Source organism: Rosa chinensis, chromosome 4 (assembly GCF_002994745.2).
Source record: "Rosa chinensis cultivar Old Blush chromosome 4, RchiOBHm-V2, whole genome shotgun sequence".
NCBI classification, from domain to species: Eukaryota; Viridiplantae; Streptophyta; class Magnoliopsida; order Rosales; family Rosaceae; genus Rosa; species Rosa chinensis.
Genome location: NC_037091.1, coordinates 56,422,965 through 56,483,912, shown reverse-complemented (window position 1 = coordinate 56,483,912; position 60,948 = coordinate 56,422,965). Strand labels below are relative to the sequence as shown.

Genomic DNA, 60,948 nt, shown 5'->3' with positions numbered 1-60,948 from the left:
AAGAAGAGGAATTTACTTGAATATATCTGCTAATTCCCAGAGATTACTGCATCCTTCTTTGGCTTCCACTTCCACGTACTGACCCATTACATATAATTTACATATACAAATTCTTAAACAGACGATACATTGGTATGGCTACATATCCAAGTACAAGAACTTTCAAAAACTAACAAATGAAGACTGCCCTATATACAATAGTGAGGGGAACAAGCACCTTACAAGAACAGCCCACCCCTTCTAACTGATAAACTTTCCTTAATGATTAACAGAGTTACTTCAACCTACCTTTGCATTACCTGCAATCATTAACTACCATGTAGTTCCACAAAAACTAAATGATTCAGTTCATGTCAGAACACTACAATACTTAAATAAGAAACACACACCTTTCACTCTAATCATGTATTGATTCTTCAATTATAGCATGCAAATTTTAATTTGAAATAACTTTTAGTATGTCCTGATCAGCACCTTCAAAATGTGGGCATGGAATTTCATCCAATAATAGAATGGCTTAAATAGTTAATGAACTTTTTTATTTTTTATTTTTCGAAAGGAACCTTTTCTTTTTCTTACAGGGAATATGATTGAAGGACCTATGTGTATAGTTAATTAGATTCCTAAGTTCTTCACCGTCGCATAGAATACTTCTCGACTTCTTTGACTCATTCTCCACTAAACTCTGTCTCGATTTTTTATTTTTTATTTTACCAAAAACAATTTGACGGTACTTGGTGGTAAACAGAGAATCCCCAGCATGACGTTTAATACAATTCTTTCACGTTTGGATCATTTCAGTAGAACCTCATTCTATAAAAGCACGAATTTAGAGTAGTTAGAATCGAATCTAAGGCAACTATTTCCCTCTCTCTGTGTCCAAAGAAGGCAACTATTGATACATAGCTGATTTGTTCCACCACCAATCTCCAAACTTGAGTTTTAGAATAGAACAACAGCCTAACAAATTTTTGAAAGGAAAAACATTACCAACTTTCAAGAACCAAAAACGAGAAAACACAAATTTGGCAATCGGTCAATGGCCGGTTATACCAACATAAAACTGATTTCATAGTTTCAGCACATTTCTAGAACTAAAAACAAGAATTCCAATAACCACGCTGTTTGTGATAGGCACATAAAAGAACCCCACACAATATAAAATTTGTGACATTGCAAGAAGAAGAAAAGCAGTAATCAATCAATTTATTGAGTATTGACATAGACATGGGTCGTCGTCTAATTGCCGCAACTATCCTCACCTTCACCTTGTTCACCATCGTCATCCTTCCCTCCGCGGCCAAGGGAGAAGGCAAAGGTAACAGCTTACATGTCGGGTTTTACGCTTCGAGTTGCCCCAAGGTTGAGGACATTGTTGCTGAGGTTGTGGCCCGTGTTCATGAGCAAGATCCCAAGCTCCCTCCTGCCCTCCTCCGCCTTTTTTTCCATGATTGCTTTGTCAAGGTAAGAATTTCCTTAAAAAGTTTACTTTATGTGCTGGTTATATATAACATTTCTCGTATAACATGTCAAGAGAAATTATATTAATGATGGTGGATTATATAAAACTCTTTGACTATTTAAACCCGCACTCATTTATGATCTTAACACTCGATCCTATAGTAGAATTCTGGCTTTGTCATTGTGTGCGTATATATAAATATTACTCTAAAGAATGTTTAACAATTCGATCATGTGTGCAACAGGGTTGTGATGCCTCGATCTTGTTGGACGCGACACCATCTGGTGAGCCTATAGAGAAAACATCACCAGCCAATGGTGAAACACTCAGAGGTCTTGAGGTTGTTGATGAGATCAAAGCCTAGGTAGAGCAGGAGTGCCCCCAAACTGTATCCTGCGCTGACATATTAGCATTTGCTGCTCGGGAAGCCGTTTAACTAGCCGGCCTACCCCGTCACAATGTCCCAGCCGATCGCCGTGATAGTAGGACTTCACGTGCTTCTGATGTCAATGTCAACCTCCCTACAACTGTAACGCCTCTGGGAGACATTATAGACATGTTCGCCAAAAGAGGCTTGACAACAGAAGATATGGTTGTCTTGTCCGGTGTACACTCCATTGGCGAAACACAATGCACCCAAATTGAAGACAGATTATACAAATATAGCAAAGCTCAGCCCCGAGACCCTTCCCTGGACCCAACCTATGCTGATGAGCTAGCCGGAAAGTGCCTAGCACCAGACACATTACCTGCGGAGCAAGCATTATTTACAATGGTGGACTTTGATCCAACAACACCACTTGACCTCAACAATCAGTACTATGTGAACCTGATGAGAGGGAGAGGCTTGCTTCAATCGGATCAAGTACTGATTACTGATCCCCAAACCGGAGCAATTGTGTACAGAATGGCCGCTAGCTCTGAAACTTGGAGTAAAAATTTTTTCAAGGCATGATCAAGATGGGGAGAATAAATGTTCTCACCAAAGATGAAGGAGAGATAAGGACAAACTGCCGGGCGTATCTGTAAAGAATGTCAGTTATATGTTTATGAATAAAGCTTATATATGTTCCCTGAACTTAACTACTCAAGTATAACAGTTGAATTAAGAGAGAGATGGGAAAGTTCAGGATGAACATGTTGTGGGATGTAGGAGCCAAAGACTAGATCATGGCTGGGAAGTTGGAACGAGTGGACCGCCATAGATCGATGATACAGTTACATGGAAACTACAACTTCAAATCAGCCCCCACTACTAGAAATCTGTTCATAGACATCGCATGTTTTAAATCAGTCAGACTTGCACACGATGTAAAAAAGTAATCTAACATCGTTTTACAAAAATACCGATTTAAATGTATATAATTAACATCGGGTCTTAAAATGATCGGTGTTAAAAGTTTTGTTTGAAAATTTGCGGGAACCTACTTTTGCAAAACGCGCTAAGTCTTTTAAGTGAAATGAAGAAGCGGTACTAAAACTCAAAACTTTCACACTTAGAAAAAAAATTTGCGCCCGACCCCAAAACTGAAACAGATCGAAACCCTTGAGCTCAGTCTCGAGCTCCTCCCAAACTTGAGCTCCTCCTCCTCCTCACCATCACAATCCTTCCTCCTCCATTTTTGGCAGAATCTAAACAGCTAAGAGACTCGAAGAAACCTAGATCCCAACAATGTCGAAGAAACCCGAGCTCCTTCTCGACCTTTCTTCGCCTCCGACTGAGATCAATTAGCTTAATTCTCATTTCATCTCAACTTCTCTCTCCATATCAGTGTATGAATTTCTAAACCCAGCCCCCTTTTTGTTTTTCGCTCTTCGATGTTTTCTGCTAGTTGCTTTTATTCTATGGATTTGTGCGCTAGAACCCGGCCTCACATATAAGGAGAATGAGTTATGGGTGAGTCTCAATTTCCTGCTCTTCTTCCACCATGACCGATAAAGTTGAATTGTCCGACCCGTAATCCCTCAGATCCAATTCCTCTTCTTTTCGATTTTGACCTAACTTTTTTGGTTTTCTGCAATCTTTAGGGGCGACACAATCGTCATCAAGGTGTGATTTTGATGTGGGTTTTGTTGGTTTATTCAGAATATTGTTGAAGAAAATTGATGGAATTTTGCTTAATTAGGTTTTGGGTAGTGAGTGAAGGATGGATTTGTAGTTGGGTCGATGGGTTTTGTGTGTTTTGTTTGAGATCTGGTGACTGGGTGTGTTTTGGTGTCCGAAAGTTGAGGTTTTGATGTAAAGTTTTATGCTTTTCTGCTCTCTCTGAACCCTTATACTCTTTTTTAGTTGTCTTAATCACCTTGTTTAAGTTGCACTCGTGTGGTTCCTAATTCTGACATTACAATGTTGTTTTGAATTGGTTCGACCCCGAAACCGATTGTGGTTTCTCCAACAACCGAGCTTCTTCGAGGACGACCGAACTCAGAATCGAGGATGGGGCACAACTGAAGCGCTATTTGATCCCCAAATCTAGAGTGAAATCTGAGAGAAGCAAAATGAAAAGCGAAATCAAAACCAGAGCAAGGTAAAGGTCTGATGCAATTTGATTTGATTATTATGGTGTTGATTATAGGTGAATTCAGTATAATGTGCGTACATAATGTGCTAGTTGCAATTTGAAGTATTATTGGAAAGCTTGACGTAGTACTATGGGATTGTTGTGGTTTTGTTTTTGGGTTGAGCTAAATGGGAAAGAAGAAAGGATGTTGCTTTTAATTTTCTTGTGTCAATTTCAAAACAGGTGATTCAAAACAGAGTTTTTACTTTGGTCCTTTTGAAGACGTAACTCAAAATAAGTTGAATCAATGGCCTCCAGAAGGTCTAGAACAACTTTTTCAAATGTTAATTACGATACAAGGAAGACATGATATATTTCTGATACAGAGTGGCATTGTGTCACCTTGATGACGATTTACTTCCTAGCTTTCTATACATAGGTGGTAAAAATTGTTGTTCACCATTGATAATTTATAGTTGTTTACAGTTCCGCCAGGAAAAGATTAGTATCTCTGATTGCCCTGGCTTTGAACCTGGATGAGATTTTTTTTTAGAAAGTTGGGGATCTGAATGGCCACTTTTGCAATTCTTCACCTTTTGCACCATCCAGCTGAACTAGATAGTTCAGCTTCATAGCTGCCTTTTTTATGTTTTAATTACTAGTCTTGTTTATTATTAGTTTTTCCTTGCAGTCACTACTACAAAAACTGGATATAAGGACACCTAATAAGGACACATCTGTATTAAGGTGTCCTAAATAATTTTCAGTCCATTTCATTTCCTTATCAGTTGATTCAATTTTGATTCATTCAATTTTTTTATGAACAAAAATCTGAGTTCAGAACTGGATTTTATAGGAGGTTAGGGGTTGAGTGCTCAACTTTGTCTACCTTCATAAGGCAATTTTAGTTATTTCGTACATATGGGTTCAATATCTGAGTAAGTAGTGGTTGTTGTTGTTGGATATATAGAACAAATACATTATCTGCACTAACATGCTTACTTTCCTACTTGTTGTAAAGATAAAAGATAAAAAAAATAGGTAGCTATGCAGCTATGTTATTAACAAAGAGGACATACCAATGATGCAGAATTGGTGAATTCCGGTGCTGGATAGTTGGGGATTTAATGAGCATTTCTATTGGTGATGCGGAATTGATGGCAAGCCCAGTCATGTTCTATGCAGGTTAGAGTTGTTTCATCATGTTTTGTTCAAATTATTTTATAGCAAGTGATTTATTTCTCATTCGTCACTTTTCCTGTGTGTTTGTGGACGATAAACTTGAAAATGGAATCTCTAAACAGCAGCATGACACTGCCTTCATTTATCTGTATTATTTATTGTAGAGCTTTTTTCTCTACATTGGAAGTTTGCGTGTAAAATAGTTTTGTTGATTATTTTTCTTTTTTACTTTGTCTCATTTGTACTTGATAATTATCCCTACTTAATCATACACCTTAAAAGGATTCATGAGCGTAAGTGCTTAATGGAATTCCCTTATTTTTCACTCTTTTTACACTACTAGAATTCCCTTATTGTTGATATTTAAAGTTGAATGGGAAGTGGGGCTGGAAGTGAAATTGTTGACTTAAATATCTTGTTTGGTTTGCATGTAGTCCTCCATCTAAATAGCTCTTTGTAATGTGTGATTGCATATTTTCCAGAAAGCAATATCAACTTCAAATGCTTACAATGATCAATTCAGGTATTCCTCTGAGTACTTAGATATTCTGTTTCAGGTTGATACAATGGTTGTTCAGGCCATTGTGAAGTGTGTTACTTGTTTTCTTGCTAGATTCTCGCTGCAAATCTTCATCTTCTTCCTCTAGCTTCCTCTAGTCCTTGAAGAATTAAGCTGTACACTTGAGGAGTAGAGATACTTGCTCTCTTTTTAACTAATGTTGTTGTGGGTTGATTGCATGTGTGTAGATTTAGTTATATTTTACTTGCGATTTTAGAAAATCAAATAGTTAATAGTTCATTTAGAGAAGATATGAGTAACATGTGCTCTTAATCTGTCGCCATTTCTAGGACCATAAGCCACAAGCACTTCATGACTTATTGTTTTATTGAATTAAAATTGTCTGTTAGTGGGTAGGTTTCATTAGTTTTACTGATATAGATTTACATTTCATTAGTTTACTCTTGGTGGTGACAATAATTAGTTTGATGATCGGGGATATGGGTTTGTTCCCTGTGTGGTCTCTCTCTCCCTCTCCCTCTCTCTCTCTCTCTCTCTCTCTCACACACACACACATAATTACCACTGGTTCTCAAGAAAAGGTGACAAAGGTATGTTTTGAGGAATTTAATAGTTGCATGGAAGTATGGATGGATGTTGTTACTTTTGACTTTATGTTTGAACTTCATTTTGCTTAAGTGTGGTGGCTTCATTGCATTAGAATCTTTGTTGTTTGTGATTTGGTTGTTGCTTTGAGCATTTCAACTTTACTCTTTTTACCATTAATTAATGTGGACCTGAAGAAAATTTGATTCAATTCCCCATGTCTTTGTTTACTGACACAGGTTGTTGAAATTGACGGTGGGAGTGGATCTGCTGCTTCTTTGACAGGTAAGCATATGATACCTGTCTACTTTTAATCTTAGGCATATATATATATATATATATATATATGAAGTTCATTTATTACTATTAGTTTGGCATATGTCACCATATGTTTTAATCTCAAATTATTGATACTGGTTTTATTATCAACCACTGTGAAGGAGTTACCTTAGAGAAAATTTTACACATGGCATAGTTTATATATATTTGGCAAATATGTAGCTAACCAAAAGTTTTACACATCTGTTGAACTTGGAAATTTATTTGGCAGTTTATTTGGATTTAGAAATTTGTTTTTATTGAGAAGTAATCAGCTTAAATATGTAGCTAACCGAAAGGATCTAGGTACCAAACTTCTGTGGTTGGATGTATTTAAGTCTTATATTATACTTGCTGTATCAGTTCAAGTTGCAAGACATGAGCATTATTAATTTTTTTTTTTTGCGCAGATCTGTTGAAACATGACAAGGTTCTGAGCAAGAAGCCCCCTGCTCCTCACCGAGTTGTGCCTGATTATCTGTTGAATGCAACAACTAAAGAAGCCAGCAAGAGAGTTAAGCTTGCCAACCTTGGTCGCCGTGGATTCAAGAAAAAATTCAAGGAAGACAATTAAGGACCCCCTTAAGTCTTTCAGTGCTCAGGTTTACTTTAGCTTCCTTTTTGCACTTATTTCTTCATGATTATACTTCATTCAGTAGGCAGAGACCAGAAGTTGCGAATTGATTATACTTTACCTACTCTTCTGATATGTTGCAGCTTATTTCCTGGAGGCCTACACCCTAGTGAGGAAGGGTGATCTCTTGATTGTGAGAGGAGGAATGAGGAGTGTCGAGTTCAAGGTTATTGAGACTGATCCTTCTTGAGTATTGTGTTGTTGCTCCAAACACTGAAATATTTCCAATAGGGTTTACTAAAGTGCTACAGATAAGAATTCTAAAGCTGGATCAAATGTCTAGGCTAGCCTTTGTAGGTTTTGAGGTTTTATTTTGTGAATTATGTTGAATCATGAATTTGAAAAGAAATTAATGGAAGCCTCAATTTTTGGATGATGGGAATGCATTTCTTTTCCCAACAGCAGCTAGATGCAAACTTTGCACATTATGCTTGTCAAAATGAAGTGAAGTATATAAAAGCATAACAAAACAGTAATGCTAAGGAAAACGAAGTCACTTGAGAGATTAGAAATCAGTATCAAAATGAAAATTGATGTCTTATGATTATTAATGTATCGAGTTGTGTCCGCAGAACCGATGTACTCAAAACCAGTGCATATCGATTTTACAAAACAAAAGCGATGTCTACAATGAAACAAGACATCGGTTCTAGAAAAAGCAAGCAATGTACATAAAACCATTGAACATCGTTTTGCTTAAATGAAAACGATGTGCTGTGTTAAATGAAACATCAGTCCTTAAAAAAAAAACCGATGACGCCTAAAGATACATATATCGTTCCTAAGAAAATAATGTGCCAAGCTACATGTAAAAATGCCCACGAACAAACAATACTCATGGCAACTGATGTCTACAAGTGTACTGGACATCGCTTCTGGAATAGAAATCGATGCAAATGTTCACGTAGGTATTGTTCGACATATACTTTATTAAGCATAAAATGTGAAAATATGAAGAATTAGACATACCTAACATACAAAAATATGATGATTATAACGATTATACATCGATTTGTTTTTAAGAATCGATGTTGGTTGTTGTCTAGGACATCGGTTGAAAACGCACTTATACTGATGTCTATACTTTTCTCTACACCCACTAAGACATCGGTCGAAAATTAGTTTAACATCGGTCCAGAACCGATGTCTATGAACAAAATTCTAGTAGTGCCCCATGCCATTTCGCCAATAACTATCTCTCGACTTGGCTCAATATATCTGGAGGAAGAAAGAAATAATTAAGTAGAAACTAATTAGCATTTTAAGTAATGTACGTATAGTGGAAATTGAACAACTTTTACCAACAATATTAGCAGCTTATGAACCCGGTGTTCTTCAAATTGTTAGTGTGAAGTGTGAACATAATTAAACGCTATGTACACACACTTGAGATGCATCAACCTTAAGTTAGAATCAAAACTCAGGAACAATTAAGCTCGAACATGCAAGCTTTGTTAGTGCAAACATAAATTGTTAGTGTAAAGTCTGAACATAATTAAACGCTATGTTAATATGAGTTACCACATTTATACTCAAGCAAGCAAGCAAACAAACTTTTACATTTGAATGAAAAAAGAAAGTAATGGAATCTACAACTCAATCAATTTATCAAGGGTGTTTCTAAATGTACCCAGCAAATATTTATGTAAACCCAGCAAATCAATTTTGCATGAAAAGACAATTGTATCCTCATAAGAAATGACATTAAAAGTCATGATAAATTTTAGATAATAACAAAATAAACCATAAAGTTTGAAACCCTTTTTCTTATTTGTATCCTGCAGTTCATTGTGTTCACCTTGTTACGTTATTTTTTTTCCAGCAAAAGCTTGAACCCAAATATCACTTTTCATTATAGTTGCTTCATCTTAGATTTAATATACATGATATTGACAAAGTTGTCCCTCAACATGTAATTCCCGCTTCGCTTGCAGATGATATTGTAGAGTGGTTCGGGCATCACAGCAATGGTCCCTTGGTAAAACTCCCGTTACCACCACATCTATACAGGAAGAGTACTAATTGGATAGGATTGGCTAAATGTGCATTCTTTTCCGTGCTCCACCATTCAACTACCAACCTTGATAATTTCAATCCTGACATTCCTCTGCACCTTACATGTTATTTGGAAACTAATAAAGGCAATCTGGGCCTTTTCCATTCCTACACCCATGATTTCCAACTAATTATAAACTATTTAATTATTTGTTGGTGAATGTATGAATGATTTAGACTCTTTTAGTCCTATCTATGATAATTTGCATTCATAATTCATATAGGTACCAAAAGTAACCAGATATATTTTCTTTCCAAGCCTATAAATTAATGACCACCGACGAAGAATTCAAATGGCTACATGTTTCCTACATACCACGAAGGTCGTTGATTTTGGATCATCGAATGAGTGCATCGACCTACAAGCTTCGATTGGAAGTTACCGCCCAGGCTTAAGGGTGCTCAAGTGTGGGCTTCCTCTTCTATATGAACATGATGAGCAATAATTTGAGAAGACCATTATGCATTGCAGGACCTCGTTGTCTGATCATCTAAGAAATTTACAAAGTTTGGTGTTCTTCATCTCAGAACTAAGAAGTCTTTGGGTGTTTGGTATTCTTCTTCAATGTGAATGAATTTTGCTGGGTGTATGAGTTTTTTGCTGGGTATATGTGCTTTGCTGGGTATAATTAAAGAAAATGGTATTATAGAAAAACATGTTGGGTGTAGTTAGAGATTTTATAAATTACTCGGATGTAAAAAGTTTGCTGGGTGTACTTAGATATTTGCTGGGTACATTTAGAAACACCCGTTTTAAATGGAAAGAGCCTTGGCTCCCTATAATACACTACTAGAAGTATCGCTCTAATAAAAAAATCAAATATGATACTCTAAACTTCCAAAATGATCGTACAATCATTTCTTATACCTTGCTTTTAGGCTCTGTTTGGTTTGTGGAAAGGAAAGGAATCATTTTCCTTTCCATTGGGAAAATGGATCCTGGGTCGGTTGGGGGGAATCATTTTCCACCTCTTTTTCCTTTCCACTGGGAAGCATTTTCCCTTCCATTGGCACTCCCAAACACAGAAAAGGAATGACATTCCTTTCCCAATGCCCAAAATCTGTGAAACAAACACAGCCTTATTTTGTTGTTGTTTTATAACATTTTGAGATTTCAACCAAGGTTTTAAATTTCTCCGAAACTGCAGAAATTTCCGTAATTTTGAAGTTCCGAAACGAAATTCATATGCTATATCATTTCCGTCAGAAGTTTCCCGAAATTTTCCGTACTTTTCCACGAAATTCTTAATTTCCGAAATATCACACACAATATATATTTAAAAATTCACATTGAAATTTTGTCCGAAATTTCTCTAAAATTTCTGTTAAATTTTTATGTCACCTACAATGAATTTTTACTTCATATTTTTATAGAGAAAATATGAAGTTTTGATTTTTTTTTTTTTGCAATCAAATTGAATACAACAAAAAACCTTGGGTTATTATCACAAATGGTACCTAAACTTATCCTCTATTTTATCGATGGTACCTGAACTTCAATTTTGATCACAACCAGTACCCGAACTTTTCGATTTCATTTTAAATGGTACCTAAGGCCACCTTCGGTCACTATTCCGACCAAAAAAGCTAAATCTAAAAGAAAAAAAAAAGTTCAAAGCAAGTGTATTACCAATAAATCATTACTATATATGATCGCAACCATTGAAATCATCAAAAATCATCACTATGACTGCCTCACATGCCGTTTTTAGTCAGAATAGTGACCGGAGGTGGCTCTAGATACTATTTAAAATGAAATCGAAAAATTCGAGTACTGGTTATGATCAAAATTGAAGTTCAGGTACCATCGATAAGATTGAGGTATAGTTCAGGTACCATTTGTGATAATAACCCAAAAACCTTTTTGTTTTTATCTGCTACAAAGTTGAATGCTCCAACCATAACATGATTTCATTTTTGCTTCATCTCAAATATTGTATGCTTCATACACTGTAACATCATATTAGGTAATTCCACAATATCCGATATATGGATTGCATGTGGAAAGGGAACAACACGTACACATACAATAACCATGTGATGAAGTGCGAAAATCATTTCCAAAATTCATGTACTTGGGAGCAGTATTGTATGATACTAAATGAAAGCAGTTCAACCAGCTAGATCGAACCACATCATAGTAGCTTTTATATTCCTTTTGTTGTACTTGTTCATTTTCATTCACGGGATTTTGGTTTTACATGTCCCGCCCCACCCCATTGTAATTTTCTAATTATTAAAAAAAGTAAATCATATTTACATTATCAATACACATGGATAAAAACACTAGTTTAGCAACCTACTACAGTACTAGTTAATTACTCGTCCATATAAAATATCATAATTCTATTATAAATATATAATTTTAGAGATGTTACATTGTAAATATGTTTATTATAGGTTAGTTTAGTCTATGTAAAAGTTTCATTCAAAAATATCATTTTATAAATGCAATTAATTTGATTTCTTTATTTTTAACCTAAATTTCCACCGAAATCGAAACTTTCTCCTAAATTTCCTTAAATTTAAAGTACCGAAATCGAAACCGAAACCGAAATTTGAAACCTTGATTTCAACAGAACTTTTCCATTATAATATGAGGAAAAAAAAAAAAAAATTGTATTACATAACCAATACTGTACGTCGTAACCGACTTTGAAATTGGGCTCAACAGGCTGAAATGATGTACAAAGCCCCAACCGAAACAAAGAAGCCCATTAACAAACACCTCATATAGAATAGTCAGAGACTCTAGAACCCAAACCCTAGTTTAAACTGAGAGAGAAGAAGATCCTAGACCTAAAGCAAGAAGCAGTTTCAGTGAAGAGTGAGACGAGCAGAGCAGAGCAGCGCATCAATGGCGCTGGCTTTCGATGAGTTCGGCCGGCCATTCATAATCCTGAGGGAGCAGGAGCAGAAGTCCCGATTGAGAGGCCTCGATGCTCAGAAGGCCAACATTGCCGCCGGCAAGGCCGTCGCCAAAATCCTCCGCACCTCGCTCGGACCCAAAGGCATGGACAAGATGCTCCAGAGCCCCGACGGCGAGGTCACCGTCAGTAAGTTTCTCAAGCTTTTGCTTCGTCATTTCTCGTGGTTGTTTTGAGATTTAGGGTTTAGGGTATTGGGATCTGTGAGTTTAGCTCTTCATTTTCAGATTAAAACTACGTAAGCAAGAATAAATTGTAGAGGTTCGTTTGTGGTTATTTCACTGTGTGATTGTTTGTTTTGAAATTCTATATGCTTTTCTGAACTATTATGAACCTGATTGCTTGATTTGATTTGGAAGATTTTTTTTGTCAATTTCTGCTATTCAGTTTCGATTGGTTTTGGTTATGTTATAGAGTTATAGGGTTTGAGATGTTCTTACCTTTGGTATTCTCTTTTCAGCAAATGATGGCGCCACGATCTTGGAGCAGATGGATGTTGACAATCAAATTGCAAAGCTGATGGTTGAACTGTCGCAGAGTCAGGACTATGAAATTGGTGATGGGACAACTGGAGTTGTTGTGTTGGCTGGTTCACTTCTAGAGCAGGCTGAGCGGCTCTTGGAGCGCGGTATTCATCCCATTAGGGTTGCAGAGGGATATGAGATGGCATCCAGGATCGCTGTTGATCATTTGCAGCATATATCAAAGAAATTTGAATTTGGACTGGAAAATATTGAGCCTTTGGTTCAGACTTGCATGACTACTTTGTCATCAAAGATGTAAGTAGACTTTTTTGGAAATTTCTTTCTACTTGTATGCCATTTTGTGATTTAGCCATAGTTATGATCTGTGCTTAACCACCGTCCTGTATGATGCTTTCTGTCATGATAATAGCACGGACAATGTTATCTCGAGTAATAAACCATGCTTTCCTGTTGAAAATTTGGCTTATTTAGATGTGGTGCTCTGCTTTATTTTTTTTCCCTTCTATTGCCGATTATTAGTGGCTTGTTGTCTTACTATATATCATTGGTATAATTGAGTTGAATGTAATATTTTCCTCTTAATTATGTAGTGTCAATCGGTGCAAGCGTCCCCTTGCTGAGATTGCTGTCAGAGCAGTTCTTGCTGTTGCTGATTTAGAGAGGAAGGATGTGAACCTAGATTTGATTAAAGTAGAGGGAAAAGTAGGGGGCAAATTAGAGGATACTGAGCTGGTTTATGGTATTCTTATTGACAAGGATATGAGCCATCCACAAATGCCCAAGCGAATTGAAGATGCAAAAATTGCTATCTTGACTTGTCCCTTTGAGCCCCCGAAGCCAAAGACAAAGCATAAGGTCGATATTGATACAGTGGAAAAGTTTCAGACTCTGCGTGTGCAAGAACAGGAATACTTCGATCAGATGGTTCAAAAATGCAAGGTAAGATTGCCTCCTATCCTAGTTTATATCTACCACAAACCAATTTCTGATTTTCATGACTGCCACTTTTTTGACTATTAAGAATCTTCTCTGTTTTCTGTGGTGGACTCTCTTGGGGAAGGGGGTTTAACTCCTTGTTCACTGTTTTTATCATTCCATTTGGATTTACTTATGGATACATTGAATTGCAGGATGCCGGTGCTACCTTGGTCATCTGCCAATGGGGGTTTGATGATGAAGCCAATCACCTATTGATGCACAGGAACTTGCCTGCTGTCAGATGGGTTGGTGGTGTTGAGTTGGAACTAATTGCAATAGCTACAGGTATTTGGATTTTTAGCACTTTTCAGCACTTGGATACTTTTCCTTTGTTGTTTCGATAGACAATATGAGCATTTTCTGTCTTATAATGTTGTCATCCTTCTTACCAACAAATTGCTGACATGTATGTATTTTTAGGGGGAAGAATTGTGCCTAGGTTCCAAGAGTTGACACCAGATAAGTTGGGGAAGGTATAACTCTTCAGGAATATTGTCCATGTTTTGTTCTTGAAGCAATCTCACATATTAAGTATTCATTGTTTCTTGCGTATGTTTTATATTCTTTTTTGGTATATTCAAACCTAATAAAGAAGTTTTTTGCTTCTCAAAAGGCTGGCTTGGTTCGTGAAAAATCATTTGGTACTACAAAAGATCGAATGCTGTACATTGAACACTGTGCAAATTCAAGGGCTGTAACCATATTTATCCGCGGAGGTATGGTTCTATTTTACTTTTTGTGTTCCTTTTACCTCCAACTTGAATCAGCATGTCAATTGAGTGGAATGGTGTGAATAAGATAAACCCTTTTTGGTAGCATTCAATGTATGAATTTGTGGAGGGTTGGCAGATTTCATATCAACCAGATTTTTTAATGTACTTTTTGCCTGACAAGGGATCATCTTTAAGGCTTATAAAGTTCTTATGAGAGATTTTGGTGTTTTGATTCATTAGGTAACAAAATGATGATAGAGGAGACCAAGCGCAGTATCCACGATGCTCTGTGTGTTGCTAGGAATCTTATTCGGAACAATTCTATTGTCTACGGTGGTGGCTCGGCAGAGATATCTTGCTCAGTTGCTGTAGAGGCAGCTGCAGATAAACACCCAGGAGTTGAGCAAGTATGAAGATAATTCGTCACTCTTTCCCTTGCATTTTCTCTGTATTATTAGTTTACTGTCGTGACAATGAATCTTCCTTGTGTCCACAGTATGCTATCAGAGCATTTGCAGATGCTTTGGATGCTGTTCCTATGGCACTTGCAGAGAATAGTGGCCTTCAACCTATTGAAACACTAAATGCAGTGAAATCTCAGCAGATCAAGGTAAATAGAGCTTGTGATTCGAATTTATTCTGAATTTTGCAGTCTCTCTCTCTCTCTGGTAAACTTTTAACTTCAGCCATTCATTGTAGCATTCAATTTTTATCATTTTTTATATTTTTGGTATGCAGGAGAAAAATCCCCACTGTGGAATAGACTGCAATGATGTTGGCACTAATGATATGTGTGAGCAGAATGTCTTCGAGACTTTAATTGGAAAGCAGCAGCAAATCTTACTCGCCACACAAGTTGTCAAGATGATACTTAAAATAGATGATGTTATCTCCCCCTCCGAGTACTGATAGTTTGGCTTGATACATTGATGCTTGCTTCATCTGACGAAGGAATTTCTGTAATGTTTCTTGCTTTTTGGTTCAGAATTAATTGAGTGACTTGAACCATATTGCTTCACTTGAGGAAAACTGGTTGCCTGTAGATTTGGAGTGGCGTTCACTGATATTGTAGCATCGTCACTCCCCTATCTTAATGGATTGCTTTTTGTTGTACCTCTTGAGAGTTTATCGCTGACTGGTGTCTATCACTACATGCTCCGTTTCCTATTTTCTATGCTAGTAGTAGACAATGTGTTGCATCTCATGATAATGTAATCGGAGAAAATGTGAAAGTCTGCTTTAAGCTCTTTTGCCCTGCACTGACACAAAAGTGTGGGTGGATTTACTTCTGGTATTTGCTTTTGGTTTCGTAGGTCTTGGCTGAATTGCTTCTGGTGTCATAGGTCTTGGAATAAGTATCCTAAATCTTCCTGTTTTGAGATATAAGATGCCACATCCCCTCAACACGCAAATTATCTATTGCCTCTTTGTCTTCAGCTCTTCATGGAATAGAGACTAGATAAGTTTCCAGTGCTTGTGAGTTCCGATGGTGTAGGTCCTTTGGCAGGCTCTCAATCATTTTCATGTCATCTAATATTCATGTTTGCATTGTTATGTAGGGTAATTCAAGAACCTCGATCCTGAGATTCATGAGACCGTAAAAAGCTAAAAACAATCACTATTTTCATTGATTTGTAGATCTACTGCAAATGTTGGTCGTCAGAGATGAACCCATCCTGCTAATAATTAATGTCAGTTCTTCAAATTGCATGGTGCTCCGAATATCTGATCAAATTGGGCATATGTGAAAACTTGAAACGTGATATGTTATCTTCATAGGAACTCGATGAAGCCTCTGCTAAACCAGAGATCCAATCTTCCCTTTGTTTGGTTGCTAATATTTATTTCAGCTACCAGTATCACCTTCAGAATTAAATTGTGTTACGGGTTGTTGGAATTAGAATGACGAAGTGCCATTCCTTTTTTCAAGTAATCTACTGTTGCTACTTTGTGGATGGCATGGTGCTAGCTTTAGTCCTCATGAGTGTTGGTGATAACATTTATGGCAATCTGGCGTTGTCTAAATCAGAAAATTAATTGCATGCACTTGGGTTGTTTGTGACGGTTGAATCGTTAAAATTATCCGGTCAATCGGATGATCCATGCCAATTATGTATCACTTTATTAAATGTCATATAATTTTAAAAATTAAACAAGTGAAGAGAACTCAAAATTTACGATTTCAATTCAATGTTAGGCCTATTTTTCTTTGATATTAGACATCTGGGCATCTCAATGGTTTATCAGATATATGAAAACCTACGCAAAGCTATAAGGTATATTTTTCAAGTCATAGTAACCACGGTTCCATATGTGATCACAATAATACATTATCTTAACAATATATCGGGTACATTAAATAATTTTTCGTTCGAATTAAATGGAGACAAGGAGATATGCTTTGATGTCCTTACAAGTTTGTCAAGTCTACATTTCCTGTTGAAAAATGTTCTTATTTAGGTCTGCAAAAGATGGACCTCCATAAATTAGAGCCAGCAAGCATTTATTTGCGCCCAACTTCATTCATTCATTCAAATCCCCAAGTCCCCTAACCAGTGCACCACCCCATGTGCTGGGAAAACTGAGACGGACAATTCAGACAGAGATAGTCATAGTTATATAACTTGTACTTTCACTTCATGTTTAATCATCAACACTTTGGTCTTGCTTCACAAAAATTACATACTTGGTTCAATGGTGAAACAAGCCAAGGTTGAGAACACCAAATTTAAAAAGTGAAAAAACTGATATACAACAACGCAATGGAAAATCCTATTAGCTACTAGTTGTAAATACAGCCCATTTTTGTAATCAGCAACGCGAGCCCTTCTTACATTTGAGTGAACCAGCACCAGCTGTGATTGAGCTCACTAGGGAAGATGGCCTTGCACCCAAACTCGAAGCCTTGGCGTAACTCGAAGAAGCTCCGGCACCAGACGCTGTGAAAAATGCACCATTCAGCAGTAAATCCCCTGAAGACCTCCAGTTCCATTTGCTCCACTCATTCTGTGGTGCTTCCTCATGTTTAGTCACCTGTAACAAAGAAAGTAACATACTACATCAGAACAAGTAAACAAGAAATCAAATTTACCGCTGTTGAGTTTCGAATTCTCACCTCTTTGTTAAATCTATCATTAGGTGCAAGAAACCTATTCCCTTGGCTGTTGATAGTTGGAGAAGCACTACCCCCAATTGCATACATTTCCCAATGCGTATAGTCATTGTTCACCACATGAAAATTTCCATGCCTGCACCTGCAATTTACCACTGAATTAGTACTCTAACCGGTCGAAAATTCACCTCAGTAAAACCCCAATTTTGACTGATTTTGACTACCTTGGCATCCTTTGAACAAGGCCTTCTCCAAAGTGATTGAACGCAATAGTGACCTGCATGTTCTTGTCCTGCGTGTAGGTGTCACTGTGACCCAACAACATGACCTTGTTATGGTGCGTCATGTAATTGTTGGAAATCGTAATAGCCGTAGAGCCATGAATCGCATCAATGAGACCATCACGGCAGTTCGAGAGAGAGCAATGATCCACCCAAACATGGCTTCCCCCGAAAATCGAAACCCCGTCTCCGTCAGACAAAGTCCTCCACCCATAATGGCTAGGAGAGTCTCTAACATAAGCATTCCCGCCTTGCTTGCAGTCGTGGATGTTCAAGCCGTGGATTATGATATTGGTGACGTATTGAATAGTAATGCAAGGCCCGCCGGCGATGTGTACATTGGCTCCTCGGCCGTCGATGGTCTTGAACGAGTTCATCATCAGCTCCTCTTTCAGCGTGATGGTCATGTCACCTTTGAAGATGATCCATAACGGCTCGTCTTGGATGACGGCGTAGCGGAGAGTCCCGGGTTTTGGGTTGACAGGGTGGTCACCGGCGTCGGTGACGACGTAGATTTTGCCGTCTCTGCCTCCAATGGCGTGCTTTCCGAACCCAATTGCGCAGTCGGCGAGTCTCTGCCGGTTCTGCTCCCATTTGGGGTCACACCTCCAGCAATCGTCGATGGGGTTTCCGCTTCCGCATGAAAGAAAACCCAAACTCCTTCGAGACGCATTAATGCTCCTGCAAATAACAAAGAATTATACATGATTGTTATTAGAAACTTGAGAATATATATTACAGAGTTTCGAGTAGTGAATCGTAGTGAGGCTAATAATGGTGCGATACCTGTGTACTTCTTGGATTACGGAATCGGGGTTTGGGACCGGGGAGGAGGAAATGAGAGATGGGATAAGGAGGAGAGAGAGGAGTGAGAGAAGAGAGAGTGGCATTGCCATGGTTCTTGTCTCTGCTGGTTGGAAAAGGCAGAGAGGGAACAGAGGAGTGTGGGTTTGTGAGGAAGTTGAGGGGAGGTGAAGTTGTATATATAGGGGAACAATGGGGGTTTAAGTGCTTCAATAATAAACAATATTAATGGTGATGGTCCAACAGGACTATGATTTCTCTGATACAAAAGAAAATGGGGGTTCATGATTTCTGAGTTGAGGGGTCCCAAGACAGTAGTTTGGCCGTTAAGTAATCTCTCTCTTCCCGGAGGAGATTTTGCAAGCCAATCTGTTGATCGGCTTTAAACTCATCCGAATGTTATTATTATTATTTTTTCCCTTATCAATCGACGTTAAAAGAGAAGGATTCAAACTCAGGACTTCGAACATGAGTACGAGGAGATTTAGTTGTTCGATGATTATATCATTCAGCATCATATATAAGATATGAAGATAAAATGTTCGAAAAATTGTCAACAAACATCACACAAATTAAGAGTAAAGTAGTGTATGAGATTCAAAATCTCATTCGGCGCACACAAAATTTATCACTCCGTCACTAAATGCTTATCGCCTCAGTCGTTAATCGTTAGAAAACATTGAACCCTCAACGTCTTAACACTGTTGCAACATCACTATATGATATATTTATGTTGCAAATTGCCAAGGAAACGAAACTAACAAAATGCATTATGAAAATCACTAATGTACACCGACACTTTCTCAATGAAAAAATTCTGTCGGTGAGTTTAGCTTAATGCACAGGGCAGAACATTTCCTTCTCTATCAGTCACATTCACACACAGGGTCAGGGAGGTCTCCTTTTGCATCTTCTTATGGAGGGTCTATTATCGTACACCTAAAATAGATGTGTTTGTGCCCTTTGTAGTTTGTAGCTAAAAACACCTCAATCACTCTGAAGTTTCTTGCTTGGTTTCTTCTGAGTTGCAACCTCCTAAGTTTTAACCTATTCGATGACATGATTTATTTACCTCATTGTGTTAGTTAATTCTCCGGTTTTTAACCCTTTGTGGCTTCGGATTGAATAGCTATTCTACTTGAAACTATTCCGATCCTTCCTTATGAATTTGATGTCCTCTGAACAAAGGAAAAAGAAAGAAAGAACCAACAAAAAATACCCTTTTCTTAGAACATAGAACAAAATTGCACAGAAAGAAGCACATGTGTGAGATCAATGACATGGAGCATGGTGTGTAAATGGTTTACCCAGTGTGGAAGGTCTTAGATAAACAATCATAAAGACTTATAGACTTTTGTGTGCCTTTGTTGCATGTGGCATACCTCACCCTACCCTTTATTCATTCACTCATTTTTTGCTACATTTTCTCAATCCTAATTATATGGTATAGAATTTATAGATTGTTTCCTAATATGAACCTTTTCATAACCTTTTCACACCCCACTAAATTAGTACAAGAAATGTAATTGAGAACCAAGTTCATTATCACTCCAACTAGGGATATGGTATAGAATTTACGGATTGTTTCCTAACATTTGCTTTTTCATAACCTAATATGGCCATTCTTCAACTTGGGACTATCATGTATTCTTCCTTTTTCTCTTCTATCCCCAGCTCACTTCCTCATTGCCCACATTACATTCACCTGCACTATTGTTGTGATAAGGAAAACCAAGTTCATTATCACTTCCATTGGTACTAACTCACTTTCCTAGATACCAACAACCTCCGTACCCATCACATCCTTAGTAAGGTCCAGTCCACTATTTTGTAAGAAAGAGACAATTTTGATTGTTTTATAAATCTCAATAAGATATATTCAGCATAGCATTAATTGTTTTAGTGAAGTTGTTTGAAAGTGTGAGGTTTAATACAATACGTATTGGGTGAGCACTAATAGAATTGCTACATATCTATACTAAAATTTTCTCACGCAACCTTTCACCCGAAATTACGTAGTCTATGATCAAGAGGAAAGGTAAACCCTAAATCCTCTTCTTTCTTTTTTTTTTTTTTTTTGGCAACATAAATAAAGAATTAAATGACCAGAAAAGAAAATTAATCTTTGGTTCGTGGGGGGATTAAGTGAGGGCGTTGGGTTCACATGGAGGGTCCGTACTATCCGTCCAATATGATGACGTGGCGACTTTTACGTTGAAAGTCACGTTCGCCCATGTGAGCTTTGCTCCCTTTACATTCTGCCTTCTGTGGGTCCCATCGAACATTAGGGTCAAATCTGAACCCTCTGTTATTTAATTCTACAACTACGAAGGGGACTTATTAGGGGAGTGAAGTGCTACGTACACAGTCCATTCATATGTGTGTCAGTGTGTGTGTGTGTTAGCCACACTCAGCCACGTGGCAGTTTTTCATTTGATAAAATTCTAAAGCAGCTCTCTCCTCATGTGCCTATTTTCTCTGCCCATTTTACCCTCTGTTTCTTAAATCAGGTCTTTTGGTTCTCTCTCTCTCATATGTTGACCATCTCATCTCTCCGTCGTTCTTCCTGAAGAACCCAGCTTATTTAGTTCTTATTGCACTTCAAAATTCAGGGAGAAAATACCAAAATAATTAAATACTCCGGGCAATCCAATTCAATTTCTACCTCCGAGAATTCCCACTAAAAAGCATAGCAGATCCAACGCAATTGCAGAAGGAGTTTTATGAACTCAATTTGGAATCGCATCCTAAACTTGAAGTGCGTGGTTAGATCCGGTAGGTTTTGGTTATAGGAAAGAAGGCTTGGTGATCGACGAACGATTTGGCATATTGGGCTCGGGTCAGCCTGACGGAGAGGACGCAGAGGGTAAAATAGGGAGAGAAACAATGCGCATAGGGAGAGAACATATAAAAAAAACTGCCACGTGGCTTAGTGTGTGGCTAACACGTACACATATGAAACCCTTCTCAGGCCCTTTTTGCTGGTAGTTGTTCACCTCCTAACTCAACTGCACCCAAAATTTTGGTTGTGTTCGTTTGCATGGTAAAAGTTCTCGGGGTCGATAACTTTCTTTTCACCTCCTTCATGAGAGTTAGAATAGTAGAACTAGAACCTCTCATCTGCTGATCTTCCCTATAAACTAATTAGAGACAACAGGATCATATCATGGGGACTTGTATGGATCACATCACTTCGTATGAGACAAAGAGGTTGAAGTCAGATGATTGTTTTGTTTGTTTGGTTGCTTGGTATTAGAGACAAGAAGGATCATATCATAGGGACTTGTCTGTAACCATTTTGCGTCTCTATTTTTTACTTTTTACCGCTATGTGAAATCCGCTTCTAAAATCTTGAATGTTTGAAATTTACTTTCGTTGAATCTATCGAAGGTGGTGTTGGTGTTACTCTATACGGTGAAGTTAATAAGAATATCTTCAATAATGCTCCTAATCAATTTCAAATGATCAACTATGATTACATAACACATGATGGAGATTAAAAAAAAAAAATTAGTAGAGTTAGTCATGAGTAAAATTGCTCTCACCATGATCAGTGATGAGTGAGCTGTGATGTGATAAGTACGTAGTGTCCTTCAGCTAAAGCACAGTGTCATTTGGCAGATGATGATGATGATGATGATAAATTCATAATGAGTATTTTGAACCTTGCTCATCGATCACAAAATTAGGACCCAGAAAACAAGCTTAATTTGCGGCCATCTATATGGGGCTCGTGATCTTCAATTGCTAGCTTCTAAACAAATTAATAGCAAAGCTTAATCCATTTGTCTCATTCTAGCTAGCTAGGTCTAATAATTCAAGCGGATAATTACTGGAGAAACAGTGAAAATTAACTTCATAGCATGAGGGAATTTAACTATTTATTTATTTATTTATTTTTGATCTGGTGGGTATACAACTGTGCATGAAGCATTTTCACACAGATTAGTGATCATCAAAGTTTTGTTATCATTCTTTCGGTACCTGCCTAGATCTGCTGAGATTGAGTCAACTATCTAGTCCGAAATTTCGCATCTTTGTGCTTCTTATTGTTGTTGGTGATGTCGGTCGATCCTCGGACCTGATGGGCATTACATATAAGGCAAAGGCGAAGAAGGGACCGGTTACGTACATTTTGGTGATGTGAAACAAGAATATGAACTACTATTGAACGTATTAATTCAAGTCACCAAAGAAATAATGAGTACTTACGTACGTATAATCAATGCATGCAAATAAAGTAGCTAGTATGAGTACTATTGTATATTTGTATATATATGGATCGGGGTCGATCTATGTAGTTGGATCTTATTATTATGACAATGAATTGGTTGGGGGTGTACGTAGTAGTATAGTTACGCGCGTACATGTGAGCATGTGAGTTACTGCAGTGAAGGAACATGTACGTGTCGGCAAGAGGAGGATCCGAAGATGGATTTGATTGTGTTCCCAATTCGATCAATAATGGAGGTATACAATAAATATCCAAAGATGGTAACACCGTCTACACAACTGCACCTCTATTTACAAAGTTTTAAACTTTGTCCTACTTCTGGGAAGGGTATACAGTTCGCTAGACTTTTTTTTTTTTTTTTTTTAAGTTAAATTTATTAAAAGATTAAGAGAAAATACAACAAAAAAGAGGGGACATCAACCAAAACCCCTTCCAGAGAGTCGAAATGAAAGCTGAGGAAAAAACTAAAAGAGAAAGCAAAACACGGCTATAGTAGGATGTATGTATGGGTGTCCATTGCAATTAGAACACCCACACATGCTAGCAGTAGCCATAAGAAACAAACCAGGAGATTGAAAAACTACACCAGCCACACAAGTACACCATATAATTAAGCAAATTACTGGTGACTATACAGTATACACCAATTAATCGCTAGACTATTGATCACAATGATATGGTACGCATGCAATCGTTTGAATGATCAAAATTGGTGGGACACAACTGCAAACCAGCTACATCTCTTGAGTCTATTCAAACTATGTGTACTTTTTATTGCAGTTTGTATCGGTATAATTATAAATTATGTAATGGTACACTTCTTCACACATAATATATTCGTTGTGAAGTAGATCGTTTTTGTTCACATGATTATATATATTCCAACAGTTTGCGCTTTGCAGGGTCCAAAATTTGGTGTTGAATCGCTCACATGCATGTTTTTTACTTTTTTTTTTTGTGCAAGCTAGGAATCTGTGATAGATGTTTAAATCGTGCAAGTACTCCTTAATTGATTACTAGTTATTGTTTCATTATTATTGAATCAAAACAAGTTAATACGCCCTTAAGACCAGGGCTCTTTGAGGACCAGGTCTGAGTCGAGGGTCAAACTCCATCACATGCATGCCCTTATTCTTTCACATTATGCCCTAATTTTAAGGAAAATCGACAGTATTTGAAATTAATTTCATTGATTTGATTAACAATATCTGATTATTGCTATAGCTAGTAGCTAGCTTAGGTTTCTTGTTGTATCTTCTCCCAAAAAAATAAAAGGTTTCTTGTGGTGGAGTTTGACCCTTATTCTTTCACATTATGCCCTAATTTTAAGGAAAATCGACAGTATTTGAAATTAATTTCATTGATTTGATTAACAATATCTGATTATTGCTATAGCTAGTAGCTAGCTTAGGTTTCTTGTTGTATCTTCTCCCAAAAAAATAAAAGGTTTCTTGTGGTACAGTCAAGGACACCAAGTCGTATACGATTTGTACGTAGAATTTGCAATTCGATCTGCATTCGTTCATCATAACCTACCTATGGAACAGATAAACAGAATTTTATAATAACCGCTAGAATAACTTAATGATTGGATCATGTGCTAGCTAATTAGTTGCATTATTGTTTGTTCCCACTGATAGAAACAACGTACGTGATCGAAGTTTTGGTTATTGATCAAGAGTGTTCAGTTGGATTGAGTTTGATGGATGGATTTGGATGTAGATCGATTTTTTTTACCTGAGATAGGGAGAGGAATTAGGGCTCAAGTTTCAGCTGTTAGTCCATGCATGTGGGCGGAAACAAGAAGAAATCACTAGGGATTTAGAGATGAATAATTTGTGGAAGAGGCATATCTGGGAATTTGTTGCCGGAGAGAGGGAAGTTTCGAAAAGATCAGCGATCTGGATAACTCATTAAATATATCTCAATTAGAACTGACCAATTTCGTTGAGTATGTAGAGTAATTAAGTGATCAATTTGATACTTACGGTACATTTTAAGAGTCCATGAGAGTCTACTAACATCTCTTTTTTTAATTGGGGCATTACTATCTCCACTTTATGCAACAAATCTGGTACCCACTATTCATTAAGAGCCCAAGAGGGCCCATATATATTTAAATGAAAAATTAAGGGTTTTGTCCATTTACCCTAATTTTAGGGTTATTTATCCCACTTATCCTATTAAATTTTTTTAATTCTCCCTTACTTATAAAGACTCTAATAAGGTTTTCCTTAATTCCCAATTAAGTTTTTTTTTTTTAAAAGACTATTTTACCCTTACCCCTTTGTTACACACATAGAGAGAGAGAGAGAAGCCATATGAGACTTTGTCAGAGTCCGGTCACAGGCAGCCGGATTCCAGCCAACGATCGCTGGATTCCGGTAATCAGCCACCAGCCACCAGCCACCAACTTCTCTGAAAACTTCGCTGGAGGTCCCCAAAGATGTTTTCGGAGATCTCATAGGTCACCGGAAAGGTTAATTGCCCCAAATAGACCTTTATTGCCCCTTAATAAACTTCTATTACCTGCTAATAGACCTTTATTGAGGGGCAATAGAGGTTTATGAAACCTCGTAGGAATTCCCCAAAGAGGTTGTCGGATATCTCATATGCGCAATAAACATTTATTGCCCCCCAAATCCCCAATAGACCTTTCAGTTGCCGAAATGGGAACTAATCTCACTAAATTAGACAAGAGAACTTCTATTCATACCTCCTAAATTAGTATTTGGACCTCCCCTTCTAATATTTACACAAAACTTCCAATCTTGCCATTTCTTGTATCCACATAATTTTTTCCAATACAAATCTACTAGTAATATCTTTTTTTTCATCACTTAAAACTCAGTTCATAGCCATGACTTAACACCATTCACCTTGTAAGCTTGGATCCAGAACAGAGTGTCCCCTGCCCCGGCGACTTAGTGCCAATGAGATCCGGTGCGGCATTGACACCAGCGTGAACAAGGACGAGAGAGGTTGTAATTTTTTAACTGGGTGGAGGGTAAAATGGTCATTTGCTGTTAAATTATGTATGTGGAAACAAAAATCTATTACTGGGAAAGTGAGATAATTTTTACTTATTTTAGTGCTTTGAGTTAAGGACCAAAAAACTATATATACGAGTTGACCAACAATTCATTTCTTTACTTGGGGTTGGTAACTTGGTATATTACCATCTCCACTAATCATGCATCAATATCACTTGAGATGGTAGGAGTGGATCCACCCATGGAACTCGGTTACCAAAAAGGAATACCTCTGCCAGCGACTTAGCAGTTAGAATTAGAAATAGTCCTTTTGTTCTTTTTGTTGAATATATTTCTATCTCTACTAATTATGCGACCAATTTGATTCCTACAGTTCGTTAAGAGACTTACGCGAACACTGATCTTCAAAGAGATCAAAGAGAGGGAAACTATGCAAGGATTCAATATCTCCATGTTTAGCAGATATATGAATCAAATTGAGATAAATATGAAGTGAACATTGACAAATGTACTAGCTATCAACAACTTGAAGCCTAAGGCAAGCCAAATTTTAAAATATCAACAACCAATGTATTTGTTTAGGCCCCTATGTACCTAGCTTGAACCTTCACAAATCCTTTGTTTCTTCTATGTACAAGAATTGACATGGAAATCTAAACATCAAATGCAATCAGTCATGATGAAGATAAATTAGAGGATAAATAAGGCATGATGGTGAGGTAGGGAAATGGATTTGAGTATTGAAATTGATGAACTATCTGAGATCAATATCAACCAGCTCTGGATTTCCCCTTTCAGTCTGATTAGCAACGAGCTCAATTCCTAGTTGACCTTTGTCCCCTGCCCCAAATGCATATAGTTTCCCCGATTCAGTGAGTGCGAAAGTGTGAGCGTTCCAGTATATTGAATTGGTGAGACTGATCTGTACAACCCGCTCGTTTACTTGCTTGAGTGATGACACAAGCTCTGGAGCCAATACATTTGCATGCCTATTTCCCTGTAAAATACACAACATAAAAGACGATTCAGCGACTTTAACATGCCATTCCTGGACCATCTGTGTAGTGCATGATCATTATTAATCTGGTTAAAAAAAAAAAAAAATTGGTAGTAACTCTGCCAATAGGCAGAACAATTCTTGATAGAAGTGGAAAGCATCAAATTTCTTCTAGCATGGTGTATACGTTTTAAGATGAGAGTGAAGGATTTCAATACCATTTGGAACAAGTGATTCAAAAATAGATTCTGGAATCATTAACTATGTTCACATTTCATTGAACATGTTGACTTTCTGCAATGTAGTTAAGGAGGCAGAACTAGAGTATATAAATGAAATAAAAGCAGTAATAAGCAAGACCTGTCCATCGGCAGCAGAATTGTGTCCAAGACTAGCTGATTCTCCACAGCCAAATGAGTACACATCACCATCTTCGGAAACCACAAAGGTTGTGTAATCTCCTGTAGCTACATGCACAGCTTTCACATTGCTCAATGCTTCCACAACCTTAGGAGCTGATTCACACTCTTCATTCCCATGACCCAAGCACCCGTAACGACCCCAACCCCACGTGCAGACCCGTCCATCCTGGCCAACCACAGCAGCATGCCAGGCACCAGCCGCAACCACCATGGGCTGAAGGTTCAAAAGCTGAAACTGTTCAATCAGTCGGGGGTGCTTCTCATCAGTTCTTGAACCATGTCCAAGCTTGCCACCCAAGCCACAGCCAACAGAGTAAACAGACCTGAAATGGTTATCATATGACTGAGTAATTATAATTTTGTATACAGTAAGAAAAGCTTGAAATTTGGGGTTTAAGGAACAAACATAAAGATGTTGGCAAGAAGTCCTCCGGAATGCATTAAAAAAGTACAATGAAAAGGAGATATATGCTGTGGCCTAAAAATAACTTGGCTAGCATGACAGTCCAATTTTTCATCCTACCCATTCACAAAAATCGTGAACAAGATTATGGAACAAGTAGTTTCTTGGTGTCAAAAAACAAGTTCTTTTTCTATTACTTTTTTTATTTTTTATTTTTTGAGGCCACGGAGGCAAAGAGATGAAGAAAATGCTTACATTCCATTAGGCTGACAAGCCAGAGCAAGAAGGTAGCAGTATCCAGCTGCAATTTGCACCACAGGTACATTCTCAAGTGCTCCCAACAAAGGATGGGGCTCAACATCATTCGGTTCAGTTTGGTGACCAAGTTTGCCATCACTTCCCCAAGAAAATGTATATACCCTGCCTTCCCTTGACAACACAGCTGTGAAGAAGTTTCCAATTGCAGCTTGCACCACAAATATATCTTTCAAGGACTCAACCAATTGTGGAGTGGTAACCAGCTTTGATCCTTGGACCCCATATTCAGTTTCACCAAAAGAGTCCTTCCCAAAGGCATAAACCTTCCCAGCATCACTGATCAGCATTGTCCTCCCCGCCCCAGCAGCTGCATGAATAATTCGAATGCCTTGCAGAGATCTGCAACATAATGGAGGTCCATTAAGTCAACAATTTCTCTTTCCTGTTTCTCGCAATTTACACAATGGTGTCTAAGCAGTGGTCAAAAATTGGCAACCTGATTGGCCGAGGCCGCCATTCCTCGTCAGTGGTGCCATGTCCAAGCTGTCCCGAGCTGTTAGAACCAAATGAGTAGACAGTTCCTTTTGAAGTCACAGCAATGCTGTGACCAGGTCCAGCAATTGCCTGCGATTTCTCTCTTCTGAAACACGCCTCTCCAGCCAAAAGAAACCTCAGGACCAGTTTCCATGAACCGCCACATCTTTGCTTCAATTCTTGACGCTGTTCGGTTGTCATTGGCTTAAATATAGCTCTCTTTTGGCACATGTCCAGAGCAGCAAGCTCAGATATGCACAAGTCAAAGTCAGGAGCAAAGTTTGCAGGCTGCCTGAAAAAGGAACATGTTCCCTGCAAACACACACATCCAAAATCAAACCGGCAGCATCATCAAATCTAAGACTTAAAAGCATCCCGACGAAATCAAAACATAGAGCAACAGATCACTTGCCTCTAACTTTGCAAGGTCTTGAGGGTCCAAATTGCAAGCAGTAAGGACATGAAGGACAATTGAGGGGTTGGCAGCTAAAGGGAACTCTCCAGGGGTTGAGGAGGTCCCAAAGCAATGGCGTTGCCGCCTTTCAAATGTTGGTACAGGAGTGGCAACAATGGTGGTAATTGGCTGGTCAGGAATGTTATGGTATTGTATAGTTGGGGTTCCGCTCGCTGTAGCATCCATTGGCACTGCCTAAATTCGCAGTGGCCAAGCTTGGCAAAGAAGAATTTCTAATATTTTGGAAATTCAAAATATCCAGCATTAGCATCTAATGTCTTAGAAATTCATAATGTTCTTGCTAATTTTATCTATGCAGCAGTATCTACCTTCAAAAATATGTTATTGATCAACAAACTTCATGTCTAGCTCAAACCTACAAATAGAAAGCATACCTATAAAAAGAACTGTTTATATGACAGCAAGTACAACAACAAATAATGCAACAAGTTATGTCCATTCAACATGTCATTGGGAATAGTGTCAGAGAAACAAAAAGGCGTGAACTGGGACTTGAGCATTCAAAGAATTTCAGATCAAAACACCAAACATCACAAAACTTGCCCCGGAAGAAACTCAGTAACGGATCATCCGATCATAGTTCAACCAAACCAAAGCAAATCAGAAAAATTTTCAGAGCCTCCAATTGAATAGGGGCAAAACAAAGAAACCCAAAACCTTTAAACAGTTTGGTAACTTGATGTACACTAAAAGACGGTGACTTTGAGGAGAAGAATACGAGTCTTCCGGAATTGGATATTCCCACCCAACGCCAAAAGACACCCGAAAGAATTTTGACATCAAAATAGAGAACTTGATCCATGTAAACTCATTGTAACTCAAACGGGTCGGAATAACCCGATCAAAACGATCCAAGTAATCAAATTGAGCCTCCATGATTGAATACCAAAAACAGAGGTTGCACTCATAAAGCAAAGTTTTGCAAGGAATTGACCAAAAAGATCAAAACTTTTGCAATACCCAGATCAGAAAATCATAGGAGAAATCCAAAACCAAACAGAATACTTGATCAGATAACCAATTAAGCCAAAAAAGAGAGAATCCACAGAGAACAGAACACAATCACATGCTTAAGAAACTTGTTCAATTCTACATTATGATCGCAACAGATCAAGACCCAACAACTCAGAGATGAAGATTACATATCAGAGAAACCCACGATTGCACAAAACCCATCTGCATCCGTCAATAATTGCAAAGAATTCAACGTTTTTCTTAGACCAAAAAAATAACCACCCAAACTTGGATCAAATTATGGAGCAGAACAAGTGGGTTTTTGATCAAAAGGCTGCTGTGTTATCCTGTATAGAGTGGTATGAGGATTCTGTCAAGGATTTAGAGAGAAGAAGAGGTAGGGAGAATTTTTGGTTTGTGTTTGAGAGAGAGAGTGGATGATGAATATGAATAGTTGAGCTTTTTTATTTTCTCTTCTTTTCTCTTTTTCTAACGGGGATTGAGAGAGTTTTATTTCCTAAAGATGAGGTGGTATCTTCTAGCTTGGGTGGTGATCAAGCTTTTACTTTACTATATTTTTCTACTATGCCCATTCCTACACGTAAGCTTCCTCTTGACTATATGGTAACTCCATAACCGATTTCATCACATCCTATGGTTTTACGGAAACTGAGGTGAAAATTATATGGGACAGATTGAGATTGAGGATTACATAAACTTGGAGTCTTCCTTTCAAACAATTTTATTCGTTCGAGTGCAATTGATTTCAAAGGTCTAATTGGTTGCTTCGTTGGTGGATGGTGACAACTTGAGCTCTTTCTCTTCTTCTTGTTTGAGACGTTTTGGAATCAAATTAGTAGGGTGTTGTGTTTCCACCAAAGCCAAAGTAATAATTTAGTGGTAATTTTGTTAGAGATGTGGTTAATAATATGACATTATTTGCTTGGTAGTAGTATTAGTATCGACATTGCAGTAGCACATTTTCAGCTATATGTCAAAAATATGGGTGTCTTAAAGAATTTTGACTTGGCTGAATGAGTGAGAGTCATTTCTGAGTTCAACATATGAATCATACTTTAGTAGCTGAAAACTTTAAATTGTCTTAAGTAATATTTATTTTAGAAATTTATTTGTTCAAAGCTCTCATCATTATAAAGGTTCTGCATACATTGTTAAGCTTGAAAGTTCAGAATTTTTCAAGAATATCATTTATAAGAGATTAAGGATAAATTTCATGCATATGTGAGTGACCGCTGAATAGTATGACATTTTTCACACATGTATAGAGAATTTATGATAATAGATGGATGTCAGTGTTATAATGAAGTTCACATATATAGATAATCTATAAGTGACAAATTCTTTTTTGTCTCTAATATCATCATTATTATTTGTTGATTACTTTTCAATTTTTGTTTTGTTTTTTATTTATTTTTATTTTTGATATAACTTAACATGGTCATTTGTCTCAAAACACACGTATCAAATAGTTATGTGTTAGTATGTGATACGCTATCAGTCCACATTAAGTAAGATGATATTATTAAATGTAGTGATCAATATTGCAAATAATATGTAACATTGGGGAAAGCACCATGATGTTAAATACTTTAGACTGCTCAAGTATTCCGCATTTGCACGTTTTAGTAGCTTTGTTTGCCGTCTTGTTTTCCAATTTCTCCTGCTGGCTGTAGTGTTTCGTTCCATTTACGTATTGGAACCGAAGTGTAAATTGGAACTTATATCGGCTTTTGGACATTATAGACGAGTTGATGATTTTATATTTGCTTATGTTATGTGTTATATTATACACTTTATATAAGAAAGTCAATTATGTTTAAAAAATTAGAATTTGGGAATGTCGACATAATGATTTGTTTGCTCAATGGTCCCAATGCTAGTATCATGCGATATCAATTTCATAACAAGCTAAATTTCTACACTCAATTCAAAAAAAAAAATTTCTACACTCGACACATTTTGTATTTGTGGCTTAAATAGACATTAATTTTTATTTCAATTGTATTTGAAGTGATTGATTTAAAAAAAAAAAAAAAAAAGATTATCAAACATATTAATTTTGCTTGACACATCTTTGTATTTGTGGCTTAAGTAGACGTTGATTTTTATTTCAATTGTATTTGAAGTGATTGAATTTTTTTTTTTTTTCTAAAAGAGAATAAAAAGATTTCACTCATACCTCCATGGTGACTCGAATTCATGATATTGATCTTAGGTAGTGGGTATTTGAAGTGATTGAATTTCTAACTTATCTTAATATTAACAAACTTTTAAATATTTGGGTTAGCTCAAGTGGTGATTGAGTTAAACCTTTTTAGACATAACAACTTCACACTTTCCTTAACTAATGACACCCTAAAAAGCTCTAGTTATTGAGTATTGAGTCAAAAAAATATCAAAAGAATGAAGATTGAAAGGTTCCAATAATTTGCCTGAATTTGTTGCATCAAATATCCTTATCATCAAAATTGCATGAATCCTTTCCATTAAGGACTAGAAGCTGCAGGTATCAACCCTGCATATATAAATCCAAAATGCAAATTGTTGAACTTGAAACCTATTATTTTATTAAATCATTAATACAAATAAAACTCTACATCAGGTAAATTTGATTATAATGGGGCTGCTAATAACAACTGCAAATGAGGAAAAAAGTCGATCTTAGGTAGATGAACTTTGAAGAACGACCCAATTGATGTTCATTCTCACCAAGATATATCCGGGCTCTTTATTATGAAGAATACTCAAGTTACAAGCAAACTCCGTGAAAGAAAATTTCCAGAGCTGTGATTTGGGAGTTAAAGTTTTCTCCTTTTTTCAAAACAAAACCTCGATTGATCATCATCATCTGAAAGCACTGGGGTGGATATGTGTCAATGAATGAAGAAGGTGCATGTTAAAGGGGGACACACACACCACATGCAACTCAATTAGCTGTCAAAAGTTGGAAGGAAAGAAACATAGGCTTCCATTATGAAAGACACAACCTTCTTCAACACTCTTCTGGCACAAAAGAAAGGCATTATAGATTATAACCCAATTTCACCTGCATGCAAACAGTTGGAGAGTAAACCCAAAAAAGGTAAAAATGATGGTTTTTCCTATGATTTGGATCTCCATTAAGTGAGGTTGTGATTATTTACTTTCTAAAACAAGATCACATTTCCAATTAAGTACGTAATCCATTCTTTATGGCTAATCTGTCTCAAATTAGCCCCCAAAAAGACGTGTAGGCTATGGTAGCTGTCCATTTCAAGGTGAATTTATTCGTGAATTCAAACTGTCCAATGTATCATTGAAATCAGGGTCCGCACACTACACATATATAGGTCGATTTAGTAGCCGCGTACCCACGTATGCTCTTTACCATTATATGAGTCTTTAGCATTTTGGGTTTACCCCAGTTTGTTTGTTTTGAATCTCAAAATCTTAAAGTTGGCTGTATTAATCTTAAATTTTTGTTTGACTAATTTTTTTTTTTCAAATAACTTCTTAGCTAATTCGTGAATACTCTATGTTGTATAATGTATATGTAGTAATAATAGACTTACTCAGAAAAGAAGTATAGAGTAACAATGATAACAAAGTGATTTTTTAATATTTTTTTGGGAAAAAAATGCAAACAGTACCCGACTTTTGGCCCATTAGTAACTTTAGTACCTGACAAAAAAAAAATATTACTTTGGTACCTGAAGTTCAGACCCCGACCCAACATTAGTACCTAGAACACTGTTGGCCGTTACGGCGTTAGTCAAGTGGCAAACTTTGAAGGGTATTCTCGTCTCTTCACTCAATCTCTTCTTCTTCCTCTTGCTTTCTTCGTCTTCTTCTTCCTCCCAACTTTCCCTGTGTCTCTCAATCTCTTCTTCTTCCTCAAGCTCAGATTTCCAATCCATAGGTGGCAAACTCTCATCTACAACGGGTACATAGCTAGAATATTTCCCTGCTTCTCCTTCCTCGGCGAGTACATAACCGCTCGAATCCCGAGAGTTTTTGAATATCGAAACCCAAAGTACAAGTATGGGATATTACCAAGAAAATGGGGATCGAATAGAAGGAACATACATTATAGTCTAGCTGGTCTTCAGGCTCTTGTTATTCTCACACCGAACCCAACTATGCTCTGGTAATCAAATGGGTCTAAATGGAAAATCTTCAGGCTCTTGTTATTCTCACACGAAACCGAACCCAACTTGGCATGGATATGAAGAAGACGTGCGAACTCCCCTCTCTCTTTCTCTCGCTTTAACCCCTAATCCTCTCTCCATATTCCCCACCCCCCACGTCATCTTCACCGCCATGAGAAGAAGACGAAAATGAACCAAACCTCAGACTTTCTTCTCTGCCAATCTTCCAGATTCCCTCTAATATATTTGTTCAACCCAGAAAAGGAAAAAAAAAAAAACTCAGAAATGTGTTGTGTGGGCAAAGCAACAAAGATCTTCATCTTCGTGGTGACAGTGCTTGTGGTTGTTGGCCTCGTCTTAGGTTCGAGATTCTCCGCCATGGCTTCCACCATCAAACAACAAATCTGAATTCTTCACTGCAGCTCTTAACCCCAAAACAGAAAAGACCAAAATCAAATTCAGGCAACAGAGACAACCTAACCAAAATTTTAACCACAAACACAAAACCCAATTGGGAAAACTCCCAACCCAACCACAGTAATCCTCTTCGGGTTCAAAATAGCAAGAAAAGTCTTCTTCTTCCTCCTCAACCCAACCACAATAATCCTCTTCGGGTTCAAAACTCCCAACCCAACCTCAAATTCATCATATGTTTCTGGCAAAGAACTGCGAATTGCAATGGGAGAAAGATTGGGTCTTGAAGAAAGCTCTAAGAAATCAAAAGATGAAGAAGAAATCAGAAGCTCAGATCGGAAAAGAAAGCATCAGCCTCTCTTCCGATTTCAAACCCATAATCTCCGCCCCCCCGGTTGTCGCACCCTTCATCTTTCCCTTCTTCCGCTGCGTCAACCGCCTCTGCCTCTTCTTCTTACTCCTCCCTCTTCCCTTCTTCTACTTCGACGTCTCTTACCCAAGTCTAACAGGTGAAGAGACAATTCTGTCGTGAACCACATAGTGGAGGAAAAAAAAAAAACAAATAACATTAGAGACTCAAATTACCCATTTACCCTTCAACAGTGTTCTAGGTACTAATGTTGGGTCGGGGTCCGAACTTCAGGTACCAAAGTGATATTTTTTTTTTGTCAGGTACTAAAGTTACTAATGGGCCAAAGGTCGGGTACTGTTTGCATTTTTTTCCCTATTTTTTTTTGCTATGTTATCTATAAAGGTTACATACATTTAAATTTATAAGCAGTTAGTTGATTGTGGATCATGAACTATTAGTAGAGTCCCCGATCGACTTACTAAAAAGTTTGGTCTTAAGAGAAAACCAAATGATTTCCTAAACAACCAGTGATGTATATATAGGAGGTATGATCTTCAAGTCTTCAACATTGCTTCTTAAGTTCTTAACCCTTAGCTAATTAAGCAAATTGCAGCAAATGACCAGTTAAGACGCACACATCCGTACGTAGGTGCGTGTTTAAACTTTACAATTTGGTAGGAAGTCTGAACTAATCATGGATTCTTATGCTTATGAATCTTGTTTTGGAAACATTATTCAAACAAAATAATGATGCAAGTATGCGGTCAGCTTCACAATCCATTAACATAATGATTATTCATTCCAATTATGGCATTGATCAGCAATTAAACAACTAATTAACGACCGCAATTGTGAAACAGACAGCATGCACCATCCATCTGTCTTATTTATCATAACTAATTATTTTGTGTTAGTTAAGCTAGGGATATATGTTACGATTAATCTAAGTCGAGAGTTTCATTCTGACCTCTCCAAAGTAACCAATTAAGTTCGTACGTTAGAGAAGTTCATATGCAGCATCGATTTGGAACATTGAAGAGACTGAGAGAGATGATCAGTTGGCATGCTACTGATCGAAGCTTAATTTCGAAACAAGTTAACTAAGACTCAAGAGAAAGATGATAATTAAGAACTTTGTTAAATGATTAAAAGGCTTAATGGCATGAAGAGACCAAATGAAAATGCGTGCCATGCACTTGTTCTGCATGTGTGTGACAGCTCCATTTGTCTTGCTCATCGTTTGATAATTGCGGACAAAGGAACTTATTGTCTTCGATCTCAATTAGTTACAAGCCATGATATCATGACATTATTATTTTGACATAATCGTACTATCCCTTAAATCTTGTAATTCCTTAAGCAACATGATTTGAGAACATGTATCTGGATTTCATCATGTAATTACGTCTCAACGATTCAAATAGTTTAATTTTTAAGTCAGCCTTCACTTAGATGATCATATTGGACACTCATAGTAATTTTTTTTGTTTTTGGAAGAGAGAGATTTTATTCATAGGTAAACGATTACATAACAAAAGGATAACAAATCGAGATATTGCTAGCTTATAAAAGAATACTAAACACTGTTTTATCCTTCATAAATTATGGGTTACAAGTAATTAATTACAAAATTAGCCATAAAAGCTCAACCGATACGCAAACCTCTCGCTCTTTTTTGCGGGGTACTTTTGCCCAATAAGACTGAACACATATATAGGCTATAGCTATCGATTATCATAATCAACTGATAGTATTCCACATTCTCAAAACAAAACAAAAAAACAAACAGAAAAACAGAAAAAAGTGTTGCATGTTATGCTCCATGATTAAACATGAATTTTCATCCGTTCGGTGTGTCTTATACAAATTATGAAAAGTATTTGAAACAAAACCCTAACACAGAAATCGCGCCCATTCTGGGAATGGTGACCGTAGTGGTGATGGCTCAGGCTATATTAATCAAGCATCAAACCAATGACATTCTCTCCTCTGTCCTCTTAATAGTCTCAGATGAGGTGGGGATGATAGAAATTCGGATTTCCTTGGTTGACGCAGGTACTGGTGCGAGAGGTTGAGGTTGCTGCATTGTTCCCCGCCGTGGACAGGAGGCCTGCCATGGGTCAGTGATCTCTAGTTTCGCTGTTTGCTATATGGGTAAGCAGGCCAGGGCTCTCTTCGTCAATATGATTCTGATCACATACGATTGTTGGTGGCTTGGGGTTGCCAGAGCGGGTGCACCCACTCTCTATGGTGGCGGTGCAGTGCAGTGGCACTTCCACGACGGCGTATGGTGATGCTGCAGCGAGGCGGGTGATGGTCTAGGCAGCGTGGTTGTTTGGTCAATGATGGAAGTCAAGCTGGCCTGGGCCTATCAGGCTGGCTTGCTCTCGATGGGGTCTTTGGGCCCTATCTTTGGCCTCATTGGGAGTGGGTCAGCCAGGTAGGGCTGGGTCGTAGTTGTAATTAAGGATTTAATACAAATTACTATTGCTGGGTTGGTAGGAACAAAAATCTGTTGTTGGGATAAGTGAGATAATTTTAGCTCATTTTGGTGCTTTGGGTCAAGAACCCTTTTGTTAAACACTTGGACCAATGAACTTTTAGTCAGAAAAAGTTAAACTAACAGAGTATCCTTAGCAAGAGTTCCCTCCTAATTTGTCAACCATTTAAGTTGACAAAATTTTGTTAGCAAAAAATTTATATACGAAATTTTGACTGTAAATATTGCCTCCCAAAGTTGTTAAGTCCTTAAACTGACCAAATGTCATGCACAAGTTATACCGACAAAGTTCGTTTGCAAAAGTTGCCTTCTAAATTTCTCAAGCATTTGATACAAATGTGATACTGATGGAATTTTGTCGGAAAAAGTTATAACAAGGAAATTTCTTCAGCGAAAGTTACGCTACGAACATATACCAACGAAGTTCATCACAAATAGTCTTCACCTCATTTTGAGCTACTTTGCTGATGATATTTTATCGGCAAAAGTCCTCAACTAATTTTGTAAAAGCCACTTTTACGAAATTTGTTAAACACTTGTACACTCAAAATTTCTTCCGGCAAAATCCTCTCCTAATTTTGTTTGGCCGCTTTTGCCTACGAATATTCGTTCGTAAATTTGTCTCCTAATTTCTTCAAGCAACTTCTACCGATGAATATGCCAAAGACTGTCTCTGTCATTATTATTATTATTTTTCTTGTCAATGAGTCAGTGTGCAATGAAAATCCAACAGATGAGCACAATAAGTCTCTTCAAAATTCAAGGCCTGAATGACACTCAAGAAATCATCTTGACAATCAAATCAAGACATCCCTGATAATGTTACATCAATAATTCTACTTGACTAGAACTCTGCGAAAAAAGAGTTGTGAAAGGAAAGGAAACACATACAACTGTTAGATGGCAGTAGCTGAATTTGTATATCATTTATTCATAACTTGTGCGGCTACACAATGAACAACAAAGGAAAGAAAAAAAATCCCACACATCTGCTAAGTTTCCTATCCATTTTTCCCATTTCACAAAAATAATAAAGAACATTGCATTACAAGGGAAAGTAACCTTTTTCTGCAGAACATGTATTCAAACACTCGTTCCAGCTACAGAGTGCTAACCCCAAAATCTCGTAGATCCTACTCGTCTCTCTTGGATATAATATACAACCCTTAGTGCTTTGAATGGCTCGGACCCTATCCATATTCTACTTGGGTGATCAGTAACAATCCTCTCAATGTGAATAGCTCGACTCATTTACCGAATGAACAATGCTTATGCTACATGGTTTGTCACTCTCTGCCGTCTCCAGATACTGTTTTATCCACAGTGGTTGTGGAAGTTTGTACTTTAATAGCTTCCTGAAACATAGTACATATGGCAGTTGCTAATCAGAATGCAAGTCTAACGAGCAAGCATATGAAAATTCAGATTGCAAAGCATACTTCAAATATACCTTTTCATTTTCTCTACTTCCGTGTGACTCATGCTCGTCATTTGGAATAGTAGAAACTTCACTGCTTTCCATCTGAAGCGCAGACACTGTGTTCTGATCTTCCTTCATTTCTTGTATGGACCCATCACCATTCACAGGAACTCCAACACGAGAGGAATTATGAGTTGTGGTCTGAGATTCAACTTCTTCTCTCTTTTCCACTAGTTCAACTGCAACTCCATTTTCTCTCTCAAGTAATCTGGCTTCTCCATGTATCTCATTAGCTATTTGAGTTCCTTTGGCTGCTGCCTCTTCAAGTTTCCTCTTTTCTTCTTCTCTTTGCTGTTTTCTCCGGGCTTCTTGCTCCTTTATCATTTTAAATCTGAAAAGTATTCTCAAATTAAGATTTTTTTAGGTCTGAATTCTCAAATTAAGGCAATAGTAACTATAAGCAAAACAAAAAGGTAGAAATGACAGCAAGAACTATTAACCTTTCTCCAGGGCGCAGACCCTCTGAAGTCAACTTCACTTCTTGTTTGGCATCCTTTTGGGTTGAAGTAGGAGCAGAGACAGATTTGGTTGAATTTAGAGTAGAGACAGACTTGGTTGAATTTAGTGCAGAGACAGGCTTTTGAATTTGGGGTTCCTCTTCCTTGACAATGGTATCACTTAGTTGACTAATTGGATTTTTAGCACCCCCAAACTTTTGAAGCCATACTTGTTGTGCTGTGCTCAGTAAGTTATTTGTGAACCTATATTCACAAATTTGAAAGATGTAAGAGAACATAGGCAATACTATCACCCAAAAGGAAAGTTGCTAATGTCATCAAGATGGAGATTTATGATTCACGAAACCTCACATATATATAATACAAAAGGACTGTTATTCAGAAGACAGAAATTCTTAACAACTGCTCACCAATAGAGACTTAGACCGGAAGGAACTGAAAGAGAAAAGTAACCAATCATCAAAGGAAGGAACTTGGTAATCGCTTGTGAACTCTTCATGTTTGGATCGCTAGTCTGAAAGTTACAGCATTTGTTAATAAAACGAAAGGGTAAACATAGAAAAAAAAAATAGGCTCCTAAGAATTCTCTAAAAGTGCTGGTTTAACCGGCCCAATTCAGATGAGGGAAAAGAAAAACCTGTGGCTGTGATGACTGCATAATTTGAACAGATATGTACTGCGAGACAACCAGCAAAACGGGCAAGACAAGATATGCCAAGGTGTCTGACCATCCAAGGGGTGGATGACCATCCTGAAAAATTACAAGGTAGCCAAACATGATTACGAATTCCACAACTTACTTTTCACGAAAAACTTGTGAGGCTCATACAGAATGTATGTTACACAAAGTTGTTATGGGTGTGAGTTGTGAGCAATATATAAAAGTAAAGGAAGTGTTGAAGATGAAGACACTACTCACTACAAAAGGGAAAAGCCAAGAGACTCCGCTGCCACTACTTCGAGCAGCAATTGTTGTAGGACCGGCCAACGATGGTATCCAAAAGAAGCCTTCCGTAAGGAGTCCCTAGTAATAGAACATCAAACATCTTAAGTATCCGTGAAACAGGTTATAACCAAAAAGGAGTTCACAAACAACAAGCTGCTAAGAAACCAATGAAAACAAACACGAAGTCAGTAAGTACCTCATCTGCCACATTCGAAAGAGCCCTATACAGACCAATCCATATCGGTATCGTTGCAAGAGTAGGCAGGCATCCTAGCAACAAAACCACAACGATAAGCTAAAAATTCAAAATCGGAAACTTCAAAATCAATCCAACAAACAATTGTAATTGTACCCGCCAAGGGGTTTATGCCAGCCAATTTATACAACCGCGCAGTTTCGAGTTGAATTCTCTCCTGCAAGTACATAACTTGAGCTCATAAGCATCAATTCACCAATCCATAAAGTAAATTAAAGAGGGTAAATGTACTGAAATTTGTACCTGATCCCCAGCATAGCGTTCTTGTATGGCTTTTATCTGAGGCTGTAACGAACGCATAGCCATAGTAGACTCGACTTGCTTCTTCGTCAAAGGAAAGGTCGCAGCTTTAACGAGAACAGTCAACAGTATAATCGCGAAGCCATAAGAGTAAGGAACATGAACACTGGAGAGCCCATCCTTCAAGACCTTGAGCACGCTCTCGAGGTAATTCGTAATCCCGGAGAGCCAATCGTTGCTCTGCTTGGTGCTGCTGCTGCTTAGGTTCTCCGTCGCCGACTGAGCCGAGACGGCCGCGTCGGCCACCGTGTACAGCAAGCTCTCGGCTTTAGTGAGCAGCTCCTTGAGCACGGGCTCGGCGTCTTCCGGGTCGGGGAGGAGACCCGACCCGAGTCCGAGGCGGGCGACGGCGAGCGAGCCGCGGTGGGAGAAGCCGTAGTGGTGGTGGTGGTTGGTTCGAGGAAGGAGGAGGGGGTTCCGGGGATTCGGAGTCGGGGCGAGGAGTGGGGAGGGTTGGAAGGATAATAAAGTAGCCATTTTTTTGGATTGGGAATTGGGAATTGGGAATTGGGGAAATTGGAAACCCTAGAAGTAGGTTGAGGTTGGGTTTAGCTTTAGCAGCATCACTGTGACTTGCTTCCTGGGAATGAGGGAGGAGAAGTTTAGTTTTGCTTTTGGTGTCTCTCTCATTTTCCAATTTTGCTGGGACTACTGATTACCAACGACGTGTCGTCTGGTTTGCTTCATGTTTCTTCTTGGCGTGTGTGTTGAGGATGAAGCCCAAGTTTCAGAGAATCTCATTGGCCCATGGAATTCTGTCTTGGCTTCAGTCCATATCGTTTTAGGGGTTGTGGTTTTGACATGTCAAATACCCGAAACATAAAATTGGGCTGAATTGATGAGCGACTTGCTTTTGACAGAGGCCAACCGAAAATTAACTATAACCGAACCGAACTGAACTGGTGGAAAATAACTGCAACTGTGTCGGTTAAACGAATTATGAATTTTGTTGTACGAAATTAGTGGGGTGACTGTCCAGTAAACTAATGTGTGTACAATATAAAAGAAGTAGACTACATATATTAATTCTTGAAGATTATTGGTGTTCTTCTATTTACTACGTAAGAGTTAACATTACTTGTGAGAGAACATTAGTTATATGGTTAGTGGGGTTAGTTGTGATAGTGGAAAAATTAGAGGGTTACTCTTCATTATATAAAGAGATTGAGATATCACCATTTCATATATCAATTCAATCATTCACAACCAAATCAATACAAAGCAACTTCTTGATCTCCACACTTCTCTCTCTTTTTTATTTTTCTATCTTTCTCAATTGAGTCAATAGGCGACTACAACATAACTTAATTTAAAGTTTCAGAATTACAATCATATAATTAGAGGTATTTGACATGAATTCGAATTTGAAAGTTGATTGATGCTTTACACGACACGAATATAACATGGCAATAAGAAATGTACATTTCTTCCCTCATACAATTTTTTTTTTTAAAAAGGTTGAATTCTAAACTTAAAAAAAGAGAGGAAGAATTCCACAAATGGTCAAGTGACTTAAGTGATTGACAATGTAATAGTTGAGTGACCAAAATGATATATTTGAAACTTCAGTGACCAAAGTGTCGAATGAGTCATAGTTGAGTGATTTTTTGTGAAATTTTCTTTTAAAAAAAAAACTATAGCCTCGTGACAGCGTGCGTGACTAGTAACCATACAAACAGATTAGCTACCAATTTTTCCCAGTAACAAGAAGAGATAAGAAAGTGTGTTGGGCATGAACATGAGGTCCAAATCCCACCAATCACACCCTCTCTGGATAAGAAAACAATCCTCATAACACCATTCCATTGGTTCTCATTTCCCTCCCTCTGCCCCCCACCCCTCTATATTCCATATTTTCAACTACAACCAGCAACCAACCATTGAAGCCTATCAATCCCTCCTTTGCATTATACCTGAAACCTCAAGCAAATCAATCTCAAGGTAGCTCCACCACCAAGAAGAAGCACAAGTAATCAATGGCAGCTACAATGGCTACTTCAATGGCAATAATCAACGCCAAGTGCTTAAGCACCACCACCAACTCCTCCTCCAAACTCATCCCCAACCTCAAGCCAATCACCACCACAAAACCTATCTCCCTCCTCTCCATCCAAAACCTTCCAAAGGGTCTAACCAGCTCATCAGCCCTAGCCGGAGCCATCTTCGCCACCATAAGCGCCTCCGAACCCGCCTTGGCTGCTCAGCAAATCGCTCAAATCGCTGAAGGCGACAACCGTGGCCTTGCCCTCCTCCTCCCCATCATTCCCGCCATCGCTTGGGTCCTCTTTAACATCTTCCAGCCGGCTCTCAACCAAATCAACCGCATGGTCAACAAGAGCGTCATCATTAGTCTAGGGCTTGGCGGTCTCGCCGCTTCGGGGTTCGTGTCCACTCCTGAAGCTTCTGCCAATGAAATGGCCATGATTGGTGAAGCAGCTGCAAAGGCCGGTGACAGCAGGGGACAGCTCCTCCTCATTGTGGTGGCTCCGGCTATTCTTTGGGTGCTCTACAACATTCTACAACCGGCTTTGAACCAGCTTAACAAGATGAGGTCAGAATGATAAGATCGGTCCTGGATTTTGTGGAGGGTGCGATGGCACAAAGTTAATAATCACTTGTAATTTGCACCTTATGTTATCAATTATATCTCCTTTTATGTTAATTAGTACTTTTTTTTGTTCTCTGTTGTTCAAATCCTCAAGTGTTCAGATATTATTATTAGTAGATTTGATCATTTTGATGTGTAACTACTGTGTATCATACAATATTTGATAGTAGTTAGAGTCCATTTTGAGTCGCTCCTCCTTTAAAATCGATCATATAGTCAATTTTTAACAGCAGATAACCCATGAAATTGAAGCACCCCATGCATCTTTTTGATAACGAATTTAATCCATGTTGTTTAGTGTGAAGTTGTGCAGTGATCAATGTTTTCTTAAGATGAGGAAGCAACTGTTCATTTTTCCAACTAGCTACTAAGTCGTATAATTTTGGATATTCTAGTGTACATATATTGTAATAAGCCAATGGAGTATGGCGATAGGAGATTACAGCTATACGACCGTATATGAAGATGATGTTATAAATAAGCCAATGAGTATGGCATACGAGGTTAGAGCGTATATGGACATGATGTTATATATAATTTAGTGTAAATTTCAATAAGCCAATGAGTATAGTGATGGAGATTGCAGCTATTAGACGGTTCTTGATGTTATAAGGTAACAATACGATCTATAGGTCATGTAAAGACAACAATTGATAAAGTATGAGCAACTTTACAGTTTGTTAAGCTGCTAAGCTGAAGACTATTTAACACAACCGAAACAATATGGATCGATCTTTACCTCGGTTTTTTTCACTTTGTAATATGGATCGATCTTTACCTCGATCTTTACAATATGGATCATTGTAACGTTTTGAAAAGAGAGTGATGAGTTCTATGATCGAAGGAGGAAAATGAAAAGCTAACTAGTTAGTCAGCATCAAAAGTAAAATGACAAACAAGTTTCATTATTAGTTTTATTAGAGCAAGTTCACCCGTTGAGCTTGACCGGTCAAGACTATTCACTGCTTTTTTACCTTGTATTTCCACTATTGAGGTTGGCAGGTCAGATACTGTTCACAAAATGTCAAGAATAGTGGAAATATAAGGCAAAAAAGCACTGAATAGTCTTGACCGGTCAAGCTCAACGGGTGAACTTGCTCTTACATGAAACCAGGCTAAGAAACCAAAAGCCAAAAGCCAAAAGCCAAAAGCCAAAAGCCGTCCATAATCCCACATTACCGCACTTTGCAACTATCGTCAGGATTAGCGCTTAGAAGCAACAATCAAAATAATAATCACACATTCACACTAGCTAATAATAATAATAATCCTCAGCCAAAAAAATATATATATATCAAAATAATAATCACATTTCACCCGAAAGTAACCCATGCCACTTCGTCTAGTGGATGCGCACTAATTATACCATGTTCTTTGGGTATTGCTTATTAGTTCACACTAATCACCAGTTCACCACCGAAGTCCCCTAAAGCATTTTCACAGGAAAAAAAAAAAAAAAAAAGGTACCTTGAAGCATAATATATATATATATATATATATATATATATATATATATATATATATATTGTGCTGGTCCAATATTCCATTCATGCTAATCTTCCCTCTCTTTCTGTTTCATACAACAAAAGCCATCTCGCATGCACTAACAATATTGTCTCTCACGCCTCATTCTTATTTGACCCAAACCCCTCTCTGTTCCATTTACTTTACTTAGAGGTGATTAAAACCCTACTGTTCCCGGATCTCTCTCCCCCAGTATATACACGTTTCGGTTGTCATAGGGACCAAGACAGACCGAGACGGAGGTGGAGGTGGAGGTGGAGGCGGAGGAAGAGACAGAGCAAAGAAAGATTTGAAAAGCGCCGGTTATCATGGCTCCCACACAAAGGAAAACCAGTACTCCCACATACATGAAAACAAGCACTCATCCACCAAAACGACGAGTCACTTTCAAATACATAACGTTGCTCTCTTCCTTCCTCTTCCTCCCTGTCCTCTATTTCTTCCTTCACGTCAAGCACAACCTCCAACCCACCGCCATCGTCGACCACTCACTGCCGCACCACGTCCAAGTCCCCGACATCCGAATCCGCTCCGGCTACACCTCCTACAAGACCTACCTCCAGCACCAGCTCAACAAGACCCTCAACCCTAAACTCCGCAAAGTCTGGACCACCCGCGACTGGGACCGCAAAATCCAGGTCTTCTCCGAGATTTTCACTAGGTTGAAGCACGAAAAGCTCCTGTCAAATAACTCTCGGGCGCTGTGTATTGGCGCCCGAGTAGGGCAGGAGGTCCAGGCTCTGAAACGAATCGGGGTGAATGACTCGATCGGGATGGACCTCGTGCCCTACCCTCCTCTGGTTGTGGAGGGGGACTTTCACAGCCAGCCTTTTCAGAACGAGACGTTCGACTTCGAATTCTCGAACGTGTTCGATCACGCGCTGTACCCTAGGAAGTTCGTGGCGGAGATCGAGCGGACGTTGAGGCGGCGCGGGGTGTGTGTGTTACACGTGGCCATATCGAAGCGGGGGGATAAGTACTCGGCCAACGACCTGTTCAGTGTGCGGCCATTGGTGGAGATGTTTCAGAGGTCCGAGTTGGTTTATGTCAGGAAGGTTGACGGGTTTGGGTTGGACACCGAGGTCGTCTTTCGGAAACGGGAAGTCAAACTCATCCAACAACGGTGACATGTCGATTCTTGCTTTTGTTTATTCAAAATCTGAATTTAGGAGAGTTTTGGTCGAAGATGTTATTGGTGTGACGAATATACCTGTAGACTCTTGTTTTTGACGGCATTCTTTTGTGAATATCACTGTTTTTCAGAATTTGATTTTAAGTTTCATACAAGTCGATAAGAGTATTGATCGCCTACATATAGAAAATTTAAATTTGATAGGAAAACTTGCACACATTTTGTCACAACAAGTTTAACATATTAGGCAGAGAAATATCACATTTTGCCGTCTCAGAGAGTCTACCTTGCCGATAAAGGTTCGGCCGGTTCAAAATTTAAAAGTTCTAATTTCTTAATGTTTTCTGATAATTATATTCTACAATGGCGTCTTTTAAGCTAGGTGCTTAATAGTGCTAAACATAAAGTACAGAAAAAGGCTCAATCAGATATCCAAGGATTGTACCACAATCATATTTTGCTTACTTTAAGACTCCACTTTTGATCAGGATTTAAATAGAATCAAAACAACCTATGGATTACAACGTTGGGATCCAATTTTAATGGGCAAAATGCATGATTTTGTTGGCTAATAACATAACACAGAGTAAAAACAAGCGGAAAATGGGGGACACTGATAGATTCTAGTTGCCTGAACCATGAAACAAACCACAGAAGATTCTTGGACAAAAAGGAACACCTCGTGATGCCCTCCTATCAAGTGCCCTACAAACTCTCATCGAAAGAGAAAATCCCACAAAACTTCATTGGAAATTTTAGCCAAATAACTAGAAGGCAGGCTGACTGTCTGGAACAAATTCAGGAGCCTGGTTGTCTTCTTCGAGTTGTGATTGAGATGCGGCAAGTTTGGCCTTCTTGTAGACGCTTGAATTTAGAAAAATCTCATCGTTTTTTAGCCTTCTTGCCGGTTTACCCTTTATGCTAGAATAACTGCTTGAAAATAATACAAGAATGATGAGAATGAAAGATCATGTTTGCAACATAAATGAAGTACAGCTTCTTTTAGTTTTTCTTACTGAAAAAAAAGAAAGAAAAAAAAGCCAACACTTGCTAACTCACCCGCTTCTCCCTGTATTCTTCTTCCCTGATGAGGCACAAGATCCTATAGCAATTGCAATGCATTAGATTAGATAACAATGTCATGATAACAAGTTAACAACTGCTGTGGATTTCAACAATCTAAAACAGAAACTTAAAAAAAAAAAAAAAAAAAAAAATCAATTTCTTGGTAAGTTCATTACCTGCATTGCTTTCACCATCTGAGTAGTCAGATTCAGAGGACAATGAGTAATCAGATGAGGTGGTGCTGGCACCTGAATCAACAAATCCATCTTTACCTTCAGAACTTTTATTCCTGTACTCAGGGGCCAACGGTGTCGCTGAGCTCGTCTTGCCTTTTGAGCTATTCAACACTTCCCCATCATCATTACCAGAAGCTTTTCCACTGCCCACAACATTCTGACTCACACCTGATTGGTGCTTCTTAACTGGTTTCTTTTGGTCTTTATTGTTTGATTTTTCTGTCTTAGAACTTGATATAGCAACAGCTTCATTCTTTTTCTCGGTAATACTATTGGCCCCAGAACCATTGGCAAGACTGCGCTTTCCAGCTACCTTGGGAATGGAATTTATTTTACCAGATGCATCAGATGATTGGGCTTTAGTCCCAGTTTTGGAAACTTTCTTGGGAACAATTTCCTCGGGCTGAGGCACAACACCATCAACATTAGATATTGATCCTTGCGGTTGCATGGAGCTAGATTTGCTAGCTTCAGACTTTTCACCAATCCCTTGGTTATCATGCGACTTGAGTGGACTTTGCAGATCCCATGAGCAGCCACTTGAATCAACCGCTTTGCGGTTCTTTTTAGGCTTCTGCTTGTTATCTACTTTTTTTGATTTCGTCACCTCTTCAGTATGTACTTCACCAGAAGCAACAACTTCATTCTTGCTTTGGCTAGGCACCATATATTTATGAAAGTTAATCTCTTCTCCTTCACAAGAAACCTCCTCATGGTTTCCAGAAAGATTAGGTTTGAGAGACATCCCAGCAATGTGTTCTTGTGCCTGGGAAGGAAGTTTAGTAGACTCAGACATGAAATTTGAGCAAGCATGGAGACTACCAATTTGAACTCCATGCTCGCTACCAGATTCCAGACATTTTGCATTTGACTGATCAATCAGAGTTGTTTTTGCCAGCTTACTTTTCTTTCTTTTGCTGGCTACTGCCTCAGTTCTAATATCAGTTGTTAGAGTAGGATCCTGGTGACTAGCACTTTTCTCTTCTGCTTCCAACTTCTGGAGATCTTTTGTCATGGCATCATGTTTCCTCTTAGATTTCTTTTTTGTACTCTCTGCATTTGCTGGAGTTTTGCCAACTTGCTGTGAAGTTTCAACCTCATTGCCATCACACTTATCAGCTTCCATAACTAAATGGCAACTCTTTGTATCCTTTTCTGATATGTCTTTCCCATTTTTCTGAGAAAAATTACTCTCCTCGTTCTTAGCTTTATCACTGTCCTGTTCACCATGTACAGCTTCATGAGGTTCAGCCAATGAAATATCACACTGAGAATCTACAATGTGTTCTGCACCGGTGGAATCCTTGGTCTTCCTTTTCTTCTTTTTCTTCTTACTAGGGGTGACAGGTTCCATAACTAAATGGCAACTCTCTGTATCCTTTTCTGATACGTCTTTCCCATTTTTCTGAGAAAAATTACTCTCCTCGTTCTTAGCTTTATCACTATCCTGTTGACCATGTACAGCTTCATGAGGTTCAGCCAATGAAATATCACACTGAGAATCTACAATGTGTTCTGCACCGATGGAATCCTTGGTCTTCCTTTTCTTCCTTTTCTTCTTACTAGGGGTGACAGGTTCATTTGTATCCAATAATTCAGATGTCACAATTAGTTTTGCATTGTTCCCATCTGTTTTACTCTGGCTTTCAGACAGCATTGCTTCCGAGTCATTTGTCTGTGATGGTTCTCTCTTCTCTTGAACTCTTTCAGCTGAACTTGTTCCATTTTCACTAGGAGCTTTGACAACAAGGGGAGGATGACCTTCCGGTTTTTCTTCAGTAGCTTTATTAAAATCTATAAAAGAAACAGCATCATAAGCTCACTGAAATAGACTTCTGTTTACTTCTAAATTAGTTAAATTCAAAACAACGTCAAAAAAACTATACCGGATCACCTATAAATAAAGCAAACATAACTCACCAAGTAAAGAGGGTGCTTTACGATTTTCCTGCAACTCTCGGATAAGAGCGCAGTTATCTTCCTTCGGACCTAGACTACTGATAGGTGCTACATCTTCTCCACTTGAATTTTTATTATTAATTCCTGCAGAAGCAACCATAGATCTCTCTTCCATATCACTGTTTCCACAAGGAGCTGCACCAACTACTTGGCGCAGAGGATTCGATGCTTTCTTTTTCTTTTTGTTCTTCTTTCCCCTGGAACTGTTTGTCAACAAATCTGTGGTTTCAGCAAGTGAACCATCTAAGGTAGTACTTGCAGTTTTCCCTGCAGAGAGTTCAGATGTAATTTCTGGTTGGGAAGCCTCTTTATTAGAATCACAAATCAAGACATTGTTTTCTTTGATCAAATCTTCAAGATCAGTTACTTTTTCAAACTTGCGCCTTTTCTTTGAAGCAGTCCAAGATTGAGAAGCATCTTGTTGGGAAGCCTCTTTAGTAGATTCACAAATCAAGACATTGTTTTCTTTCAACGAATCTTCAAGATCAGTTATGTTTTCAAACTTGCGCTTTTTCTTTGAAACAGTCTGAGATTGTGAAGCATCTTCTACTGCTGTATTGCAGTGCATAAATGTATCCAATCTAATGTCAGTGTGTTTTCCTGAAACTTCAGTTTCTTTGTATGTATCATTGTTCCTATGAAGTCCAGAATCTGACCTGTTATCCATATTAGAAGCTGAAGCCCTGCGAGGTTCTTCTGTAGTAGTTCTGTTTACTACCACCGTATCACAGGGAACATCTCCACCCTCATTTCCTAATGAGTCTTCTGGAGGTACAATATCTATCCGCGACTGTTCTTCGTTGAATCCATAAACTGGAGTGTCATTTTCTTTCAGATGTGCTGTCTCTTCACTTTTTTGCTTAGCATTCTGTTGTCTATTCTTTGAAGAAGGTGAAGCTTTTCCCAAAGATGCGCTGCTTTTGGCTTCACTTATTTCTTTCTTTGAGGTATCTTCCCTGTGTTCTTGTGCTGTGGGAACTCTAAACCCCTCACTACTAAGGCTGCGATCTGCCTGTGTTTTAGGTTCTAGCCCATTGATTGTCTCATCAAATGAAGTTTTGCAATGGTCATCATCAGAATGCTTGATTCCCATCTCCAAATCTTTTAAAGTTTCTCTACCAGAATCCACCGAACCATTCTGGTCTACAATATTATTCTTCTTGCCCTCTAGTAGCAATGGTACCGAATCATCAACACTGAACAACCTTTTGCTAAGAACATTAAAAGGACGATCAGCCCCGCTAACCAAAGGATTATCACAAATTCCAGAACCAAAATTGTGGGAACCATGCTGAATTTCACCCCTCTTCTCTATAATAGAAGCATCAGCAAAAAGAAAACACTCCCTGTCGACGCCACTGACAGCACATTTAACACGCATTGAATCCGAGAGGTGATACAAGGTTCCCCTCCGGTCCACCTTCCAGGTACACAAATCATTCTCATTACCACCAGACTGTTTTGCAAAGTGTACATTACAAAAAGTAAATCAATATATAAATTACCTTCAAAGCTCGAATTTTGATTTCTTCGAAGCTCAACGGATGCTCATTTTCCAATTTTCCTGCATACAGAGGCATTGATACAATCATTCACATTACAAAAATCATCAGATTTCCATACAGGAATGGTGAAAATAACAAAAACACACCTAGCTGCTTAGCGGATACCACATTACTACATAGCACATAGCTTATGGATTTCCAAGACTAGTTAAAACGATGAGTACGAATCATTTTCAATTGGGTATTTAGGGTTTAATAATCTGAGCTAGCCTACATTACTTGACGCAAAATTCCAAAACCGTAAACACCCAGAAACCAACAAAAGCGCATAAAAAAAGTTGTGGTCTTTGAAATCGGAGGTAAGTAAAAGCAGTGATAGTGCAGAGATAGGGAAGAGGGTGAGCTTACTTTTGAGGTCGGAAACGGTGTCGTTGCCGGAGACGGTGATGGCCAAGTGGGTGTCAAGGCTCGTGTCTAGGAACACAGTGACGTCATCCGAGGCGGAGCTCGGGTTCTTGTCCATTGTTTGTTGGGACTCAGAAGCACGACATGTTCTCGCGGTTCTGGGTTTTTTTTGGTCTGTACTTCAATGGCGGCAGGGAAGCTACAACTACGAAGCTTTATATAGCTGCGAGGTTTATGCAATATGGGTACTCGTGCCCGGGTCGGGTACCCGGGCTTCAAATATTGAAAAGCCATATATAAATTTTCCAAAAGCACAATAAGCATGAATTCCATTGTCGTCCAGCGGTTAGGATATCTGGCTTTCACCCAGGAGACCCGGGTTCGATTCCCGGCAATGGAACTTTTTTCAATTTTTATTATTGTTATTATTCTTTTTTTAGGCAGACAAAATGTTGCAGAAGAACTTTTGTGCTGCTCTAATTCAAGTCCAGCTGATAGATAATTAGATATGCAGGTTTATCGTGAGGTTTTTTTTTTTTTTTTGAAAATTTTTGTGTTTTTAATGAGACCGTTATGATTATTCAGGTGTATTGATAATATTAGATCACTAGGAGGCCGAATTTTGTTTAAGGCATTCATTAACAAGAAGGCATAAGAGGGAAGGGAAAGAGTTTATTGAAACTTCTGAAAAGGAAAAGTTATTGATTAACAAAAACCGTGAAATTCAGAAACAAATAACAGATGGATTCTCAGCATACCAACTTTCACAAGTTCTAATCTGCTAAATCAAACTGCATTCATACTAGAAATTTGTCAAAAGGTCTAGTCCTTCTTCCTTGAATCTTTGAGTTGTCCCCTTTTTCGGATGCCTAAGTTAAATCGAAGTCGATATGCATCAACAATGGACTCCGGGAGCAAGTAAACGAGAGTCCAAATAAGAGTATGGGGCCAGTAAGGAGTGCAACGAGGTTCGTAGCCTATCCTGCCTAAAGCTGCCCGCGCATAACCATCAGTTGATGGTACAAAGAAGGAAGATCTCTTGATAGATGCCATCTTTGTTGCCACATACAATGGAACCTGCAAAGAGAAACTCCTTAGTAAATAATACAAACTCTAGAGCAAAGTCAACACAAACAATGAGCTCTAGTGCCAAACATTCAATGCTCAACAGCTTAGCACCAAACTACGCATTATAGTGATGCCAATGTTTTCTTCTCACCCTCCTTGAATTAGATATTATTTAAACCAAATGCTTTGTGTATCATTAGTTACTGAACAATTAACCAACAATTCTTTAACCCCGTACTGCACTAAACCAAAAAACTCAGGGTCACAATCAGAAGCATGGGAGGGTAAGAGGTAGCCTATTAAATTGGTCATAAATGCACATGACTCATCTCCACTTGCGCTATCTGAACAGTTGGAGGTTATAATCAAGCTACTGGGCATCACTGTTGACTGCCTGTCACATTCATAAGTCTTCAATATGCAGTATAGCCATCCTAACTTGTGTCATCACTTCTCAGTTTTTTGTTGTTCATGATTATTTTCATTTATTTTGAATGTGAGATATACCTACAATACCATAAGAAATGAAGTTCAATAATATGGACGGCCTCTGAAAAGGATAACAGATAAGAAAAAGCACTTTAGCACTACCTACCCATCAGCACATAACTGAAATGATATCCGGCCAGGAAAATTATCTGATACCCTCAAACCAAATTGTAAAGTCCAAGAAAGATGAAGAAGAAACCAAGAAACCAGAATTCTCTCCAATAGTTTTCAAGGAAAGAGCACATAAGATTATAAACAGATCGAGTGTTTTATGCATTTGTGCCACAACCGGCCTTAATTTTAATATGGAACAATCATGGCCGATCATTGCAACACAAAACAACAATTCTTTTGTAGGTTAACTTTTCAGTTCTCAACAGTACGCTCAAATGAGTAAGAGAAAGTCACCAAATATTGAGCTTCTATGGATTAACCTCAAGTAACCTAAAACCTTACAACTGAGCTAGCTAGCATCTTCACTCATACAACTAGCATTACTTAGCAAGTTAGCATCAACTATAAGAACTCAAATGAATAGAAAGCGAAATGATCTGAAAATATAGAAATAAATACCTGACACTGGACATCAATCCCCTTGTTTTTGTACTCCACATGAAGGCACCTAGAGAACTGATCAATATACCTGAAAACAATCACAAAAAAAAAAAAAAAAAAACCCTTTCAACAACACAATCACCTTCACAAAAACCAACACCAATTAACATATGCATCCATTATCACTTACGCTTTGGTAGCTGCGTAAACAGCATAGAGAGGATCGGAGGGGATAACCCCGGCGGCACCGGACCCAATATTGACAATAGCTCCTCTCTTCCTCTGCAACATTCCCGGCAAGACAGCATGCGTAACCTTAGTGGTCCCTTCAACGTTTATCTTAATCAAGTTCCGCAACAACTCGTCATCCACCTCATGAAAGTACCTGGCATAAGGATACGAAATCCCAACGTTGTTGATCACGACCCCCAAATCCAAACCCTCAATGCTCTCTTGAATCCTCTTAACGCCGTCGTCCAGGTCGCCGCTGAAGTCAACGACGACGGTCTTGATCTGGGTCTTGCCGTACTTGGCCAGAATCGCATCGGAGACGTCCTTCAGCTTACTGGGGCTCCGGCCCACCAACACCAGATTGAGCCCCTTGCGAGCCAACTGAAAAGCAAAGCCTCTGCCAATGCCGTCGGTGGGCCCGGTGACGAGTGCCCAAGATCCGTACTTTTTGAGATTCTTGGCGGGTCTGAGGAAATTGACGAAGACCCAGTTGAGTACAGAGACTGAGAATCTGAGAATGGACAAGGAACCAATAGAGAACAGAGCCAAAACCCACCAAGGCTGAGCCTTGAGGCGCCCGAGTATAAAGCAATCCATTGTTTTGGGATCTGAGAAATTAGAGAGGCTTTGGATTTTGAGTCTTGTAGTGAAGAAGAAGAAGAAGAAGAAGCTGAGGGAGAGTAATGGTGGGAAATTGAAAGGACGGGGAGTATTTATTAAATAGAAGCGTGTGATAGGAGGAGAGAAGAGGTTGATGAAGTAGATGAGCGGAAAACTACCGCATTTAACTAACACTGTTTCGTGGACAAATTTCTATACTCCCCATTACCCTGATTGGTAACGAAAATTTCAATTTTGAAAAGTTGGTTTACCTTAGGCACTGATCCACGGAAAGAAAAAGAAGCAAATAAGGAAGGCTAGTAAAGATGTTGCTTTCTTGTTAGGGTATAACTACCCTGTTGTACTGGATACAATTTAAGGAATGTTTCGTTTCTGAGAGCAGCATTGACACATGGAGATACTAATCATACTCAAACACGAGTACTCCCTAGAAAGCTGTTGGGGCTGTAGGACAGTTTGGGGAGACCTGCTTTGTGTAAGATGGTGTCACAACTCACAAGTGAACAAGTTGGATTTCTGACTCTTATGTTGGTTTAGAAATTGTGTGGTTACTTATTAATCTTTCTAAAAAAGAATACTCGACACAAGTAATATGTTATTTGTTTTGTTAATTGATTTGTAAAATCTTTTTTAACAGCTTAAGTGGTTCGTGATTGCTTATAATCATTATAGTTTCTCAAGGTCCTTTTCTAGGGTAGACCTTTAGACCTTGATTATGCATTCATTGGTAGAACAATGAAACTTAATTGATTATGCATTACTGCCTAACAACCTACAGATACAGTTTTCTTAATATATTGCAGCTGTAAGCAGTTGGGAGTTAATGGAGAGACAGTTCCACAGCCCAGAAGGGGTTTCCGGCAATGGTTGGGGAAATAATCTTAAAGTTGAAATTAAACTATGCATGCAGTTTTAAGTCAAATTTACTTTGTTCAGAAATTTAACAAGGTGTATCTTATACTTTATTTTGAAGAACTTAAAATAGTTTCATATCGGAGAGAAATATTACCAAACTTAGTACTAATATAGACCTTAACTAATTCAATAATGTTCACCTGGTCAGTTGCTGACCAAATAATTTATGCTCAATAACCCTTAGATTTACATGAAATTGTGGAAAACAAAACACTTCAACTTAATAATAATTCTCTCTCCCATTGGATTTACATCCAAAGGTGGTTGAGCATTATTTTCTTGGTCAATAACTGACCAGGTGAACATTTTCGTAACTAAGTTAATGTCAAACATCTTGTATATCTACGTAAAAACTTATTAAATATTATGACTAAATACTGTTTAGTCATTGAACTTTTGACCATAAAACACTTCAGTCTCTGACCTTCTAATTTCACACGTTTAGTTCCTGTACTTCAAAATTTCAGACCAATAGGTCATTGTCGTCTAAAAGTCGCGGCGAAATGTCAATTATGCCCTCAGTTCTTTTTTTTTAAAATTAATTAATTATTTTAATTTTTTTGGAAAATGAAGTACTTCAAAATTTCAGACCAATAGGTCCTTGTCGCCTAAAAGTCGCGGCAAAATGTCTATTATGCTCTCAGTTTTTTTTTTGTTAAATAAATTTATTCCTTTCTCTTTTTTTTATTTATTCTTTTTTCTTTATTTTATTTATTATTTTTTTTCAAACAGAAAGAAAGAAAGGGAAAAAAAACAGAAAGAAAGAAAGGGAAAAAAAATCATTTTCCAAATAAAATAAAATAATTAATTAATTATAAAAAAAAAACAGAGGGCATAATGGATATTTCGCCGCGACTTTTAGACGGCAAGAACCTATTGGTCTGAAATTTTGAAGTACAAGGACTAAGCGTGTGAAATTAGAAGATCAGGGACTGAAGTGTTTTATGGTCAAAAGTTTAAGGACTAAACAGTATTTAGTTCTAAATATTAATAAAAGATTGAACAAGTGTTTAATAACATATTACATGTAACCGTACACATTCTCTCCACGAACACCCCTTTAATCAACATTAAAATAAAAAAAATGTGCAATTAGGGTGGCACAAAAGTTGATTTGACTTCTTGAGAGATTCTTACATATGACAAACGTATCACGTGACAGTGGGGCAGCTCAATCAAAACTAAAAAAATTTTAGGATTCTTGACCAAATGCCCAAATTTGAGCTAACATGAACCCACTTACTCCAATAAAAGATTAGTGTGCCCACCTACCCAATTTAAGGACGAAATTACAATTTTATCTCATACTCAATTAATAAATTATAAATCTACTAATCTACCACTAAAACCACATTTCTCTATCCCCGATCCAAATCCCATATACCCCTCTCTCTTCTCCCCCTCCCCTCCGATCTCTCCTTCTCCCGTCTTGATTTGGCGGTAGTCGTCATCAGGTGAAATTCTGATTGGTGTTAGAGAATCAGATATCGCTGTTTTTCACTACAGAGCTCGACGACTTCCCACAAGCTTCCCACAGTGCGTTGCCTTCGCTCGGCCAGCTTTTGAAGCACTTCGGAGATATAATGTGGTGCTCTGTTGCAGCGGGCTCCGTGTAAAGGCCAGCAGTGGCGACGAGCGTTTTTCCGGTGCTTACTGTTTTTCTTCCTAGGGTTCTTACTCGGTCTGGTTCCGTTCGGCCACGCTGAAGAGATTCGGAGCCACGACTTCAATTTCGACATCAAGCCGCCGCACATCAATGTCCCATTCGACGACTGCGGTGGAGATCAAGTCGTGAAGCGCAGAGAGGATCTCGTCTTGGACGTAAGCACCATCGTGCCTGTGGCAGAGAAATATGATGATGATGATGTGGCAGTGGAGACGGCGGTGGTGGTGCTGAGGAAGCAGGTGATTGTGGTGACGCTGATGTACAACTGCACACTGCAGGCCTACTTCTTGAACAGGGTGGCGCAGCTGCTAAGGCTTCTGCCTTCGCAGCTGCTTTGGATTGTGGTGGAACCAAAGCCATGTCGGCAGAGACTGCTGAGATTTTGAGGAATAGTGGAGTGATGTATAGGCATTTGGTGTGTGGCAACAATTTGACCAACTCGATGTTTTAGCTCTACAATGGGCCCCATTGAAAGGGGTGTAATGTGGTGCTTTTCTTCTTCTTATTCCTTAACTTATCAAACTGTACAACCTTTTCTTCTTCTTATTTCTTGTAATTAATATAGGGAAATTTATTATTGGGAGGGGGAAGGGAGAATAAAAGGTTTATTAGGGGGCAATAAATTTTCTATTGGGGGAAGTAAACTTTTTATTGGGGGTCAATAAACATTCTATTAGGGGGTAATAAATATTTTGTTGGGGAGCAATAAACATTCTATTGGGGGCAATTATCTTTCTATTGGGTTTTATTTGGGGGCAATAATATTCTCTGGTGACCTAAGAGATCTCCGACAACCTCTTTAGGGACATCCAGCGAGGTTTCCGGTGATCGATGATCTGATTCTGGGGACCTTAATCGGAGTTCCGCGACCTTGACCGGAGTCCTGCGGTCTTTGATCGGAGGCCGATAAAGTCTCTAATGACTTCTCTCTCTAAGTGACAAAGAGAGGGAGGGTAAAATTGTCTAAAAAATAAATAAAAGTAAATAAAACAATAATTAATTGAGTATTAGGGCAAAAAATATGTAATTTATTGGATAAGTAGGCAATTTTATAAGATGTTTGGGTAAGTGAGGTTAGTATAGCTCAAATTTGGATAGATGGACATTTTTGCAAAATTTTAAGTGTGTTTTGGAACTATCCTTATTTATTAAAATGAAATACCAAAAACACCCCATTGTATATTCATTGATTTTGCAGCCCTACCAGTTACATGGTACGTTTGCCCTACGTAAGAATTTCTCTGACTTTCTATTACTACTTTTTTAATGAGAAAAATACACCAACAATCCCTCAACTCTTGTGCACCGGCCAGTTTGATACCCAAACTCACAAAGCTATCAATGTGATACCTGGAGTCTTATATTGCCATCAATGACATACCTTCGTCAAAAATCTGTGACATACCTTCGTCAAAAATCTGTGACGTCTATTTTAAAAACTGACGTGGCAAGCACGTGGAGAAAAATAAAGGGGGAAATGACCAAAATAACCCAAACTAATGGTTTAATGACTTATCTACCCTTGAAATTGTTTATTTAGATTTCTTTTTTTTCTCTCTCTCCTTTTTGTTTTTTTTTTGGAATGACTCACTTTTTGTTTCCAAGAAGGATGAACCTCAGATTCAACAATTGAAACCAAGAAGGATGAATCAAGAAGATACTAAAGCTTAATCGCAGGAGCAGAGGAACCCAATAGAGAGAAGGATATCGCAGAAGCAGAGTAACCTAATAGAGAAAGACAATTTGTTACGGCATGTCCAATTCGCAGCAAAACAAACTTGATGTCGAGTACTGAAGCAAGAAAACGCATAGGTAATCACGGAATTGGGATGGTCTACGAATTTGGAATAGGGATTGAAATTGGGGAAAACATAAATAGAAATTGAATGACATGATGATCAGAACCCGAAAACTTGAAGAAAAAAAATGGGGAAGGATCTGACAGACGATCAAGTCAACTGATCAATGAGGGAGGCCTTCACCCTCTTTGACACTGACAACGATGGCAAGATCAAAACCTATTCGAATTGGGGATCCTAATGCGGTACCTGGGCGGCAAACCGACCCAGGCCTAACTCAAATCCTTCAAGGTCCTCGACAAGGACGTTACCAGCTTCGTCTCCGTCTTCTCTTGGTCTAAGTGCCGCCTTCAACAAGATCGGTGACTTCAAGGCTAAGAATTTCAACGATATTTGGTTCCTCCAGATCGAGCTTCCCTTCAGCGAGCTGGGCATAGACGACAGCGTTTTGCTGAAATGGAGGGCCCATTTCGGGTCTACTTTGGACAACCGTGTGATTCTGGGAGCTTCCTCTGTCATTCAACCCAGACCCAAGAAGCCTTCACTTGCAAAAGACGTCGTCTCCGGCGGAGGGCCTTGATGCCTTCAACCTAATAAGAAAAGATTAGCCCACTTACCCCAGCAACAGATTTTTGTTCCCACCTACACAGTTTAACGTTAAATGACCATTTTTCCCTAAGCCTAATTAATAAATTACAGCATTGCCACTCTCTTTCCTCTCTTCTCTCTCTCCCCAGATGACTCCGGTCTCTCTGTCTCTCTCTCTCTACCCAGACGACTCCGGTGTCTCTCTCTCTCTACCCAGATGACTCTGGCGTCTCTCTCCCTCACTCTAGACGACTCCGGTGTCTTTCTCTCTCCCCAGACGACTCCAGCGTCTCTCTCTCTCCCCAGACAGCTCCAGCGTCTCTCTCTCTCCCTAGACGGCTCCAGCCTCTCTCTCTCTCTCTCTCTCTCTCTCTCTCTCTCTCTCTCTCTCTCTCTCTCTCTCGCTTCCTCGAGCTTCGTAGCGAGGTCAGGTGACTCGCCGTACCAGGAAAACATGCCGGCCTGTGAAGTCGAGCTTCAAGTCGGAAGAAATCGACATCGAGCTTCTGTGCCTGAGCCGTACGATTAGGCGCGACGAGGTGGATGTGGCGAGCGAAGTCGGTGGCTACTCCGACGAGGACTGGAGATTCTGAGAGGTGAGAGAGGTCGGCGGCGAGCTTCGGAGGTGATTTGATCCGGTGGTTTTGGTCTGACTATTGATTGGGGTGCCCAGAGCATTTTCTGGGTGCCCAAATCAATTTCTAGCTTTTTTTTTTTTTTTAAGTAACGGGGCAGAAGGAAAGAAAAAGAGAGTTTCTATTGAAACCTCCAAATCTACTCACTCAACCTCACTCTATTATGAATTATTAAATGACATATATAACCTACTGTAAAATGACTATTAAGGACAATAATTATACCAAAAAAATTGTTATATTTATTTTCTCTAGACTTTCCAATTCAATAATATTAGATTGCATTCTTTATTATTTTCCCTATCTATTTTCATTTTCCAATTACACTACATACTCATTAAAGCATTCATATATATTTAATAAGAAATAAAACTATGATTAAGATAAAAATGTATGATATGCATATTGAACGCATATTGGTCTGGGAGAACAAAATAAATTGTATTATGACCTAAATCTAAATCTATCCATTATATTTGCAAAAAGAAAAAAAAATAGAGCTAGCAAATAAAAATAAATAAAAAAATATTTAAATAATTAACCATGAGGTACAAAAAATAGAGAAACATTAAGTAAAAATGATTAATCTGTTTTTTTTTTTGCACAGCTAAAAAAGAAAAAGTAAATAAAAAAATCACATAATAGTTCATGTTATTTTATTTTTATTAATTTTTAAAACTCAATACCTTGTGTTTGATTTTTTTTTATTGGATAAGAGATTTATGTTGTCTGATTAAGGAATGGAGATGTAATTAAGATTTATAGAGTAATTAAATCATTGAAATGACTAAGTTTTTTTATTATAAAGATCTTAGTTTATTTGTAAATTATATGATTAAGGTTATTTGAGGAACTTTAGTGAGGTTTAATGAGTAAATTTAGTATTTGAAAATTTGATAGGAGGTGTAAAAAGCATAGAGGTCAAGTAAGTAAATTTAGAGGTTCCAATAGAAAAACTCAAAGAAAAAAGAAGTTTTGAATGTCTATTGCCCCCTAATAGACGTCTATTACCCCTCTATTGGAGGGCAATAGACGTTTTGAATTGATGTAATCTCCTTGTTTTTTTTTTTTTTCTATAATCAAAGTTTTATTTGTCTAAATTTAGGGAGATTAGTTCTCATTCTAGCAACTGAAAGTCCTATTGGGGGGCAATACATGGCTGATAATCATCTATTTGGGGGAAATACATGGCTGATAGTGTCTATTGGGGGCAAAAAAAACTTTCTTGTGAGATTTTCAGCAAATTCAGGTGGGCGGCTGTGAAGC

At 38.3% G+C, this 60,948-nt stretch overlaps 9 protein-coding genes, 1 long non-coding RNA gene and 1 other non-coding gene across 14 annotated transcripts; 6 read left to right on the top strand and 5 right to left on the bottom strand.

Moving 5' to 3' along the window:
- The first annotated feature begins 1,227 nt into the window (after positions 1 to 1,227).
- On the top strand, positions 1,228 to 2,417 carry LOC112199616 (peroxidase 5). The gene is made up of 3 exons (XM_024340599.1): positions 1,228 to 1,464; positions 1,707 to 1,794; positions 1,903 to 2,417. The coding sequence occupies exons 1-3, from the start codon at positions 1,228 to 1,230 to the stop codon at positions 2,415 to 2,417; spliced, it is 840 nt and encodes a 279-aa protein (XP_024196367.1).
- A 3,196-nt stretch (positions 2,418 to 5,613) lies between these two features.
- On the top strand, positions 5,614 to 7,576 carry LOC112196231. The gene is made up of 4 exons (XR_002935049.2): positions 5,614 to 5,668; positions 6,490 to 6,535; positions 6,979 to 7,170; positions 7,286 to 7,576. It is a non-coding gene; the product is annotated as an uncharacterized LOC112196231 (long non-coding RNA).
- Positions 7,577 to 12,010: 4,434 nt separating this feature from the next.
- Positions 12,011 to 15,527, top strand: LOC112198079 (T-complex protein 1 subunit epsilon). The gene is made up of 9 exons (XM_024339096.2): positions 12,011 to 12,313; positions 12,645 to 12,963; positions 13,260 to 13,608; positions 13,800 to 13,932; positions 14,068 to 14,120; positions 14,261 to 14,363; positions 14,601 to 14,767; positions 14,857 to 14,970; positions 15,099 to 15,527. The coding sequence occupies exons 1-9, from the start codon at positions 12,115 to 12,117 to the stop codon at positions 15,267 to 15,269; spliced, it is 1,608 nt and encodes a 535-aa protein (XP_024194864.1). The 5' UTR covers positions 12,011 to 12,114; the 3' UTR covers positions 15,270 to 15,527.
- Positions 15,528 to 16,954: 1,427 nt separating this feature from the next.
- On the bottom strand, positions 16,955 to 18,722 carry LOC112201058 (probable pectate lyase 5). Its single transcript, XM_024342061.2, has 4 exons — positions 18,540 to 18,722; positions 17,697 to 18,434; positions 17,476 to 17,614; positions 16,955 to 17,393 (listed from the first exon to the last, which is right to left on the bottom strand). The coding sequence occupies exons 1-4, from the start codon at positions 18,647 to 18,649 to the stop codon at positions 17,172 to 17,174; spliced, it is 1,209 nt and encodes a 402-aa protein (XP_024197829.1). The 5' UTR covers positions 18,650 to 18,722; the 3' UTR covers positions 16,955 to 17,171.
- Positions 18,723 to 26,238: 7,516 nt separating this feature from the next.
- LOC112196582 (ultraviolet-B receptor UVR8) lies at positions 26,239 to 30,334 on the bottom strand. Of its 4 annotated transcripts, none has more exons than XM_024336953.2 (7): positions 30,016 to 30,334; positions 29,182 to 29,228; positions 28,811 to 29,085; positions 28,361 to 28,710; positions 27,862 to 28,263; positions 27,142 to 27,526; positions 26,239 to 26,781 (listed from the first exon to the last, which is right to left on the bottom strand). In XM_024336953.2, exons 3-7 carry the CDS (start codon positions 29,036 to 29,038, stop codon positions 26,539 to 26,541), a joined length of 1,608 nt encoding a protein of 535 aa, XP_024192721.1. In that variant the 5' UTR covers positions 29,039 to 29,085; positions 29,182 to 29,228; positions 30,016 to 30,334; the 3' UTR covers positions 26,239 to 26,538. The 4 variants fall into 4 exon arrangements, with proteins under 4 accessions (XP_024192721.1, XP_040373906.1, XP_040373905.1 ...); XM_040517972.1 differs by having other exon boundaries at positions 30,033 to 30,334; XM_040517971.1 differs by having other exon boundaries at positions 29,182 to 30,334.
- Positions 30,335 to 38,135: 7,801 nt separating this feature from the next.
- Positions 38,136 to 41,329, bottom strand: LOC112198524 (ALBINO3-like protein 1, chloroplastic). Its single transcript, XM_024339668.2, has 9 exons — positions 40,625 to 41,329; positions 40,478 to 40,538; positions 40,322 to 40,395; positions 40,099 to 40,203; positions 39,817 to 39,930; positions 39,590 to 39,693; positions 39,162 to 39,422; positions 38,692 to 39,052; positions 38,136 to 38,596 (listed from the first exon to the last, which is right to left on the bottom strand). Exons 1-9 carry the CDS (start codon positions 41,156 to 41,158, stop codon positions 38,528 to 38,530), a joined length of 1,683 nt encoding a protein of 560 aa, XP_024195436.1. The 5' UTR covers positions 41,159 to 41,329; the 3' UTR covers positions 38,136 to 38,527.
- A 1,174-nt stretch (positions 41,330 to 42,503) lies between these two features.
- On the top strand, positions 42,504 to 43,467 carry LOC112201107 (photosystem II core complex proteins psbY, chloroplastic). The gene has a single exon (XM_024342122.2). The coding sequence runs from the start codon at positions 42,658 to 42,660 to the stop codon at positions 43,240 to 43,242; it is 585 nt and encodes a 194-aa protein (XP_024197890.1). The 5' UTR covers positions 42,504 to 42,657; the 3' UTR covers positions 43,243 to 43,467.
- A 1,434-nt stretch (positions 43,468 to 44,901) lies between these two features.
- Positions 44,902 to 46,000, top strand: LOC112200057. The gene has a single exon (XM_024341059.2). The coding sequence runs from the start codon at positions 45,122 to 45,124 to the stop codon at positions 45,938 to 45,940; it is 819 nt and encodes a 272-aa protein (XP_024196827.1). The 5' UTR covers positions 44,902 to 45,121; the 3' UTR covers positions 45,941 to 46,000.
- Positions 46,001 to 46,372: 372 nt separating this feature from the next.
- Positions 46,373 to 51,323, bottom strand: LOC112198067. The gene is made up of 6 exons (XM_024339085.2): positions 51,119 to 51,323; positions 50,711 to 50,769; positions 49,167 to 50,625; positions 47,187 to 49,040; positions 47,005 to 47,047; positions 46,373 to 46,875 (listed from the first exon to the last, which is right to left on the bottom strand). The coding sequence occupies exons 1-6, from the start codon at positions 51,231 to 51,233 to the stop codon at positions 46,713 to 46,715; spliced, it is 3,693 nt and encodes a 1,230-aa protein (XP_024194853.1). The 5' UTR covers positions 51,234 to 51,323; the 3' UTR covers positions 46,373 to 46,712.
- A 120-nt stretch (positions 51,324 to 51,443) lies between these two features.
- Positions 51,444 to 51,515, top strand: TRNAE-UUC. Its single transcript has one exon. It is a non-coding gene; the product is annotated as a tRNA-Glu (tRNA).
- Positions 51,516 to 51,767: 252 nt separating this feature from the next.
- On the bottom strand, positions 51,768 to 54,202 carry LOC112200172 (very-long-chain 3-oxoacyl-CoA reductase 1). Its single transcript, XM_024341189.2, has 3 exons — positions 53,418 to 54,202; positions 53,246 to 53,315; positions 51,768 to 52,192 (listed from the first exon to the last, which is right to left on the bottom strand). The coding sequence occupies exons 1-3, from the start codon at positions 54,053 to 54,055 to the stop codon at positions 51,938 to 51,940; spliced, it is 963 nt and encodes a 320-aa protein (XP_024196957.1). The 5' UTR covers positions 54,056 to 54,202; the 3' UTR covers positions 51,768 to 51,937.
- Positions 54,203 to 60,948: the final 6,746 nt, after the last annotated feature.

Excerpts from the sequence above, each read along its gene's own strand:
- LOC112199616 (XM_024340599.1), top strand. The coding sequence starts at position 1,228 with ATGGGTCGTCGTCTAATTGCCGCAACTATCCTCACCTTCACCTTGTTC. Across the intron at positions 1,465-1,706 it reads TCCATGATTGCTTTGTCAAG|GGTTGTGATGCCTCGATCTT; the intron begins GTAAGAATTTCC and ends TGTGTGCAACAG. Across the intron at positions 1,795-1,902 it reads CAATGGTGAAACACTCAGAG|CCGGCCTACCCCGTCACAAT; the intron begins GTCTTGAGGTTG and ends CCGTTTAACTAG.
- LOC112196582 (XM_040517971.1), bottom strand. The coding sequence starts at position 29,038 with ATGGATGCTACAGCGAGCGGAACCCCAACTATACAATACCATAACATT. Across the intron at positions 28,264-28,360 it reads TGGCGGCCTCGGCCAATCAG|ATCTCTGCAAGGCATTCGAA; the intron begins GTTGCCAATTTT and ends ATTATGTTGCAG. Across the intron at positions 26,782-27,141 it reads ATTCTGCTGCCGATGGACAG|GGAAATAGGCATGCAAATGT; the intron begins GTCTTGCTTATT and ends TGTATTTTACAG.
- LOC112198067 (XM_024339085.2), bottom strand. The coding sequence starts at position 51,233 with ATGGACAAGAACCCGAGCTCCGCCTCGGATGACGTCACTGTGTTCCTA. Across the intron at positions 47,048-47,186 it reads AGATGGTGAAAGCAATGCAG|GATCTTGTGCCTCATCAGGG; the intron begins GTAATGAACTTA and ends CAATTGCTATAG. Across the intron at positions 46,876-47,004 it reads AAGAATACAGGGAGAAGCGG|TTATTCTAGCATAAAGGGTA; the intron begins GTGAGTTAGCAA and ends ATTTTCAAGCAG.
- LOC112198524 (XM_024339668.2), bottom strand. The coding sequence starts at position 41,158 with ATGGCTACTTTATTATCCTTCCAACCCTCCCCACTCCTCGCCCCGACT. Across the intron at positions 39,694-39,816 it reads TGCAGTCATCACAGCCACAG|ACTAGCGATCCAAACATGAA; the intron begins GTTTTTCTTTTC and ends TGTAACTTTCAG. Across the intron at positions 39,423-39,589 it reads TCCGGTCTAAGTCTCTATTG|GTTCACAAATAACTTACTGA; the intron begins GTGAGCAGTTGT and ends TTGTGAATATAG.
- LOC112200057 (XM_024341059.2), top strand. The coding sequence starts at position 45,122 with ATGGCTCCCACACAAAGGAAAACCAGTACTCCCACATACATGAAAACA.
- LOC112200172 (XM_024341189.2), bottom strand. The coding sequence starts at position 54,055 with ATGGATTGCTTTATACTCGGGCGCCTCAAGGCTCAGCCTTGGTGGGTT. Across the intron at positions 53,316-53,417 it reads GTTTACGCAGCTACCAAAGC|GTATATTGATCAGTTCTCTA; the intron begins GTAAGTGATAAT and ends GATTGTTTTCAG. Across the intron at positions 52,193-53,245 it reads GGATTGATGTCCAGTGTCAG|GTTCCATTGTATGTGGCAAC; the intron begins GTATTTATTTCT and ends TTCTCTTTGCAG.
- LOC112201107 (XM_024342122.2), top strand. The coding sequence starts at position 42,658 with ATGGCAGCTACAATGGCTACTTCAATGGCAATAATCAACGCCAAGTGC.
- LOC112198079 (XM_024339096.2), top strand. The coding sequence starts at position 12,115 with ATGGCGCTGGCTTTCGATGAGTTCGGCCGGCCATTCATAATCCTGAGG. Across the intron at positions 12,964-13,259 it reads ACTACTTTGTCATCAAAGAT|TGTCAATCGGTGCAAGCGTC; the intron begins GTAAGTAGACTT and ends TTAATTATGTAG. Across the intron at positions 13,933-14,067 it reads ACTAATTGCAATAGCTACAG|GGGGAAGAATTGTGCCTAGG; the intron begins GTATTTGGATTT and ends ATGTATTTTTAG.
- LOC112201058 (XM_024342061.2), bottom strand. The coding sequence starts at position 18,649 with ATGGCAATGCCACTCTCTCTTCTCTCACTCCTCTCTCTCCTCCTTATC. Across the intron at positions 17,615-17,696 it reads CTTGTTCAAAGGATGCCAAG|GTGCAGGCATGGAAATTTTC; the intron begins GTAGTCAAAATC and ends GGTAAATTGCAG. Across the intron at positions 17,394-17,475 it reads ATGATAGATTTAACAAAGAG|GTGACTAAACATGAGGAAGC; the intron begins GTGAGAATTCGA and ends TCTTTGTTACAG.